This window comes from Lagenorhynchus albirostris, chromosome X, assembly GCF_949774975.1.
Source record: "Lagenorhynchus albirostris chromosome X, mLagAlb1.1, whole genome shotgun sequence".
Classification (NCBI taxonomy): Eukaryota; Metazoa; Chordata; class Mammalia; order Artiodactyla; family Delphinidae; genus Lagenorhynchus; species Lagenorhynchus albirostris.
In genome coordinates, this window is record NC_083116.1 from 89,499,445 (window position 1) to 89,569,277 (window position 69,833).

General features: G+C 49.1%; 3 protein-coding genes and 1 long non-coding RNA gene across 12 annotated transcripts; 1 reads left to right on the forward strand and 3 right to left on the reverse strand.

Moving 5' to 3' along the window:
• Positions 1-450: 450 nt before the first annotated feature.
• Positions 451-19,486, reverse strand: HDAC6 (histone deacetylase 6). 8 transcript variants are annotated; one of them, XM_060137080.1, is made up of 29 exons: positions 19,391-19,486; positions 18,225-18,347; positions 17,994-18,122; positions 17,770-17,858; positions 15,529-15,613; positions 15,400-15,440; positions 14,347-14,443; positions 14,103-14,200; positions 13,008-13,112; positions 12,815-12,883; positions 9,090-9,216; positions 8,928-8,993; positions 8,777-8,836; positions 8,609-8,698; positions 7,989-8,095; positions 7,834-7,901; positions 7,419-7,590; positions 7,197-7,325; positions 6,857-7,025; positions 6,413-6,546; positions 5,812-5,880; positions 5,510-5,702; positions 3,864-4,013; positions 2,361-2,535; positions 1,784-2,250; positions 1,596-1,700; positions 1,316-1,462; positions 1,090-1,218; positions 451-874 (listed from the first exon to the last, which is right to left on the reverse strand). In XM_060137080.1, exons 2-29 carry the CDS (start codon positions 18,315-18,317, stop codon positions 806-808), a joined length of 3,432 nt encoding a protein of 1,143 aa, XP_059993063.1. In that variant the 5' UTR covers positions 18,318-18,347; positions 19,391-19,486; the 3' UTR covers positions 451-805. The 8 variants fall into 8 exon arrangements, 7 of the variants coding, with proteins under 7 accessions (XP_059993063.1, XP_059993061.1, XP_059993060.1 ...); XM_060137078.1 differs by having other exon boundaries at positions 18,207-18,347; XM_060137077.1 differs by having other exon boundaries at positions 18,207-18,371; positions 19,391-19,485.
• Positions 19,487-24,850: 5,364 nt separating this feature from the next.
• LOC132513301 (uncharacterized) lies at positions 24,851-42,411 on the forward strand. 2 transcript variants are annotated; one of them, XR_009538432.1, is made up of 5 exons: positions 24,851-25,321; positions 26,883-27,080; positions 38,184-38,280; positions 40,362-40,463; positions 42,219-42,411. It is a non-coding gene; the product is annotated as an uncharacterized LOC132513301 (long non-coding RNA). The 2 variants fall into 2 exon arrangements; XR_009538431.1 differs by lacking the exon at positions 24,851-25,321 and having other exon boundaries at positions 25,572-27,080.
• On the reverse strand, positions 26,572-29,404 carry GATA1 (GATA binding protein 1). The gene is made up of 5 exons (XM_060137491.1): positions 29,185-29,404; positions 28,301-28,678; positions 28,046-28,191; positions 27,387-27,512; positions 26,572-26,940 (listed from the first exon to the last, which is right to left on the reverse strand). The coding sequence occupies exons 1-5, from the start codon at positions 29,402-29,404 to the stop codon at positions 26,572-26,574; spliced, it is 1,239 nt and encodes a 412-aa protein (XP_059993474.1).
• On the reverse strand, positions 38,927-48,508 carry GLOD5 (glyoxalase domain containing 5). The gene is given in 5 exon segments (XM_060137492.1): positions 38,927-39,120; positions 40,397-40,427; positions 40,429-40,547; positions 43,594-43,731; positions 48,446-48,508. Coding segments are annotated over 5 exon segments (480 nt in total). The 3' UTR covers positions 38,927-38,991.
• Between the last annotated feature and the right edge of the window lie 21,325 nt (positions 48,509-69,833).

Consider the following 69,833-nt stretch of genomic DNA (forward strand, 5'->3'; position numbering starts at 1 on the left):
GGGAGAAATAAAACCCTAAAATTATCCCACAATTCCCCACCCTTGGTCAGTGGTAGACACTCCTTCCCCCAGGAAGCTACCCATGACGACCAAATCCAAGTGTGTTAAACCTGGACCCCCCACCCCCCAATCAAGACAAAGACAGATGAAGACACTGAGGCCTAATGAAGACACTTCATGATAGTTTTCTTGCCTTCCCAGCCCAGGGTGTAGCTGGGACTGGCTGTGAGGCTCCTATTTCTAAGGCAGGAGCTCATTTTCTCACAGATTCCCACCATTTAATCTCTTATGGAGCCAGCCAAGCTGCTTGCTCTATTTCCAGTTAGTTTTTGGATGAGCAGGGGGTTGACCTGATAAAGACCCACACCCTCATTCCTTCATTACTCATCAGCCCTGTTGGCCAGGAGGGTGAGCTTCTTTACCCACTCAAGATTAAAAGCTTTCTCCAAGTTTTGTAATAGCTTGTACTTTATTACATATGCAACCCCGCCATACCTGCCAGTTGATCCCCCTCCCCTCCAAAGTATCATCTTTATATCAGCCCCCTCTTGGGGTCACTGAGCTGCTCCTCTTGCCTTCTGGAGCAGAGTAGATGGAGTCCCTTGAGCAGGCAGTGGGAGATCTATAATTGATCACAGTCCTCTTACAAATATATACACTTAAATCAGCACCCTGGGGGAGTTGTAAAGGGTCTTCAGGATGGGATGGAGCGAGGCTACCCCTCATCAAAGGTATAGCTTGGAATGAACTAAGGCTGGTCTATCTTGGGTCTCAGAAGGTGAAGAAGAGGAGCACACTCTGGGATTTAGTGTGAGTGGAGCATGTTCTCCCCAAACTTGTTCTGGTGGGCGATATTCTTCACAGCTAGGAGAGCCTGAGGAGGAGGCAAGAGAGGGGAGGTAAGAGTGAGCACCCCTCTACCTCAGCCAGGAGGCTACCCCCACTCCAGCCCTCAACCGCCCTGTCTCTTGGCCTATCCCACATGCAGAAGGGTCTCCATTCGCCCCTTATGCAATCACAAAAGGTGTGGGGGGGCAGGGGGGAGTGTGAGTGAGTGTGCACACATTAGAGGGTCTGCCCAGGGCCCACCTTGTGGTGAACGTAGGCCTGACAGTGGTAACACCAGGTAGACAGGTCGGCGTAGCTGAGTACCAGCGGGTGTCCCGAGCCTTCATGGTGTTGGAGCATATGGGCATTGATGTAACGACTGCAGTAGACCTGAGGTTGGGGAGCGAGCATTGGGTGGGGAATCAGCACCCACCTGTGGTTTGCTCCTGGGCCAACCTCCACCCTATCCCTTTCCTCGGCTGCATACCTGGTAGCAAGACAGACACACCCAGTTCTCCTGGAGGGCTCCACAGTCCTGACAAGGTTGGGTCACATCCAGGCCTGCTTCAGGTACAGGGCATACTGCCACCAAATGGGGACACCAGGGCAGTGGTGTTACAGCGTAAAACATGGCCTGGGGGTGGGTGAAACTGAGTAAGGTAGGGACTCCACCTCCCCATTATATGTCCCTATAGCCCATGCTCCTACGTGGAGGCACAAATGGGCATGAGAAGGAAGCCACTGTTCTAGCCTCTCCCAGAGCTCACTTGGTCAGTGTCGGCATGGTCTCCAGTGACATGCATCAGTACTGACTCATTCATGTCCTGACCTCCAGCTGCCTCTCCTAGTAGCTCCTCCTCTTCTGGGGGTTCCTATACACACAGAGATAAGAGATGAATCCGGGAGGCCTGATTCTTGCCCCTTCTTCCCCCTACCTGGGTGTGGTGGGCCTTACCTGTGCCTTGTCTAGTTCCAAGGTCCTGAGATTTCCAGTCAGTTTACTGGGGGATATCTGGGTTGTGGCTCCTTGCATGGGTGACGCTGGAGGAGTCTGATTGTCAGTGCATGAGGCTGGAGGGCTTTGGATCAGCTCAGCTCCCCCCACAGCCTCCTCCGAGGTGGTCTGGTCCAGCGTGGCATCCCCTGTGGCTGCCTCTGAGGTGGCCTGGTTCAGCGCAGCAGCTCCTCCCATGGCTGTCTCTGATGACTGGTCCTGAGTGAACTCCATCACAGCTGTCTCTGACGTAGTCTGGCCTGGAGTGGACTCTTTCACAGATGTTGCTGAGGTGGCCTTCCCTGTGCCTGCCTCCAGAATGTTCCCTTCTGGCATGGTCATCCCCTTGGCTGACAAAGGATTGGCTGCCTGGGGTGCCTTCTTGGTGATCAACTTAGAACTGGAGGGTCCCTCTTTATCTTTGACCTCTGGAACCATGGAAGGGAGATCCTTGAGTGTGGGTGCTATCCCTTCTCCCACCTCTAATCCCTGCCCTCCCCTGAGCCCCCACTGCCCGCAGTTCCCCTCACCCACTCACTTGTGACCCGCAAACTGCACCAGTATCTGCGATGGACTTGGATGGTCTCGGAGATCGAGGCCAGGGCCCCTGACAGTGGGGGCCGCAGCAGGGTCAGCAGGGGTGGCGGGTCCCCAAGGAGGGAGTGGGTGCAGGCGGCCATGGACTCCGAGATGGATGTCAGGTTATAACCACCCTTTGTTAAGGAAAAGAGGAGGGAAAGGTATGATGGGGGGGTCCTCAGGGAATTTGGAAGAGGAGATGTCCTGCCTCTCAGTCTCCCCTTGGGGTCCTGCAAGTCTGGAGGGTAGGTACTGGGGACAAGTAAGTAGAACCCACATCTGTCAGATGGACAGCGCCCACTATGTGAGGTGGTTGTTGAGGGGGACAGAATTGTGACATAAAGTGCAAGATAATAATAACCACAAGAATGACAGTACTGATGGCAACATTAGTAAGCGCTGACGTTCATTAAGTGCTTGCTGTGTGCTAGATCCTATTCTAAGCACTGAATCCTCACAACCGCATGTGCTGAATCCGTGCAGGAACCTGCCTTCACAGTATGGGAACCCCTGGCCCCACCCACAGAAGGCGCTGCCCTGCCCTGCCCTGGTACAGGAACAACTGGTCTTTCTCTCTATGTGAATCTCTATCCTGACCTGGTATGGGAACCCTCTTTTCTCACACTCTACAGGAACCCCAGTCTCTGCTCTTTTTCCAGATAAAGTAACTGCGGCTCACAGTGGTTAGATGACTTGTCTGAGGTCTTAACAGCTGGTAAGAGGCAGCACTGAGGTTGGAACCTGGGCTACCTGAGGAAAGGGTCCACCACCCTGCCCTGCCACAGGCAGGCCTGGGCACACAGTGGGACATCTTACCAGCCAATTAATCTCTCTGTGACTTATTGTCCTCATCTGTGAAGGAGTACAAATGACAGCACAGAAGGTTGCTGAGTGGGTTAAACTAATGTACGAACAACGCATAACCATAAGAAGCCACAGCTCTTGCACAGGGCTTACCATGTGCCAGGCACCCCTCCACGATTGGCCATCCACACCTTACAGACAAGGAAACTGAGGCACAGGGGGTGGGGGCACTGAGTACTTTACAAAAGGTCAGTGAATTTCCTTTGTCTCAGGATTTTGTTGGAGGTAGTTCAAGTAGAGGTAAAAAGTAAAGACTCTGGAGCCAGGCTGCCTGGGTTCAAGGCCTGGCTCCGTCATTATTAAATGTGTGACCTCCAGCTAGTCACCGCAGCTCTCTGTACCTCAGTTTCCCTGATCTTGAGAGAGGAAAATGATGAGGTCAGTAGACCTTACCTCACAAGGCTGCTTTGTTAAGTAAATGCATTAATAATGCACGTAAAGTGCCAAGAAGAGTGTCTTGTACATAGTGAGTGCTCAATTAAAGTTGCTAATGCTGGTGTTATTACTAATGCCCACTGTGTGCCCACAACCCCAGGTGGGGACATCCAAGTCTTCCCGACCACCCTCCCACCGCAGGAAGAGGGACCGAGACAGCTACCTCTAGGATAAGGATAATGCGGCCATTGGCCAGGCCCATCAGCAGGTGGGTGAGGTGGGCATAGCCCTCAGGCGACACCTGGCAGCTGCCCAGTGGGTCCCCCCGGGCAGCATCGAAGCCAGCTGAGACCAGCACCAGTTCTGGGTTAAACTGAGGCAGGGAGAGAAGAGACACATGAGCATGAGGGTGGGGGCGTGGGGAGGCAGCAGTTCAGGCAGACCTAGAGACACAGACAAGGACAAACGAAGACATGGCAATGCAAGTCAGAGAGATGGAGACATGGGACCTGGAGCCCGGGAGACACAAGACCAGAGCCCTGAAAATAGGGAGGGGAGGACATGGAGACACAAGAGAGATTCAGAGACGTGGACACATCAGACACAGATTTAGAGACCCGAGATACAGAGATATGGAGATGTGAGAAACAGACGGACAGGGTCATGAAGCAGAGTTGTGAGATGTGGAGACTCATGTCAAGAGATAGTGACATGAGACAGAGAGATATGTCCTCACATACACACCCAAGGGTGAGACCAAGAGCCACACACTCCCCTCCCTGGGTCAAACATGGGACACATGGGCACAACACAGGGTTTTACACACATGGTACCAAAGAAAGGTGCACACATGTTTCCATCACAGAAGATGACAACACAGGTGCCACACACAGAAGATGGTCACATACAGTCACATACACCCACACACAATCAGACAGTCTCACACAGACCAGACTATACATAGTACTAGTCACACACGCACACACAGTTTCTCAGAGGGAACAGTAATCCACAGCTACCCCTGCACAAACACAATCATACACATGCCACCACCACAGTCACAATAGTCACATGTGCTGTTGCACCCACAGGAGGTGGTCGCTTGCACATGGTCACACACACTATTTCATAGAGTTACACACACACAGAGATAGTCACAGCCAACTGTGCACAGACACACATACACATCTGAACACGCATGTCTGCACAGAGGTCACAGGGATGGCGCTCACGTTCATCCACCCTCAGAGTTAGTCATGTACACATGATTTGCCACACATACACACAAGTTTACACACGGAGGAGGCAGTTACCTACAGCCACTCACACAGAGTCAGGGAAATGTATATAGGCCATAGGAGAGAGAGATGACTGTCACACACAGCCTTCCACATGCAGAAAGTCACACACTGGCTGTCAGAGAGAGCAATGTGCAATGACGTACAATATCACACCCACCACACAGAGCAGCGGTAGTGACAAATAGCTCCCCGTGCAGAGTTTCACACGTGCTCGAACCCCTCTCCACCTGGCACGTGCAGTTCCACAGAGATGGCAGTCACATGGGGCCACCATCACACACAGATAGGCACTAGTGATGGTGTACACACAGGACAGGTACACAGCCAGGCACGCCCCCAGGCAAGACCACCCCCGCACACTCCCAAGTCCTCACAGTTACACACAGAAGGCAGTCACATACAGCCACTGCACAAACATACCCAAAGGCCATCAGAGTCACATCCCCTCCCCCAAAGCCATCACAGCAGCCACCTGCAGGTCCTCTCACAGGATCAGTCACTGAGACATTGGACACAGGCACGCCTGCTGCCACCCACACAGTCTTGTCACGTGCGTCCTAAATCGTACCTCATAGGCAATGGGAAGCACCAGACGATGCCAGGCAACCAGGTAGTCGGCGTCACCCAAGCGGGGCCCATTCCAGGCCACGTTGACGGTGTAGCCCGTGCCTGCAGCCTGACCTATCTGGCTGCTGGCGCCCTCGTCCCCCATAGGAAAGAAGGCGCCATGATCATAGCGGTGCAGAGAAATGTACAGCACGCTGCAGGAACACGGTGGGCAGGAGGGATGTGCCTGGTTAGCGAGGCACCCATGAGGCATGGCCCGCCCACCTCCCTGACCACACCCCACCCCCTGCCGCAGCCCCTCACCTGGGGTCCTCCTCAAATATGTGCTGAGTTCCATTACCATGATGGACGTCCCAGTCCACGATCAGGATCCTGAGGAGGGAGGGGACAGCTTCTCAGTTACCCCAGGACACTTGCCCCCTGGGGGAGGGCAGGGACTAGACCCCTGGAGTCTGTATGCAGGGGCATTTATTGTGGATGGGAGGACCCTGGGTCCCTGGGGAAAGCACTGGGTAGCAGGCTTGTGGGTCCTATCAGAGTCCTAAGGGCTTCACTGTGGGCCCGAGCAAGTGCTCAGGGCCAGATCCCGGGCCTTGTGTGGGTAAGTGCCAGGGGCTAGATTGTGGGTCTTTTGAAGGAAGCACCAGAGGCCGGACCCTGGCTTCTGTTGGGATAGTCATCAGGGCCAGAAATTCTGGGGAAGGGGACCCTAGATGCTGTTTTATAATCACCTGGTTGCCGCAATCTGGGGATCCTATCTGGGTAAGCACTGAAAGGCTAGATCCTTGGTCCTTTTCTGGAAGTGCTGGGCAATTGGACCCTTGGGTGGTTCGGGGTAACTTTGGGGGCTGTACTACAGGGCCTGCTGCGTAAGCACCAGGCGGTGGGGACAGGGAACACTTACCGCAGCGCACGCCCACTGACGGCCTGGGCATGGCGAGCAGCCACAGCCACAGAGTTGAAGAAGCAGAAACCGCAAGCGGCATCCCGCTCTGCATGGTGGCCGGGGGGACGTACCACAGCAATGCCATTCAAAACCTGGGGGAGGGGCAGGGAACAAAGATTAGACCACCCACCCTCCCCGCTTTCCCTTCCCTTTCCTCTCCTCTTCCATCTCTCCTGTCCCTCTACTATTCCTCCAGCTGCTAGGGGCCCCCAAGCCTGTAGCCCCCATCCCACTGGGTGCACTTCCCCAGGAGCCAGGCCTCTGGTGAGCTGGGATCTCCTCCCATTGCATGCCCCCTTTCCTCAGGCCTGGCCCACCTCTCAGAGCCGCCTCTTTCCCCACCCTCCACCCCCAGGACTTCCTCTCCTGGAGCCCAAGGTCCCCTCCCCAAAGTGCAGGCACCTCTCCTGCCAGCACAGCCTCCACCAGGCGGCAGGCGGCGCCAGCAGCCAGCTGCGCACAGGTGAAGGTGCTGGGGCAGATGTAGATGGAGTCATAGCTGGCGCCCTCGCGGTGCAGCTCCCGGGTCTTCATCTTCTCCGTGGCCCGCAGACGATCCACGTGCTCAGCACTGGAGGCACAGAGGGGGCACTCAAGGGAACAGCCAGGTAACTCTGTCCCCTCCACGTCCTCTCCTGTGTCTCGCAGCAGCTCCACGTAATAGAGGCAAGCCCAGGCTCCAGCCCCCAGGGTGGCTTGCGTGCTCTGAGGCCCCACCCCAACCTGGCCACAGGGGTCTGACCTGTGGCAGGTGAGCAGCTCAGCGTCCGTGGCTGGACGTGCGGGCAGGGCGAGACAGCGCCCGGCAAGACCCAACTCCTCCAGGTGGTGCATGATACGCTTGATGCGCTGAGGCGTCTCGGGGTGGTGGCTAGGAGTGGGGGAGTCGGAGGCAGGGCTTAGTGCGCTTGAAGTGGGGGCTCCCTCCCCTCCTCCCACTTAGCCCGGCTCTCTGACTGCATACTTGTCCCACAAGTTGTAGTGATCCATCATCTGTGGGTCATAGACCAGCCCTGTGCGAGCCTGCAGCACCGGCCACGTCAGGATTGGGAGCTCAGGGGGCTGCCATGGTCCCTCCGCCTCCTTCTCCTCCACATCGTCCCCCTCCACAGTGTCCTCCTCCTCCAGGGTCTCAGCTGCATGGGGAGGCCACATTCACCCTACTCCTACTCCCCCACCCTGGATCCCCTTAATACTCTGGAACTCAGTTTACCCAAACCTAAAAAGGGGTGGGAGGCCTGAAACCAGGGCCCAGTGAGAGAGGGCCTGACCCTCCCCGACCAAGGCATCGAGGAAAGTCAGAGTGGGGTCTGGAGGAGTCTCCTCCCACAGCTCCTTCCCTGCCCAACCCCCCACCCAGCGCACTCCCTGACAACTACCTGATCTCACGAAGACCTCCCAGAAGGGCTCAAGGGCTTCCAGAGCACAGGATATAGACGCCTGGGCACTGGAGGGCAAGGGAGAGGAAAATGTGACCAACTGGCCCGAGTGGGTAATGAGGGGCCTACTTCTCCCCTCCTCCACCTGGGCTCACCTCGGGCAAGGGGCGCCAGGGAACTCCAGCACGGGGCAAGGGTCTCCCAGAAGGGTGTGGAGCGAGGCGCTGACGCCCTCAGCCAGGGAGCGGAGGTTGTAGCCACCCTGGGAGAAGGAGTTCACATGAGGGAGGGCAGGAAAGAACCAGATGTTACCAGAGAAGAGTAGGGTGTTGTCAAGCAACAGGGCATTTTTTTTGCTGTACACGGGCCTCTCACTGCTGTGGCCTCTCCCGCCGCGGAGCACAGGCTCCGGACGTGCAGGCCCAGCGGCCATGGCTCACAGGCCCAGCCGCTCCGCGGCATGTGGGATCCTCCCGGACCGGGGCACGAAGCCACGTCTCCTGCACCGGCAGGCGGACTCTCAACCACTGCGCCACCAGGGAAGCCCAAGCAACAGGGCATTTGAAGGCTGACTTCATTTCATGTGCTGGACAGTATTATGGGATGATTACTACTATTCTAATGCCCATTTTACATAAGGAAAGCAGAGGCACAGGGAAGCTGAGTGACTTAGGAGAGGTTGTTCAGCTAGTAAGTGGAATTGCTGGGACAGGACTGAAAGTTGTTCTTATGTCTTCCAGGATCCATGGGCTGAGAGACAAAGTGAGTCACTCACCTCCAGTGAGAGGATCAGCTTGCCTCCTGCCAGACCCATGAGCAGGTGGGTTAGCTGGGCGAACCCTGCCGGAGTGGCGGCCATCTCGCCCTGGAGGGACGAGGAGGGTCAGCCCTGCTCTGTGCGGCCCCCTTCTGCCCTCCTGCCATCCCAGTGCACCTGCCTTACCTTGGGGTCCCCTTGGAGGGCATCAAATCCAGCAGCTACCAGGACCAGCTGGGGCTGGAACTGAGAGGGAAGGAACTACATGAGGCCACCTGCCCTCACGGCCCTTCCCTCAACATCGCCTCTGCCCCAACACACCCCAGACCCCCAGGACCTCAAGGGAAACTGGCAGCAGGACGTGCAGGAAAGCGGCGATGTAGTCGGCATCTCGCATCCCCACCTGCAGACAGGGAGGCATGATGGGGATGTCCTGCCATCTGCCCTGAAGGGCAGGGGTGGGCCTCATTTTGGGGGCAAAGGGTGGGCAGATACTGACCTGGTTCCAAGGCACATTGATGGTGTATCCCTGGCCTTGGCCAAAACCTGTGGTGGACCAGTTGGAGGCTGTAAGGTGGGGCCAGAACCGACCCTGCTCGTAGCGGTGGATGGAGAAATAGAGGACACTAGAGGCAGAGAAAAAAAAGAGGTGGGGGTTGAGGAATCGGTCCCCCCAGAAACCCCCAACCCACAGCTACCATGGTTGACTCAACCATTCATTCATTCTCTCATTAATTTCCCCATGAATTCTTTAATTCATACATTCATTCATTCTTCCATTCAGTTGCCAGCTTATTCATCCTCTCATGCATTAATTCTTCCATTTATTTATCCATTACCTCACTCACTCATTCATTTGCTCTCTTACTGAAATTGCTCCCTCAGCAAACACTGCTGCCCCTCTCAGTGCCCACCCAGTTCTAGCTCTGACACCCTGAGAGCTATCAAGTCTATCCCACCCCCTAGGGCTCCTGACCCTGTGGGGGACTCTAGATCATGCTTGCCCACCCACCAGCAGGACAAACCCTGTGACACTGGAGGCCCACAGAGGCATGAGGCTCTTAGTTGGCGGGAGCCGGCTAAGGCTGAAAAGAACGCCAGGCAAGGCTAGGGAGCTTAGTATTTTCCCTGAAGGAAGTGGGGAGACTCAGGGCCTAGGGGTTAGGAGGGGTGGGACTTGGTTCTGTACATGGAGCTGGAGTGGGGATGCTGGCTGGGGCTCCATGAGGCCAGTGAGGGGGCAATTCCTTGTCTCCAATACCTTACAGGCTACCTCTACTATTTCTTCTATTTTCTAGGTGAGAAACTGAGCACTCAGAGCAGTGAGGGGGGCTGACACAGAACAGATACTGAAAAGACACAATGGTATATGTTCTGATAGTAAGCCAAGTAGAAGGGCTTGATTCTGACTGAGGCGATCAAAATGAGTATCTCTCATCCATCCTTCCATCCATCTGTTCATCCACCCCCTGCCTTGTTCCAGAAAGGACTTAAGGCAGCATTTTTTTCCTTTTTTAGGGAAATGCAAGAAATAGTGGTAAGCAATAAATCTAGACAAACTTAACAGTCACATTTTAATAAATGTTGATAATATAGTTGTGAAATTAAATGCAATTGGTATATAAGGATTTTTGGAATTGGGGGATAAAGACCATGTGAAAGCTCTGGTCTTGAGGAGATGGGAGATGACTGTTTTACTTTTTTTTTTTTTGACTGTTTTACTTTTGACTCTAACAGATAAACATACAGTAGAACATAAATATTATCATCAGGAAAGATAGGAATAAAGAAAAGATTTGAAGAAAGTCCACCCCACAAGAGAGCCACCAAAGCCAACAAACAGAAGCACTAACACCCAAGGAAATTAAGTTTATAAAGCAAATAGAAGGAGATTTTAAAATAAGTTCAACTGACTTCCAGTAAAAGAATGGTGGACTGATAGCACAGGTATACCTCCTCATTATCCTACAATCCTAGTCAAAAGATAGTAAAGGAATTTTAAACAAATATCAACCCAGGAAGACAGAAAGTGGGAGAAAGGATGTCAGACAATTAGAGACTTCAACACATCTCTGGAAAGTAGTCTGAGGCTCCAGGGGCCACAGCAGGCCCTCTCCCATGCTGAACAGGTTGGGAAGTCACCCAAGACAATCTGAGGTTTCCCTTCTGGAGAAGTCAAGCACAGATCCAGGTCAATGCTCACAAAATCAATTCTGAATAGCCAATTCACTGAATAACCAATTCACTAAATTTACTTGTTTCTTTTAACTACTAAGCTTTAGTTTACTAAATGAATTCTTGTTAATTTTCTTAGGCATAATAACAAGAATTCCTTAATATCATTAATCATTCTTTTTCATTTTAAAAGTGCATTGGAGGCAATAGCTGTGTTATTTTGTGGATATATGACTATATGCATAGATATGAAGAATTGTGAATATATTCAATGCATTCTTTATGAATAAGAATGTATAAATGAAAAAAATCTATCCATGACCTTCAATCTCCCAGCTCCCCATCTCTCAATCTCTTAACTCCATCAGGAGGGTCCTGGCTGGAGACAAATTGGATAGCCCTTAAAATACTATTATGAAGACAAGGAAAACAACTAAACTAAAGCTTAGTAGAGCATAAACACAGAGAGGAAGAAAGTGCTCTTGAAGCTTAAAAGAAGGAATGGAAGGTAAAGTTGAGGAAATCTCCCAGGACACTGAGCAAAAGGAAAAAAGAGACAGAAGACATGAGATAAAAAATAAGAGACACAGAGGATCAACCCAGGAAGTCTAACATCTGACTAACAGAGAGACCAGAGAGGACACAGTAGAAGAAATCAACAATCTAATAGAAGAAAACTTCTGAGGATTTAAGAAAGGCATGAGTCTTCAGATGTAAAATATCTACCACTGGTAAGCAGAATGAGGGGCAGGGTGAAAATTCACAACACCAGGGATAATAGAACCTAAAACCTCCCAGAGAGGAAAATATATCGGAAAGGAATGAAAATCAGACTGACATCTAGACATCTGTCAGCAACACTGAATGGTGGAAAATAATAAAGCAATGTCTGGAGAACAACCAACCTAGATTAGATAATGGGCCACAGGAGCTCAGGAACCATGAGAATAAGTGGAATTTACGCAGTCAATTCAATAAAAGGCTGGATAAAACAGCAACTATTTAGTAGTGTCCCCTACTGACAAGGATGGGCTCAATCACTTTCTGCAGGAAGGGTAAGTTGGTTCTCTTTCTGGAGGGAAGTCTGGCACTAGATTCTAGACTTTCAAGCACAGTGACCCTCTGACGAATTGGAAATTCATCCTACAGATATACTCAGAGGAGTATAAAATTATACATTTACCAGACTATTCACTGTAGAATTATCTGTAGAGCAAAGACTAGGAAGACCTATAAACGTTCTGGGGTTAAATGGCCAAAGGTATAGCCATACAATGGAACACTGTACAGCTCTTACAAAGAACGAGATGCTTTTCAGAGGAACTAACATGGAGAGGTGTCCAAACCATGCTGTTAAATGCAAAAAGCAAGTTGTTGAAAAAAATGTAGTGGTAGTATGTTAATAATAATAATGATAATGATGAATATTCGTACATCTACAGGAAAAATTCTGTAACTATCAACAGTTACTTTTGACGTGATAAGAATTACAGGAGACTCACTGCTTTAGACGTTTCGATATTTAATTTTTTTGTTTGATTTATGGCCATGCCATGTGGCTTATAGGATCGCAGTTCCCCGACCAGGGGTTGAACCCCAGCAGAGGCAGTTAAAGCCCGGAATACTAACCACTAGGACACCAGGGAACTAACTCCCTTTAATTTTTTAAAGAAATAAAATTTGCAGTATTGTCATAATCGGAAAACATAAAGTAGTAATTTGAGGTTCACTCCAGCTCCAGGATAAATTGGTGAACGAGATCTCCAAGCATTTGTAGGCTCAAATCTCGTCTCTTCAACTTCTTCTCTCTATGACCTCTTAACCTGTAAGCCTCAGTTCCCTGATCTGTAAAATGGGGAACCCAACAGTCCCTGTCTCAGAGTGAAATTAAGAGACAGCAGACACACAGAGGGCAGTACCAAGCCTGTTGCCAGGGCAGGCCCAACAAATGTGAATGCTTCCCCTTCCCTCCTGGGCCCCTTCTGGCTGCGCCTGTAAAGGTGGCGGGTGGCTGGGAGTCTAGCATCTAGGGTGGTACTCCGGGCATACCTGGGGTCTTGGTCAAAGGTGAACTGTGTTCCTTGACCGTGGTGCACATCCCAATCCACGATAAGGACCCTGTGAGTGAGAGAAAGGGGGGCACTACGTAAGAAGATCAAGGAGCATCTAGGGGAAGTGCCTAGACCAAGATACCCAGCCCTGTGCCACCCTCATTACACCCGCCCTGCTGCTTGCTGCTGACCTCTGAATGTCATGCTTCTGTTGAGCATAGCGGGCAGCCACAGCCACGTGGTTGAACATGCAATACCCGTCCATGAGACTGTGCTGGGCATGGTGTCCAGGAGGCCTGGGAAGGGCAGGGAAGGCCACAGATTGATGGTGGTGAGGGGTCCTCCTCTTCAGAGATGGACTCTTCCCTGCTCTCTAATCCTGGACCACCAACTCCCCCAGTGCCGATGCCTGCACATCTGCCAGGAACTGAGTAATTGGGTCCCTCAGATCCTCACCCCCAGTCTACTCTTCTCTCTCTGAAGGAAATTTGATAATGCTCATTAAAATTATCAATGCATACACCCTCATACCAAGTCCTTCTGCTCCTGGGGACTTAGTCCACAACCTATATAACAAAAAGGGTGAAATAACATGTTTATAAATGGATGATATTTGGTGCAGCATTTTTTGGAAACAGCAAATGATTGGAGAGAACCAAAATGCCCAGTGGTAGCAGGCAGGTTAACTTACTGTGCATTTGTATAATGGCGTTCTACATGGGTCTAGGCTATACACTGTTAAGAGAAAAGCTTTCCAAGATATATAAGTGAAAAACGCATGATACAGGGAGTGTGTCGAGTGCTACCATAATTTGTGGCTAAAAAAGGGGAGGTAGGAGAAAAGCTACGTCTTCTGCATTTCATCACTTCTGAGATGCCAATGATGAGAAGATGTACTGTGATTTTACATGCCAATAACAAAGCAGAAAATGCTGCCAAAGGAATTCTGAGACACCGTTGTTTATAAGATGCATCTGGATTTCAAGATGTTTCAAATATGAAAAAAATATACATCTTAGAATCAACAAAATATGGTATTTATTCCATGAAAGGCACAGAATATTTCTGGGAGGACACAAGAGTCGTTGGTGACAGCGACTGCCTCCAGGAGAGGAAGCAGGTGTCTGGAGACGGGGGTGGGGAGGACTTTTACTTGTACCGGACCCCCAACCTTTTTTAACATTTGATTCTTGAACCATGTGAATATACTTCCCATACCATTACCTTTTACATTTGAGAAAGGAATTTTTTGTAAAGTAAAAAAGCCTTATGCTAGTGGGTCCTACCTGATGATCGCCATGCCATTCCGGATCTCAGCCCTCAGGACTGCATCCACCAGCCTGAGGACGGAGCCTGAGGCCAGGCAGGCGCAGGTGTATGAGTTCTGGAGAGACAGTGGGGAGCCAGAGAGGGAGTGAGGGAGATAGCAGCCCTGTCCACTCAGCTGCCCCGCTCCAAGGTGGGGTGGATGTAGGGATGGGGGACCCCGGGATTGCCACCACCCTCTGCCCTCACAGTTCTCATCCATACCGGATGCAGATAAACTGAGTCATAGGTATCTGCTAGGACACGGAGTTCCCCCTCATTCATGTACTGGGTCGTCTCCATCAGATCAATGTATTCTAGACTGGGTACATAGATGGGGGATGGGATTCAGGGGCCCGCCTCCCTCCCTGGCCCTGAACCAGGGCCCTATCCCCTTCCCAGCTGAGTCCTCCATGCACCAAACCCCTGGACAAGTCAGGCCTCCTCAACTGTCAATCCAGGGAATAGCTGGGATGTAGGATACCTTCCCTGCTTCTTCCCCAGCCTGCCTCATTTCCAGTAACAACCCTTGCCCTCTACTCTGGCCACATCAAATCCTACCTCCAGGTCTTTTTTTTTTTTTTTTTTTGCGGTACGCGGGCCTCTCACTGTTGTGGCCTCTCCCGTTGCGGAGCACAGGCTCCGGACGCGCAGGCTCAGCGGCCATGGCTCACGGGTCCAGCCGCTCCGCGGCATGTGGGGTCTTCCCGGATTGGGGCACGAACCCGTGTCCCCTGCATCGGCAGGCGGACTCTCAACCACTGCGCCACCAGGGAAGCCCAGTACCTCCAGGTCTTTGACCAGACAGTTCCAGCTGTCTGCATCTCCCTTTCCTCAGCCTTCTGTTTCATGGGACTCATTCTTTTTCTCCTCTTAAAGCTCAGCTAAGATACCCCCTCTGCCACACTAACTTTCCTTGAGCCATACCACATCAGGACTCTTACTCTGGGTTCCTTCAGCCCCCTGGGGGAACCCCCTGATCACTCTGTCCACATATCCATCATCTGTTTACACATCAGATTATAATAACAAAAAGAGCTCATCAGGGACTGATGATATGTCAGGCACCATTCTAAGCACCCGACACATATCAAGCCCTCCTGAGGAGCTCATGTTTACTAGCCCCCAAGTTACAGGTGATGACACTGAGATTCAGAAAGGCTCAGTGACTTGCCCAAGACCACAGAGCCCATGACATTCCTTCCCAAAGCATCTGGCCTGCCCTGGTTGGCCCAGGGCAGCCTCCTCCCCATCCCTACACGGCCCCTAAGCCTTCACCTGTGAACCAACATCAGCTCCTCCTTTTCGGCAAATCGGGCCTGGGGAGACATGAGGAATAAAGTGCTAAGGCTCAGGCTGTCCCACCAGCTGCTGCCCTCTGCCCAGGATGTCGGCTGGGGGACTCACCTGAAAGGACACACAGCGATCCAGGAGGCCCTCCTGGATCAGATGCTCCTTGATGGCATGGAGCCGCTCAGGGCCTTCAGGGAAGCTGGGTTGACAGAGATACAAATACAGATATAGATACAGATATATATGACACTGGTGAGCACCACATCTGTTTCTGCACATCTTCCCCATCTGCCCTTCCACAGCTGCTGACGCATGAAACTTTGGAGTCATCCCTGGCGTCTGTTGGTCTCTGTTCTCATGATATATGCAGAGCCTGGCCCTCTCCTATCACCCCCACTGCTGCTACCATAATCTCTCGCCTGGGCTATTGCACTCAGCTGGCCTCCCAGCTTCTGCCCTTGCTCCCCCAACAGTCCTTTCTCTGCACAGCAGCCCAGACACTGGTTAAAACTCAAATCAGGTCACGTCCCTCCTCTACTCAAAAACTTCTCCTGGGGCTTCCCTGCTGGCGCAGTGGTTGAGAGTCTGCCTGCCGATGCAGGGGACAGGGGTTCGTGCCCCAGTCCAGGAAGATCCCACATGCCGCAGAGTGGCTGGGCCCCTGAGCCATGGCCGCTGAGCCTGTGCGTCCGGAGCCTGTGCTCCGCAGTGGGAGAGGCCACAACAGTGAGAGGCCCGCGTATCGCAAAAAAAAAAAAAAAAATTCTCCTGGCTCCCAGCTCACTCAGGGTAAAAGCCAATGTCCTCCCCATGCCCCAGAAGGCCCTTGACGACCTGCCCCATCCCCTCTTTGACCCCTATCTCCTACTGCTCTCTCCATCACTCACTGCTTCTCCTACACTGGGCTCCTCCCTGTTCCTCAGTCAAACCAAGTACGTTTCCACTAGCTCTTCTTCCTGCCCAGGACAATCTTCTCCCAGATGCCTCCATAGCTCACTCCCTCACCTCCTTCAGATCCCTGCTCAGATAGTAAGGCCTTCCTTGATCATCGTATTTAAAACTGAAGAGTCCCCTCCACTGCACTTTCTGCTACTCTCCCTCCCGCTTCAGTGTTTCTCCACAGCACTTCTCTTTCTAACACACTTTATCACTTGCTTTTTCCTTGTTTACTATCTGTCTCCCTCCTCTGAAATGTAATCTCCACAAAGGCAGGAGTTTTGTTTGTTTTGTGTACTGCCTGTCCCTAGCGCCTCAGGAGACGGTAGATATGTATTCAATAATGAAGTCTTTTGCCATCCTGAGTCTTCCACTGGGATAGGGGAGATAGATACTAAACTAGTAAACACATAAGTATAATAATGGACAAACAATGGCATGGGCTAGGAATATCTTGATGCTCAGGTGTGGGGGAAGGGGAGTGGCTAGGCAAAGTCCTCTCGGAGGGTCTCCTTGAGATGTGAATGTTAACTAGGAGACAAGTAGGTGGAAATGAATCTCTGGAAAAGGGATTGGCCAGGGTAAAGGCCTGAGATGAGAGAGTGCCTCGCATGTTGGAAGAACAGCAAGGGGATCAGTGTGTGTGAAGTGAAGCAAAGCGAATGAGGGGGAGGATTGGCTGACGAGGTCACCGTGGTGATATGGAGCCAGATCACATGGAACCTTAGAGGCCAGGATGAAGAATTTGAACTTTACCTTCAGGGTAACACCCTGCCCTTGAAGGACTTTAAGAGAGAGAATATCATCTCGTACATATTTTTTTAGGCTGTTGTGTGAAGAACAGGCAGCAGGGGTGAGGGTGGAAACAGGGAGGCCTCTGCAAGTCTAGGTGAGTGATGATGGTGGTGGCAGTGGAGGTGGTGAGGAAAGGTCAGATACTGAATACATTTCAAACACAGAGCCAAAAGAATTTGCTGATGGATTGTAATGTGTGACTGAATGGGAAGTGTAATTCTTCCATTTCAGCACAAACATCCCTTCTTCAAGGAATCCTTCTGGGAACCCTGGATGCTAGTCTAGGGTCCTCTATTAAACACTCTTGAAAGCTCTGGTCTTAGGTCCTCCTTCATTAAACACCTCACACTGCTGATGGCGGTTTAGTGACCTGCTCTCCTACTCATCTGTCAGCTCCCTGTCGGTCTTGTCTGACACATTTGTATCACCATCTCCGGCACACAGAAGGCACTCAATAAATGTTTGTTGGCTAAATGAAAACAACCCATTCAAGCCTGAGCCCCATCTCCCTAAATCATCTGCTTCCATTCTCTAGGCTAGATTAAGACAGAATTCGTTCTTCTAATGTGCTCTAAGTGTTTGTCTTTGTATGGCTTGGGTATGGCCTGGAGGAGCCAGCCTCACCTGTCATCCCAGAGGCAGTGGAATTCATTTAGCTGCTCATCGAACACCAAGCCAGTGCCAGACAGTGTCCTGGCCTCCCGGTTCAGATCCTGCAAGGAAAAAAAATGGGAGAGACTGATGCACTGAGGGCCTGAGTCAGAGGGAGCATCCCACACTGTCCAGGATGGAGAAGCTCAGGGTTTTGATTGTCACAGGAGGTTAAATTGCGGCCAGGCCCCTCTCACCAGCCCTTGCAGCCCCACGACTAGGTCTTGCTCGGCTGCTTGACTAAGCTTCTTCATTCTGCCTTTCTTCTTTACCTCCGCTAGATTGGGGCTGGAGCGGAGTACGGCACCCTTTTTAACACCTCGCTTCTGCCAAACAGAGAGAAGGGTCAGAGTCCAACGCACGGTCCGCTGCTCCCCCTCCCCCTCATCAGGGCAGGTCTGGGGCCTCACCGAGGTCTGGGGTCTCACCGAGGTGACGCTGGAGTCGTGGGCGGGGGGATGGGGATTGTGCCTACTCCTTCGCTGTCTGGTTGTGGTGGAATCCTGGCCGGTGGAGGTCATGGCTGGGGAGACTTCACCCCTCACGCGTTTCTTGGGGGTGGGGTGGAGGTGACTCTGAAAGGGCCCAACGCCCTGAAAACCCTACATCCCAGCCCTTCCCAGGCCCCGCCCCCTACGCTAGTCTCTATCCCTTTTGCTATCTATTCCACACCACCTTCTAAACTCTGCCTCTGAAGGCTCTCTCCCTCCAGCAGGGCGTCCATTCTACCTGGTCCCGCCCATTCCACTAGGCTCCACCCCTTTAACACTATTCTTTCTCCTTTCAAAGTCTTGCCCTTTCACAGAGCAATTAACCCCCTGGCTCAGTCCGTTCTAGAGCCTTCCCTTTCCAGCTAATCACCGCCCCTTCCGCTCTGTCAAGCCCCATTCCCAGACCCTTTCATTCCTCAAAGCCTCGCCCAGACCCCACCCCTTCTCAAACCTGCCCATTCCAGCCAATCTCCCGGGATAATCACCCACTCTTTCACTCAGCCAGACCCAGCCAGGGCCCCGACTCCACCCTTAACGATCCACTTAACTCCACCCCTTTTCGGTCCGACCGGCACCTTCCACTTGGCTAGATCCCGCCCCTAACGTTTCAACAAGCCCAGCTCCTCAGGGGACTGCCCCTTTCCTTCCACCAGGCCCCACCCCCTACCCAGGCCCAATCCCTAACGCCTCACCAAGCCCCTTCAGCCAGTTCCGAGCCACCTCCCGCTAGCCCCTCCCCCTTCCCGCCCCCGCCGTCGACGCGGGCGCAGCCCCTTTTTCAAACTCCGCCTTTGGCTTACGCCTCAAAATTCCCTGAGCACCCTCTTTTCCGTTGGGCCGGGGCTCTCTACAGCCCGCCCCAATCCCTCCCACACTGAGGGTCTTGCCGCAAGGCCGCGCCCCTCGTGCGGGCCACACCTCCCACGAACTCACAAACTGCGGGTCTGCGCGAGAGCTGGCGTCGCAGGCCGTGCTGCGTCTGTATGAAGCGCGCGCCAGCGGCTGGACGATGCGCTCGGGGTCAACCTCGCCCCTCCCCCAGCCACCGCCGCTGTCGTCCTGGCGGCCATGGCCGCCGTCCCTCCGTCCCTGTCAAGTGTTACCTTAGGAGCCCTCCGGACCGGCGCCAACTGTACCGTGCGATTAACTCGAGTGCAAGCAAGCAAGGCCGTTAGAAAGGGGCGTCTTCTCTCCTCCCAGTGGCTTCCCGCGGGACGCGCCGTGATGACGTAGTGAGGGCGGGCTGGTGGGCCTGGAGCGCGGTGGGAAGTGGACAAGGCTGGTGGCGGCCAAAATGGGAGTGGTGATGTTAATAAATGTGAGGATTTTCTGAGTTCATATTCGCTAAGGTGGTACACAGGAAGCACTCACCAAATGTTAGCTATTAATATTCTGCCGGGAAAATGAATGGTGGAGCGGAAGGAGTCTTAGTAGAGGCAAATAACTGTGATGATAGCAAGTAATATGTGACAGGCATTGTCGCAGGCCACAATTCTATGAGGTAGTTCCTTAAAGCTGTTTTGAAGATAAGGAAACTGAGGTTATGCGACTTAGCCATGTGACCTTGAGCAAGTTACTGAGCATCTCTAGGCTGCAGTTTCCTCATCTGGAAAATTGTGGTAATTATAGTGCCGGAGCCAGAATGGACCTCAGGAGGGGAGTTTTTCTTTGGGCGGCGGCTCTCCCTGTCGGCTCCCTCCACTGGGTCACCTCTGCCCCCAAGCTGTAATAGAAAGTGTGTGCCTAGAGGGTAGGGGGAGTTGCCACTGTGCACCACCCCCGAACTCCCCCCCACACTGTGTCTAAATGCCTAAATGTCAGACCCGTAGGAGGCCGGTTTGTCCTCCTAATCTCCCTCTCTCATTCTTCACCATTTCCTACCGGGCTGTAGGCTGGGGCGGGAGAGATAAGCGGTCTGGGGTTCAGCATCGCTGACTAACTAACAGATTGACAGCCCCGCCGCCCAGTAGCCGGGCCCTCTTACCCTCTTGCAAACCCCAGTTCCAGCCTTCTCTTCCCTTCCACTCTTTTTCTACCTGAACGTGTCTTTTTGTCCCAGTGGAAGAGGGTCACAGCCCTAAGACTTTTAAACCTCCAGATACACCAAAGAAAACATATATACAATGATACACACTGAGGAACATTCTGAGGTTGTGATGCCTGCAAAGTAAAAGAGTAGGAAGTCTTGTAAAGGCCAAGGCCTATTTTTTCTGTATAGTCAGAAGAGAGGTTCCTGTAGAGCCGAGGTTGGCAAACTTTTTCTATAAAGGGCCAGATAGTAAATATTTTCGGCTTTGCAAGCCACGTACTGCTACTGTGACATTTTCTTTCTTCCTCCCCTCCCCTCCTCCCTCCCTTTCTTTCTTTGCTTTCCTTTCTTTCTTTTCCTTCTTCTCTCCCTCCCCTTCCCTCCCCTCCCTTTCCTTCCCCTTTGTCTCCTTTATTTTCTTTCTTTCCCTTAAAAAATGTAAAAACAGGCTGTAGTCTAGCTTTGGCCTGAAGGCCATAGTTTGATGATCCCTGCTGTAGGGTGTCAGTCTTTGGTTTCCTTTTTCTGGCTGGGATTCTTTTACAGGTTGAGTGCAGAGGTTACATGTTTCCTGAGGAGAGGTATTCCTTTTGTGTGAGGTGTGAGGACAGGGGTTCATGGACAGGATCAGGTCATTTCTGGTGTTCTTGTACTGGGTCAAGCAAATGTTCCTGGACAGAGTGAGGATAGGGATTCCTATAGTTTCTATAGTGTTGTTCCTCTACTGAACTAAGCAGGGGTTTCTATACAGGGCAGACCAGTTGTTTCTAGGGAGCTCCAGACTAGGGGTTCCCATACAAATTCAGGATGGGGCTCCTTAGACTGCATCATGACAGATTCCTATGAAGAATTAGGCAGCCCAATTCAGGGTCAGCACAGGTGTTTCTGTACAGGTTCAGATCTGTGTTCATATAGATATTAGGATTAGGTGTTCATGTCCAGTTCAGTCAAGAGGTTGTTATTAATTGGGCTAAATTATGTTAGCTGCTGTAAAACCCAGAATCTCGGGCTTCACAAATACATGTCTTTTTTTTTTATAAATTTATTTATTTTATTTTTGGCTGCATTGGGTTTTCATTGCTGTGCACAGGCTTTCTCTAGTTGTGTCGAGTGGGGGCTACTCTTCATTGTGGTGCATGGGCTTCTCATTGCAGTGGTTTCTCTTGTTGTGGAGCACGGGCTCTAGGCGCGCGGGCTTCAGTAGTTGTGACACTCAGGCTCAGTAGTTGTGGCTCACAGGCTCTAGAGCGCAGGCTCAGTAGTTGTGGCACATGGGCTTAGTTGCTCCGCGGCATGTGGGATCTTCCCGGACCCGGGCTGGAACCCATGTCCCCTGCATTGGCAGGCGGATTCTTAACCACTGCGCCACCAGGGAAGCCCCAATACATGTTTCTTACTCATACAGAATCCACTGTGAATATTTATTACTGGTCATTCATGGACCCAGGCAACTTCCATTTTGCAGTTCTGCTCTCCTCTGAGCCCTTGGAGTTCTCACTATTCAGCAGGTAGATGGGGAAAGAGAAAGTGGGGGACTGTGTGAGAGACTTCTAGGGGCCAGGCCTGGAAGTGTGATATGTCACTCCCACACTCCATGGGTCAGAGCTCTGTCACATGTCCACATCTAACTGTAAGGGAAGTTGGAAAAGTGTGTGAGCTTAGGAAGAAAAGGGACAGGTTTGAAGAGCCTATAGCAGTGCCTGCTACAGGATTCTATAGACTTCACAGAGCTATGCTGTCCTGTGTGGTAGCCACTAGCCACATGGGGCTGCTGAGCTCTTGAAATGTGACTAGTCCAACTTGAGGTGTGCTGTAAGTATAGAATACACACTGGATTTCCAAAAAAATTAGTATAAAAATTAAATATGTCAATAACTTTTATATTGATTGCATATTGAAATGAAATACCATTGATCCTTGAACAACATGGGTTTGAACTGAGTGGGTCACTTATATGCAGCTTTTTTTCAATAAATACTACAGTACTACATGACCTGAGGTTGGTTGAATCCACAGATGTGAAACTGCAGATATGGAGGAACCGAGGATATGGAGGGATGACTATAAAGTTATACACGGATTTTTCTACTGCCTAGGGGTGTCAGCACCCCTAACCACCCTCTCATTGTTAAAGGGTCAACTGTATTTAACTATAGTGGGTAAAGTAAAATATATCATTAAAATTAACTTCACCTGTTTTATTTTTTGCTTTTAATGCAGCTACATGAAAATTTTAAATTACACATGTGACTCATTGTATTTCTTTAGGACAGCGCTGCTATAGAGAATTCTCTTTAAAGTATCAGCACAGGGGTTCTTGTGTAGGTGTAGGGGTTTCTCTATAGGGTCAAGTTAGTGTCTCTTGTCTGGGGTCAGGAGAATGATTCTATTATCTGGTAAGGCAGGTTTGTAGAAAAATATGAAGGTTGGAGGCATTGTATAGAGTGAGAGGGAAGAATGTGAATGCATTTTTTTCTCGTGCAGATTAAGATTAGCTGTTCCTTTAGAGGCCAGAAGGGTGGTTTTCTGTAGAGGGTCAGGCCAGAGGATCACAACATACTCAGGCCAGGTATTTCTGCATGGGATCAGAGCTAGGTTCCCAGAGACTCAGATCAGGTGATCCTATTAGGGGTTAGGCCTGGGGTTCTTGTACAGGCTCCGGACAGGTGATCATTGTGATTCAGATTCTGGATTGTTTAACAAGGTCCGAGCAGAGGTTTCTATGCAGTACAGGTGTTTTTAATTTTTTTTTTGAGGTATGCGGACCTCTCACTGTTGTGGCCTCTCCGGTTGTGGAGCACAGGCTCCGGACGCGCAGGCTCAGCGGCCATGGCTCACGGGCCTAGCCGCTCCGCGGCATGTGGGATCTTCCTGGACCGGGGCACGACCCTATGTCCCCTGTATTGGCAGGTGGACTCTCAACCACTGCGCCACCAGAGAAGCTCCAGGTGTTTTTATACTGGTTCATTTCTTGGATGTCTCTCAAGTCAGAGGTTCCTGTGGAGGGTGAAAGTGGGGTTTTCTGTACCAGCTCAGGACACAAGTTCCTGCTGGGACTCCGAGGGCGGTCCCACGCAGGGTCAGGACAGAGATCCTGTGCAGAGGTAGGACACTGTCACCTTCAGAGATTCAGGTTAGTGTTTCTACTGTTGGCTCAGGACAGTAGCTCCTATGCAAGGCGAGTGTGGGGCTTCTGGGACAAGCCCAGGGCAGGGGCTGTCATAGAGAGTCACAGGGCTTCCTGTGCAGGGTCAGGAGAGTATTTCCAGAGGGGAAGGTTAGGAGTTCCTGTAAAGGATCAGGTAAGAGTTTCCTATAAATGAGTCAAGTTAAGGATTTCTGTTGAGAGTCAGGAAGAGGTTTTCTGCAGAGAGTCTGGTCAGAAGTTCCAGTACAGTTGTATTCAAGGCTTCTTGTAGAGGGTCAGGGCCATGGAGCTAACACAGGATGAGGATGAGAAGCCCTGTACAGTGTCTGGGAAGGAAGTCCTGTGCCAGGTCAGGCCATAGGTGCCTGTATCGGATGAGATATGGGCTTAAAGTAGAGGGTCAGGACCGGCGTCCCTGACACAGGGTCAGGAAAGGGTTTTCTGTGTAAGTTCAAGACTGAGGTTCATGTTGAGAGTTAGTCCATGGGTTCCTTCGTACTCTACGGGGTAGGTCACGAGATCAGGATTGTTGTGCAGAGTGACATCGTCAGGAGTCGTCAACCGTGGAGGCAAGGGCTTCTACACTCAGTCTAGATTTTCTACACTCACTAGATTTTCTTGTGAGCAAAGTATTTTAAAAATGCTACCTGGAGGGCACGGCTCCAGTACAGTGTGAGGACGAGGTATCCTGTCCAAGGTCAAGACAGGATTCCTATAAAGAGATTGAGGCTTGGGGAAAGGGTCAAGACAGGCATTTCTGTTAGGGGTGGTACAGGGACTTCCTTACAGTGTGAGCTCAGAGATTCCTAACCAGAGTAAGGCAGAGGTTCCTGTGCCATATGGGAGGACTGGGGTTACTCCTGTGCAAAGTGAGGGCTGGTGTTCCTGTCCGGACTCAGGATGGGTTTCCTGTTGATAATTAGAGAAAGGTTTCCCTTAGAGTTCCAGAACCAGATTCCTGTACCAGGCTAGGGCACCCGTTCTTATAGGGAGTGAGGACTGGGGTTCCTGAACAAGGCGGGGCCAGGCACATTTCCACACAGGTTCTGAGAGGGGTTTCTTTTTTAAAAATATGTATTTATTATATTTGGTTGCACCAGGTCTTAGTTGCGGCAGGTGGGCTCCTTAGTTGCGGCATGCAGGCTCTTTAGTTGTGGCATGCGAACTCTTAGTTGCAGCATGCATGTGGGATCTAGTTCCCTGACCAGGGATCGAACCCGGGCCCCCTGCATTGATAGCGTGAAGTCTTAGCCACTGGACCACCAGGGAAGTGCCCTGAGAGGGGTTTCTGTTCAAGACGAAGACAGGGGCTCCTCCAGGGTAAGAGGGCTGGGATTCCATGGGGCAGCCAGGCAGGAGGCTTTTACAGGGCCAGCGCGCGCTCCTGTAAGGAGTGTGGACTACTGTGATTCTCGAGTGGGCTAGTGTGGTGACTTGCTGAAGGGGTGCTGTTCTGTTGAGGACAGCTGCTCACGCATACTGTGTTCAGGATGTGCGGGCCCACAGTCCCCACCTCTGGGGCTTCGGGGGGGAGAAGCTGTAAAGAGAAGCAGCCCAGTTAAGTGTGAGCAAGGCTCACTTTGGTAGGGGAGGGTCGCCCATCTAAAATCCACTTCTTAAACTCAGTGTGGTCAGGGCAAGTTCTGAGCCTCAGTTTTTCATTAGTAAAAGGAGCATGAGTGTACTTTCCTTAGTCTTTTTTTTTCACGTATTCATGAACTAAAGCAACTGAAGCCTCTCAGCATTGCCGACCCACAGTGAGCACTCAGTCAAAGGCGCTGCTTGCTGTTAGGAGCCGTTGGGAAGCCTGAGCCATGGAGCCTGGCTAACCCTGTGCCATCAGCTGTGTGGCCTCGGGTGAGCCACTTAACCTGTCTGGCTTAGGATGTCACCTGACTGGGTGACTGTTTCTGTGGAAGCGTTTGTTAAATGGAAGTACAGATGCCACTCTGGGGGGAGCAGTTTACCCAGGTGTGTAGGTGCGTTGGGGAGGGAGATGGTACTGTGGGGAGCTCCCCGACCTCCAGGGTCTAAATATCACCCCCAGAGGCTATTTTGTCCTCCTAATCTACCCCTCTCGTTCTCTACCATTTCCCACAGGGCTGCAGGCTGAGCTGGGCTGAAAGAGATAAGAGATGAGTGACAGGAAGGCCCATGGACAACCTCATGGTCCCATACTGGCCTTCTGACCTTCTTGACAGCTACCATTCCTGCCCCACCCCTTCCTCCCTTTCCTGTCCTCAGCATGTCTAATGTCCCTTGGAAGAAGGTCCCTAGCTTACACCGACTGAAACTATACATGTTAACACTTCCATAAATATGTGTACACAGGGCTGCTCCCATTGTCAGCCACTTAGAGACACTGACATGGCCCACGCCACACAATACGCTCACACACACACACAGACTTGCACAGAAATACTGTCATCACCAGACCCACAGAGACATCCTGACACGCAGACCCTCACAGTCACACTGTTATGCCTCACACACTGTCACACAGTAGTTCTTGTTCAGCTTTCCAAAATGTGTATGGATCTACTTCTGTGCCCAGTGCATATGCTGTCGTGCTGTCTCAAAGGTCACCCGAGTGCTGCACAACCCCATGTGTTTCCTCAGCACACGCTGTCACGGGCACACCTCCACGTCTGCTCACACAGTCACCCGTGCCTGGCCTCTTGCAGGCATCTGGAGTCACGCACATCGTCTCATACAGCCTCATCCCTACTGCCCGCTGCACACCAGCTCTCACCACGACGTGTGGCTGCATGTGCTGTCTCATACAACCTGGACGCCGTCACACGCGGTGTCACATATTCTGTCACAATCGTGAAGCGTTGCGTGCCATCTCACATGGTCATACACGGCAGCCACACACTGTCATCAAAGAATCACGGACACTGATACACAACCCCCCACCACTGTCCTTTATTTAGTCCCACACAGACTCACACATTCAGTTTCAGGACTCTGGTGGTTTTATTTTACAAAAGCTTTGAATGTCCATGCCAAGGCTTGTCTGGGGCCCAGAGGGTTGGGTTGGACAGACATCTGGCTACAAGAGGGGAGGGACACCAACCCCTGCCCTGAGGCCATGGTCTGTGCCCTCATGAGCTGAGTGGGGCCACCACAGTGGTGGTGGTGGGAGGCATGGGGCCTGTGGGGAAGGAGCCTGTGGGTGAGCCCAACAGGGGCCCTGGGAAAGGCATGAGGTGGCTAACAGGCCCTGACAGCACCACGGGGCCCAGGCCTTGGTAGAGGTGGGCAGTGCCAGGTGGGCCCAATGTCAAGCCTGAGGCCACCTCCCCACAATTCCCACTACTGCTGCCCCCAGCCACCACCATGAAGCTGCCAGCTGGCCCTTCAGCTGCTCCTGTACCTCCTAGACTCGATCCCCGTTTCTTTTTTCCTTTTCCAGATGCCTTGCGGTTTCGAGTCTGGATACCATCCTTCCGCATGGTCAGTGGTCGGTTCACCTGCCAAGAGGGAGGCCATGGGTGTTTCCCAACTCCACATCTTGCCTCTGTGTCTCCTCCAGGGATGCTCTCTCCACCCCACTTCTTAAGAATAGGGAATTGGTTCAAGGACTAGGGAGTGCGCCCCTGGTGTGGCACAGGTATCGTCCTCAAGAATCCCGAGGTTGTGAGGCCCTGAGCTTGGCAAAGCCTTTCAGGCTAATGGGAGCTGCCCCTGGTCTAGGACGGGGGAGTGGAAGTTAGCTGATGGTCAAGGGAGGAGGAGGGAGGAGGGAGCAGGAGGAAGAAAGGAGATGAAGGAGTGGAGGAGAGAGGGGTGGGGAAGGTGGAGGGGGCATGGAGGAAGAGGGAGGAGAATAACAAATGGAGAAGGGAAGGGAGAAGGGAGGAGCAGAAGGAAGGGAAGCGGGAGGAGAGGAGGGAGGCTCCGAGGGGCCCCGGGGCACCTGGTGTAGCTTGTAGTAGAGGCCGCAGGCATTGCACACAGGGTCGCCACTGGCGTTTCTCCGCCACAGTGTGGTGGTGGTTGTCTGGCAGTTGGTGCACTGGGTACCTGCCCGTTTGCTGACAATCTGGGGGAGAGAGAATGTGAGGATGAGCACACTGGTGGGTGGAGGACTAAAAGAGGTGAGGGTCAGGTTAAGGCAGGGTTTCTGACAGGGCGAGGGCTGGGGGTTCTGTGTGGGTGAGGACAGGACTTCCTGGCCGGGATAGGGGTTTTGGGTATTATATGGGGGAATACACCAGTAGTACCCAACTTTGGCCATCCACTGGAATCACTTGGGGAGTTAGAAACAGTCCTGATGCCCAGATGGCATCCCAGACCAATTAAACCAATACATGTGGGGAGGGCCCCAGGCCCTAGTGGTTTCGAAGTGCCCCAAGGTGATCCCAGTGTGAAGCTGAGGATGAAAACTGCAGTGCAGGGAGAGGATGGGGTTCCTGCTTGCAGACTGTGAAGATAGGTTGAGGATAGGCGGTCCCATACAAAGCTGGCTTCCTTTGTGGATGGGGAGGGGGTGGGGGATGTGGGTTCTTGTAGAGCGTGAGGACTGGAATCCCTGCACAGGGTGAGCACAGCGGTGGAGGCAGGCCTGGGTCTTACCAGGCGCTTCTTGGGCCGGATGAGGGGCCTGTTCTGCCCGTTCATCTTGTGATAGAGGCCACAGGCATTGCACAGGTAATGGCCTGTCCTGTCCCGCCGCCACAGTGGGGTGGCCGTTGCTCCGCAGTTCACACACTCTCTGGCCTCTGGTGGGGTGGACAGAGGGGAAGAGGGAGCCAGGCTCAGTCCAGCTTCGCCCTAGACCACCACCCCCCCACCAACCTCCACCTCCCAGTCCCTTTTAGAGAACCTCACCACAGGGGGTTAGGGGCAGAGTTCCACGAAGCTTGGGGGAGGAATAGGCTGCTGGATTGAGGGGGCTCCCAGTGGGAGAAAAGAAGGTACTGGAAAAGTCAGGGCCCCCATAGGCACTGCTGGGGACCGGAATTGATGAAGGCAGTGCAGGCCCCAGTGTCAAGAGGTCTGGACTCAGCCGCTCTGTCTTTAAGGTCTCCAGGAAACTGCCGCCGCCTTTCCCATCCAGATCTTCTGGGGCCTGGGGAGGGGAGTCCTCGCGGGTGGGGCATGCAGTCGAGGCAGGGTAGAGCCCGGTCTTGCCATAGGCCCAGCCAGCATATGGTGAGCTCCCTGGGATGCCTTCCATACAGTTGAGCAGTGGGTACACCTGAAAGACTATTGGGGGGTATGGAAAAGGAGGAGGAAAGAAGACGAGCAATCAGTCTAAAGTCATCTTGCTTTCAGGGTCTAATGATGCCCAAGAGCCCCAACATGGTGGCCAAGTTTCCAACCTTTCTGCAGGTGACCAGAATAGCTACTGGCCATTGGGTGACTCCTGGGTCCTGAGCCCCACTGGTCACTCTGGCAACTGAAATAACCTCTAGCCATTTCCAAGTGGGCTTTGAGGATGACTTGTTGGGATTTGGAGCCCATAGATCAGTTGGCAACTCGGGCCACCACCTACTTCCAACATTGCTTCCCAGTATGGCTATCCCAAGATGGCAGGCTGGGGAGCATTGGCATTCCCAGGTCTGGACTTAACTAGGGGTCAGCACAGCCACGTGAAGGCTTCCGGCCATTTTCAGGATGACTTCTTAGTAGGATTCTGCCTTAGCTAAGGGTCTCCATGGCAACCCCAATAACACAGAGCCAGTGCCAAGACAGCTACCCAAAGAAGTTACCTGGGGAGTGTCTGTAGGCCTCAGCATCCCTGTAGTAGGCCAGTGCAGCAGCTGCAGCTGTGGCGGTGCTGGGGGCGGTGGAGGAGGCTGCTGTATCCAAGCCCTCAGGCCCAGAGGGGAAGAAGACTCCCGATTCTGGTGGTGAGGACACCAAGGCAGGGTCCATAAACTGGGGCAGGGGCTCGGAGGTCCCCAGGGCCCCGAGGCCAGAGAACTCCATGGGGCCTCTGGGGTTTGACCTGTGAGAACAGGAGGGGTCCTCAGACACAGAAGCCCTCCTCTCCCCTCTCCACCCTTTCTTCCTTCCTTTCTCCCTCTTCCCACTCCATCCCCTCAATCCTCTTATCCCCCCTTTCCATCTCCCTAGTACCCTCCTCTTGCCTCCTCTCCCCCTCCTCTTCCTCTCTCCCCTCCCTCATCTCTCCCTTATCTTCCACTCCATCCTCTCACTCCCATCCTGCTCCTTTCCCCTTCTTCCTCATTTATCTTTCCTCTCCTCCTCTCCCTCTTCTGTACCCTCCTCTTCCTCCTCTTCCCTTTCTTCTCCTCGCCCTCCTCCCTCCCCCGTCTCTCCCTCCTCCCTCCTCTCAGCTGCCCTTCTTTCTCCTCCTCTTCCCCTTCTTCCTTCTCTTTCTACTCCTGCCTCCCTCCCTCTTCTCTCTTCTTCCCCTCTTCCTCTCGCCCTCCTCCTCTTCTCCCTGGTCCCCCTTCTCTCCCTCCATCTCTTCCTCCTCCACCTCCCCTTTGCTCAGCCACCTCCCCCCTTCCCCTTTCTATATCTGCTCCACTCCTCTCTCCTTCTCCTCCCTTTCCCTCCCCTCCCATCTTTTGTCTTCATCCTTCTCCTCTCCCTCCCCTTCTGCTCATCTCTTTCTCCCTCTCCTCATTTTCTCCTCTCCTCCTCCTCCTCCTCCTCCTCCTCCTCCTCCTCCTCCTCCTCCGCTTCCTCTTCTCCCTCTGCCCCCACACTTTCTCCCCTCCGCCTCTAAAAGAATCGAGGTGGGGTAGGCTGGGGTGTGGAGCCAGAGTCCCTTGAACTCCTTGGTCACCCCCCTGGACCTTGGGGTTCACCCTCCTGTGCTCCCCAACTTCATCCCTATCTGTTGCATCTTGCCTTCTGACTTTCTCAGAAACCCCATGGTTTCCGGCTTGACTCTCCCCTCCCCCACCTCCGTTGGGTCTGCAGACGGAGGGCCCCTCAGTTCCTCCCTGCTCCATGGGGGGGTCAGTACCCCCACTGCTTATCTCTGCCATCCCCGCCCAACTTTTGAAATCACCCCAAGGCCACTGGCTTCCTCTGAGGAGGGGGACAGGTGGGAGGTGTTCCCTCTACCCATACCGTGTCCCCTGGGGAGGTCTGCCATAGTTCTGCTTTCAAGTTCCTTCAGTCCCCACCATCCTCAGGCCTCAGTTTCCCTATCTGCCGGATAGGAGGTGGTGACAGGGCTCGAGCTAAGACTTAGGAGAAGGCAGCTTGGTCTCTCTGCCCGTTTGCCTCTGTCCTTCCCTGTGTGTATCTCTGTCTCCCTGTGTCTCTTTTTTCCTGACCCTGTTTCTTCTCAAGTCTGGCTCTCTGTATTTGCCTCCCATTTTTCTATGCTACCATGATACATCTTGCTCTCTCTTTCTGTGCTTTTATAAATGTTTAATGTTTTTCCTCCTCCCTTTCTCTGTCCTCCCATGTCTCTGTCTGATTGTCTCTCTCCTTCTTTATCTCTCTTTTTATCTCTTTGTTTCTCTATCTCTTTCTTTGCTCTCTGTATCTTTTTCTGTTTCTCTTTTTCCCTCTCCATTCATCTCTCTGAGTGTCTGTACATCTCTCCCACTCTGTTTCTTTCTGCTTGTTTGTCTCTTCCTTAGTCTCTCTCTCTGGGTCCTCTGGCCTTATTTCCATGTCTGTCTGACTACTCACGTACCCATGAACACATCCTCCTGCACACAGCCCCATATGAAGAGGCAAGAAACCTACCCCTGCTCCTGACTTGCCCAATGAATCTGAAGGCCTTGGTCTCCCTGTCTGTAGGGTGGAGTGACAAATACAGAGAAGACCATCTTCCTCCGCTTATGTGACCCATTGTATAGACAGGCTAAGAGTTGGGCCCGGGGTTAGGGGTTGTGCTGGGCTAGAGATGGATCTGTCAGTGTGCCCACCACCAACCTCCTCTAGGGTCCAGGGCACCTGCTGTCTCTCCCTAGGGAGAGTGTCTTGCCTCCTCATCTCCTCATCCATCTCTTTCCTCTCTGTCTCGCCATGATTCTATCTGTATCTCTCTCTGAGTTCCTGTCTTGCTCTCCTTTTCTGTTCCTGGGTCTCCCCCTCTTTCTTGTCTCTCTGTCTCTCTTACTCTTTCTTTGAGTCTCTGTTTTTCTTCTTTCTCTTCATGTCTCTGTCTTTTGCTTCTTTTCTCTCTCTCCATCTCTCTTTGTTCTTTCCTCCCTTCTCTCTGTCTCTGTTTGTCTCTTACTCTTTTTGTCTCTATCACCACTCTTCCTTTATACCCTCATTCTCACCTCACCACCACCCCCAATCTCCCTCCAGCCCCACTGCCCCCCGTCCCTGCACCTTGTACCTTGGTGGGTCCAGGACTGCCCACCCCTCCCATGGCAGGGGCCCAGCCCCGCCACCCCCAGTTATCACTCTCCAGACAGAGATAAAGTTTATCTCGAGGCTGGGGGATATGAAAGCTCCTTATCAGCTGCCCCACTAGAGTAAGTGCTGCCCCAACGGGCAGCAGGCAGCAGGCCGGCACCCTCAACTCTCCTTCCGCCCAGCCCCTCACCCCAGGTAACGTCCCTATCCCAACCCTCAAGGGAGGGTCCCTCGGGACTGAAGGGAGCAGAGCTGGGATATGGGGGCAGATAACTCTTGGGAGAGTTTGAGGTGGAGTTTGAGGATTAGGTATGGGGATGAGGAGTCAGAGGTTTGGAGAACAGCTGTGGAGTTTGGGGTAAGCAGATATGGGTTTGAGGAGCAGAGAAGGATCTGCTTGAAAGGTCCCATTTGGGGATCAGAAATAAGTTGGGAAAGCAGAGGCAGGGTTGGGGATCAGAGCCAAAGTTTGAGAGAAAGTTGAGAAGCTGGAGATGTAGTTTAGGGGTCGGGGTGGATTCCAAGAGTCATGGAAAAGTCTGAGGGTCCAAGTCTGAGGGGAGCGGAGGTGGAATTTGGACAGGCAGGCAGAAATGTGTCTGATGATTAGAGATGGCTTATGGGAGCACAGGAGGAGTTTGAGAACAGAGATAAAATTGGAGTACAGAAAGAGTTGGGGCCAGAGAGGACACCTGGGGGGGACACAAAAATATTTGGGGGCTAAGATGGGGTTTAGGGAAGGCAGACATGAGGATTCATGTGACAGAACAGATTTTGGGGGGGTAGACTTGGTGTTTGGAGTGACAAAGGGTTGGGGCAGAGATGGTTTTAGGGGATCAGAGAGAAGTCACAGGGAACAAATATGGGGTTTGAGAGGTGGAGATGGGGGTAAGAGCGTGGAGCTAGGGTTTGGCAGGCCAGAGACAGGTTTGGGGCGTCAGAGAGAGGATTGGGGGCAGAGACAAGGATGTTGTGGAGTAGACAAGGGCTTGGGGAGCAGAAATAGGTATGGGGGGACAAGAGTGAGCCTTTGTGGAGAATTCAGAGACAGAGACAAGTTTGGGCGAGTGAAAGTCAGATTTGGGGCAGAGGTAGGATTTGGCAGGATGAAAGCATGTTTCAGGGGTCAGAGGTGGGATATGGTGGGCAGAGTTAAGGGATCGGGGGAGCATAGATACCTTGGAAGGAGTGGATGGGAGGCAGGGCAGAGAGAGGTGGGGTTTGGGGAGTAGATTTGGGGTAGAGATGGGGATTGGAAAGACAGAGGTGGTCTGGAGGAGCTGTCAGGGGATTCAGGGGTGGTAGACACTTTGGGGACCAGTGGTGGGTTGGGGAGCCTAGAGCAAGCTGGGGGAATAGCCTTGAAGTAAGGGGCAGCAGGCCCAGGCTTTGCCTTGCTGGGGGCTCTTGAAGGGCTGAGACTGACCTGGGCTGGTTGGTGCAGAGGGTTCAGCTGCTTTGGGGATGTGGCGAGCTCAGTGTGATCCCAGGGGGTGTCCTGGCTGGCCTTGGCCTTTGAGGCTCCCTTCCTCCTTCCCTCCCTCCCTCCCCTCTCCCTCCTCCCTCCTCCCCAGGGAGTGGCTGGTGCCCCAGTGGGTGGGGCGGGCCAGGGGAGGGGGCGGGCCTCCCTCCTGGTGGGGCACCTCTTGGGCAGTGGGGGCCTTCCTCCACCCCACCTGCCCACCTCATGGTTTCTTGGACCCTGTTTGACTTGGGCTTCTGTGGATTTCAGTGTCCAGCCAAACAAAATGGGCTGAAGCCAAGATAAAATGAAAATAGCAGATGTGGTTTCATGACCTCTCTGGGCTTTTCAGTGAGTGTTTGTAAAGCCCCTACTGTGTGCTTAGCCAAGTGTGGGCTGGGCCCTTATGTATGTGTCTTCCTGGCCAAAGGGAGAGGAGGTATGTGACTGTACCCATTTTGCAGGTGACAAGAATGAGGCTCAAAGAGGTTTGGTGGGAATTTGAATCAAGATGTCCGTGGGACATCTTCAGGACCCAGGCCCACCCTGGGGACCAGGCCAGGACTGGCGGGAGGCAGAGGCACATTCACTCAGCGCCCCACTTGGGGCTTACGCCAGCTCCGGCCTGCCCTGGGGCAGCAGATAAGTCTTATCAGATGGAGGCCAGTGTGGCTGTTGGCTCCGCGGTGGTAACAGGCTGTCTTGGGATGGGGGGCGGGGCTCGGTGGGGGACACCCAGGGACAGCGGCCTCAACTTCTCGCCCGCCATGTGGCGTTGGAGGCGGGAAACAGGTGGGACTTGGGGCTGGTTCCTCTGTGGACCCTTGAGTAGGATAGGGTGGGGGAAGGGAAGGAGGATTGAAGGGATAGAGAAGGGAGAGAGGCAGAGAGACAGAGAGATGGGAATGGGGAGATGCAGATAAACAGAGAGAAAGAGACCTAGAGCTGGGAGGAGACAGAGGGCACAGAAAGGAATGAGAGACAGAAGGGTGAGAGATGCACAGAGAGAGTCGGAGACAGTTACGGACAGATAGAAAGGGGGCAAAGAGAGCGGGAGGCAGGTAGAGATGGACAGAAGGGGAAAGATAAAGCCTGAAAGTGACAGAGGCCAAGGATACAGGTGGAGAAACTGAGAAGGGAGAAAAAGATGATGTAGAGAGGGGGACAGAGACAGAGATTCAGAAACAGAGAGTCTGAGAGGAAGTCCATGAGACCCCAGGTAGCAGCCTGGGGTATGCCCTGGGCAGATGGTGCCAGGGTGGGGTGGGAGGGGGTGTGGATTGATGTGGACCCATGTGGCCTGTGGCTCTGCCCTCAACTTGCTGAGAGGGACCTCCAGTCACTGGACCCCTGCGCCTCAGTCCCCACCTTGTTGCCCTGTCCTGCCTCCCCCAAATAGTAACAACGGTGACAAGGACCAGTGTCTCATTGCTGACACAGACCTGTGCCTGGCCTGTTCTGGGCACTTTCCCCATGTAAAATCATTGCACACACATGTATGCAGTAGGTGTCCAACTTGGGTCCCTGTAGTGGGTAAGACTAACCAGTCAATGGCCCTGGGACTCCATGGGACAGGGAGCTCCCCTGACCACCCATTCTGTAGATGAGGAGACTGAGACCCACCAAGGGCAGAGGGCAAGGATGGAGCCCTGGGTCAGTAGGGTCTGCTCAGTCACTGGCCCACCCCAGAGGGGGTTTACCATCCTCATCTTACCTCTCTGGGCCTCAGTGTCCTCATATGCAAAATGGGAGATTTGAGGAGGAAAGAGAGCAAGGCCATTTATTGAGCTCCTGCTCTGTGCCCCACTCTGTGCCAAGCCCTTGTCAGTAAGAACAAGGACAAAGACTCCTCTGACTCAAGTGGCGATGGTTTCAGGACATCCACTCTGGAGCCAGTCCACCCTCATTTATAGGCTGCCCTTATCACCAACTGGCGTGTGGCCTTGGGTGAGTTACTGTCCCCTCTGGACCTCAGTTCCTCATCTGAAGAGATGGGGTAATAATAGCGGCTACTCCATAGGGTGATTAGGGTGACTAAATGAGATTTAATCCATTAAGTGATTTTAACTCATTTGATTCTGAAATCTCAATAAATATTAAGTATTCTTATTTATTCATTGAGTACCTGCTGTATACGAAGGATAGTATTTGGCCCTTTTTTATCAGCACTACTACTAATTCTAGTACTAATGCTAATAATATGCTGACACCAATACCAGTACTAATTCTAATTACTACTATTCTAATATTGATATGAGCACTAATGCTAGTTTTCATAGTGACAATAATAATAATACTAACTGTAATCTAACACGAGTACTTTATGAATATTAATACTAATTCTAGAACTAATATTCATTTTAATTCTATCAACAACGCTAATGGTAATAATAATAATAATTCTGATACTAATACTTTTCCTAGCATTAATATAATAACAACAGCAGCATTATTTTGCCCTGCCACCCTAGGCACTGTGCTAAATGTTCTTCATGCATAATTTTATCCTATTCTCACCAGGTCCTTGTGGTATAAGTGCATATAATTGCCCCCATCTAGACTGGGAGTAGGTGCAGAGAAATGATGTTCGTCTAAGGCCCTGGGTTCTTGTCTCAGCTCTGACTGATTTGTTGCATGATTCCTGGGGAGGCCACCCTCTGAGCCTTAGTTTCTTTGCCTGGAAAATGGGTATAATCATAGAATCCACCTCAAATGTTGTTGAAAGGCCACTCAACACAGGGCCTGCCTGCATGCCATAAATGGTGAGCTCTGTAGTGGTAACTCTCCTCATTGTTACTATTACTAGAAATAGCGGTTGCAATGTTGGGATGAGGTAGGGAAAGCTGCCCCCCCTTGGGAAGGGCAGGCTGGAGGCATGTCTCAGACAAGGGTTTGGCTGCTGGACCTACAGTCCATTTCTTCATAACTGGAGCAGAGAAAGGGCTCAGGAAGGGAAGTAAAGGGTGGGGAGTGGGGGCCTCAGGGCTCTGCCTCCATCAAGGGCCAAAACCCTGTGGCTCTGAGGCCAGGCCTCACCCCATTCCCTCCCCCATCCCTGTGGAGGGGGCATAGGCCCAGAAGCCTGTGGCGGCAGTTCAGCCAGCAGGGAGGCAGCTGGGAGTGGGCAGATAAGGGAATCGGCAGGGCCAGGCCAGGCTTTGGGGGAGACCGACGAGGGTGGGGGCAGGGGTGGGGGTGGGTGTTTGGGCCAAGCATCCTTTCCATCAGGCCTCCATTTGAGACTCAGCCCCAACGGCCTTTCTTCCCCTCTCTTCCCGGAAGCCTTCCCTGACTTGTTCCCTCCCTCCTGGCATCTTCTGGGGCTCCAGAGCTTGGTCCAAGCCCATGGCATTTGGATTATTCTTGTCTAAATCCTACTTGGTCATGGTGTATAATCCTTTTATATGTTACTGAATTCTATTTACTAGTATTTTGTTGAAGATTTTTGTATCTATATTCAAAAGAGATACTGGTCTATAGTTGTCTTTTCTAATTATGTCTTTGGTTTTGGTATGAAGTAATGATGGCCTCATAAGTTCATTCCCTTTTATTGCCAAGTGATAGTCCATGGAATCGATATACTATAGTCTGGTTAACCATTCATCTGCTGATGGACATCTGGGTTGTTTTCAGTCTTTTTCTTATTACAGCAAACCTGTAACTTACAAACTCGTATGTCTTTCTCTGTGCACACACACGTGGAAGAGTTTTTTCCTGGGGCAGGGGATACCAGTCTATCCATCCATCCACCTACCCAACCATCTATCCATCCACCCATCCGCCTACCCATTCATTTATCCACCCATTTGCTGCCCTTCCTTCCTTCTTTCCTCCCTTCCATTCTTTCCTTCCTTCCTTCCATAAATCATCTATCTCTAGGCATATAACATCTGGGTCCAAGACAAGCTGTTTTGTAAAAATAGGCAGGAAACCTGCTACAGCCTTTGGCAAAGCCTTTCGTGTGCTGAAACTCACATCCTTAACCATCCTCTATTCCCAACATTTTGGGGACTCCCTGGGGGGAGTTTACTCAGAGGGCGTGGCTGAACTACCACCTGGAGACTGTTCAGAGACCAGAGTCCACAGGACTAGGGGCTCCCTCACCTCCAGGAGATCCTCATATGTACTCCTTCATCCATCTCTTATTTGCTCAGGGACCGTACTCTCCCCTTTCCTCTTTTCCGGCCTCATTTGCTGTTTCCTCCTCTTGTTCCAGAACTCTAAATGTCCCTGGGCCTCTTCTCTAGTTGACATTTTCTCTCTTGGTGAACTCATCCAGTCTCCGTCTTCAGAGTATCTCCAGAATCTAACCATTTTTTTTATCACCTCCCCTGCGAGCACCAGGATCGCTCACCTGGACCACTGCAGTGGCCTCCTCCTCAGGGTCCCCCAGCTTCCACCCTCAACCCTGCAGTCCATTTTCCTCACAGCAGCCAGAGGAAGCCTGTTAAATCCTAAGTCAGATCATGGACCTCCTCTGCTCAAGACCCTCCTGCGGCTCCCCTGTCATTCAGAGTAAAAGCCAGAGTCCTCTCCATGGCCCGTGAGGCCCCACGTGATCTGTGCCTCCACTTCTCCCACCTCACCTCCTGCCGCTCCCCCTCACTCACTCTGCTCCACTGCACGGCCTCCTCCTCACTGTTCCTCACACATATTAGCCACGGCGCCTTCATGCCTCAGGGCCTTTGTACTGGCTGTACTCTCTGCCTGGTATGCTCTTCCTCCAGCTATTGGCTCGGCTCCCTCCCTCATCTCTTCAGGTCTGTGCTCAAATGTCTCCTTAGTGAGGTTTCCCCTGACCATCCCATTACACATTGGAAACTGCCCCAGTGATTTTTATCTGTGTCACCACTTTTCCATATTTTCTTTTTCTCCAAAGCACTTATCCTCTAACACCCTTGATATTTTCCTTACTTAATATTATTTCTTTTCTGTCTCTCCCACTAGAATGGCAGCTCCACAAACATAGATGTGCTTATCTCTTCTGTTCAACACTGTGTCTCCAATGCCTGGAACAGGGCCAAGCACGCAGTAGGTGCTCAATGTATGTTTATTGGTTGGTTGACTGAGTAAATGGTGGGGGAAGGGAACAGAAACAGAGGAAATTTGTTCTTGTCCCATCTGTCTACTCTGTCAGGAGCTGAGCCTCAGTTGAGATGAGTCTGAATGTACCAGATCCAAAGGTAGAAAGTGCCACATTCCCCGGGGATGAGACCAGCTAAGGCGCTCCAGGACGAGGTAGTATCATCTGGGCTGTGAAGGCCCCATGGGAATCACAGAGATCTTGGGGTTCAGTCAAGCCAATGTGGTGGAGGAAACAGCAGGCAGCACTTGGAAGGAGTGAGATGAATCAAAAAGGGTGAAAAAGGATGGGCTCACTGACAAGGAGAAATCTGTCAGGGGCCTTGAATCCGAAGGCGATGACCCTAAATTTGGTCCTCAACGATGTCATACCCTGGTCACTGACCCCCAAACAGCTCAGAGACCTCACGTCCTAGACAAACACCCATACATAAAGCTGAAACAGTAATTAATGAAGAGCTCATATTAATTGAAAGTTATTAATTTATTGGGGCAGCTTGGATGGAGGACACTCAGACATGTTGGTCCCAAACCTGCCTCAGATCTTCCAGCAGGATGTGTGAAGTGCCTAAGTCCTCAGTTCTTAGAGGTTTCTGGGCCTGGGCAAGGGTTTGCAGGAAGGAAGGGAAAGGGCGACATAGCAGGGGACAAGATGGCAGAGAGCTAGCCTCCATCACAAGGAGATGTAGTTGGACACCTCAGTGAGGTTTCTGTCAGGGTCTTGGAAGTAGATGGACATACTTTTGCCCCCTTTTTCCCCCATGCTGGGGACTGGACCCTCCTCAATGGGGACATCACAAGCCTGAAATGGGAGGAGAGAACAAAAGTCATTCATCACAGTCCATGTGTGGGACCAAAATTTCATTCTTTACAGTGGCCTAGAAGACCCCTGTATCTTTCTCACTTCATCTCCTACCATTCTCCCCTCCCTCACCCTGCTCCAGCTACTTACTAGCTTTATGACCTCAAGAAGAGTACCTAACTGCTCTGTACCTCAGTTTCCTCATCTGTCAAATGGGGATGATAATGTACCTAGTGTTATCTAGTAAGTGGCAGAGTCAGAATTCAAACCCAGGCAAGTCTGGGCCAAAGTCCATACCCTTAATCCCGATGCTTTACCCACTTTCCTTCCAAACCAGACTTTTTCACTGATATTTTCCAAAGCAGTCCAGGTCAATTTGCATGAAGTGTATTTAATACCTCAATCTGTGTTCCCCAAAAGGAGAACAAATGACCCCTTCAAATGAAATCATTTTAAGTATTACAAGGACACTAAATTAAATAACAGTGAGTCAGAAATTATTCCCTCTTCAATCCTCTTTCAGTCCTCTGATTATACAAAGAAGAAAGCCTCTGGTGGATGCGAAGTCCTTAACCACTTGCCAAATCTAAATTTGTCAGGCCCAGAGAGTGGGGCAATGGAAGTGGCTATAATCTAATGGCATTGTGATGCTTTTATAGCTGTTTGTTTTTACAGTTACCTCCCCTTTATGCCAAGATATAATGGGTTTTCATTTACTTGAACATTTTCTTTTTACATAAATGTATTTATATAAATAGAGTTTAGGTATAATTTTTTTCACAAGGGTGATGTAAAGTTTTCTTTTAAAATACATTTGTGGGCTTCCCTGGTGTCGCAGTGGTTGAGAATCCGCCTGCCAATGCAGGGGACATGGGTTCGATCTCTGGTCTGGGAAGATCCTCCTAAGCCTGTGCTCCACAACTACTGAGGCTGTGCTCTAGAGTCCGCGAGCCACAACGACTGAGCCCGCGTGCTGCAACTACTGAAGCCTGCATGCCTAGAGCCCGTGCTCCGCAACAAGAGAAGCCACCACAATGAGAAGCCCGCACGCTGCAACGAAGACCCAACACAGCCAAAAATAAATCAAATAAGTTTATTTAAAAAAAATACATTTGCTTACAGGGAAAAATGATGTCAATAAAAATAGTGAATAAACAATTGTGCATAGATCTTATCTGGATGTGATGAAACCTGTTATGTCTGAAGTTTGAGTCATGCTTCTGTTTTCACTGCATCTGCAGCAGCTTTCTCAAAAGAGGATGGAAGTCTGACTCACCGCGAGGTGCTGGACCATTTCCTTCAAAGGCTGTGATCAAGCATATATCCAGGGAGCCAGGGACTGGGTGAGCGGCTTTGGGTTCAAATTCCTTTCCTGCCTCATGGAGGTTAAATTTCTGGTCTCCAAAACACAATGCTTTCCGGTCTCCCTATTTGGGGAGAGAAAACAACCTGGAACTAAACCTCCAAGATGAGTGTGAGGCAAAGCCCCCTACCTACCCCAACAAGGTTAAAAAATAAAAAGTAGAACAAGGTTTTTGATGAAAAACAGCAGCCCGTTGTCCCACACTTGTCTCATTCCCTAGAGGCAAACTGCTTTCAACGTGTGTATATGTTTCTTCTGGAAATTATTTCCATACCTCCAAATGATATGTTTATACTACCCATGGCAGAGACTGCAATCTGTCTACTTAATATACATTTCTCCCCTTTTCTTTTAAACACAACCCAAGTTTCAGTGGGGTTTATTGTACACCCAGCTTTAAAAACCTGCATTTCCCAGCATTCCTTGCTGGGTGACCATGTAAGACGAGGCGATGAGATGTCCGCAGAGGCTGTGAGCAGTGCATCTGGGAACCTCCCCACCCCACTAAGCTGATGCTTTTTGCCCACTCACTTCCTCCTTCCAGCCACTGCCCGAGCCCTTCCTGCCTACCTCTGGACTGATTGTTGAATGAGAGAAAAAGAAAACTCTATTTTATTTAACCCGCTGGTAGTTAAATTTTCTCCCACATGCCTCCAAACAATCCCTAACTGATGTGCCACTATGTCTTGATTTAGCAACTTCAGACATTTTCTATCCTTTCCCTGTTAAGATAAATGAGAATTTAGCTCATCCACATTACTACCCCTCCCAACGAAATTCTGTCATCGGTTTTAGCTCATCTTTTGGTTCCTTTACAATTTTAAAATAACCCACTTTCGTCTTTATGTTTTGATGGACGAACATAGTATCTCATTGGCCCGACTATCCTCTTCATCCTGCCTCCCTCTCCTGTGCCTCTCAACTTCTGCCATTTTTTAAAAAATCATTTTATGTCCCTTTCATCTCACCATGATGGATACTACATCCATTCTATCAGAAAATGACTTTATTTCACTTGAATGATAGTTCGGCTGAGTATAGAATTTGAGGTTGTAGGTTATTTTCCTGCAGCCTTTTATTTTTTATTTAAAAATTTTAATATTTTACTTTTTAAAATAAATGTATTTTATTTATTTATTTTGGGTCTTCATTGCTGTGTTGGGGCTTTCTCTAGTTGTGGTGAGTGGGGTCTACTCTTCTATGCAGTGCGCAGGCTCTAGGCATGCGCAGTAGTTGCAGCACGCAGGCTTCAGTAGTTGCAGCACTCGGGCTCAGTAGTTGTGGCTCACGGGCTCTAGAGCGCAAGCTCAGTAGTTGTGGTGCACGGGCTTAGTTGCTCCGCGGCACGTGGGATCTTCCTGGACCAGGGATCGAACCCATGTTGCCTTCATTGGCAGATGGATTCTTAACCACTGCGCCACCAGGGAAGTCCCTATTTTTTTATTTTTTTAAAAAATATTTATTTATTTGGCTGTGCCAGGTCTTAGCTGCAGCGTGCAGGATCTTTTTTTTCAGTTGTGGCATACAGGCTCTTAGTTGAGGCATGCATGTGAGATCTAGTTCCCTGACCAGGGATCAAACCCGGGCCCTCTGCATTGGGAGTGCAGAGTCTTAACTGCTGGACCACCAGGGAAGTCCCCTCACAGCCTTTTAAATATGTGGCTTTGTTGTCTTCCTGAATCTGGTATTGCTGATAAGAAGTCTGATGTTAATCTGTTTTTCATTCTTTTTATAGATGATGCACCCACCCTCCACTACTGCAGCTCTTAGGACTTTTCTTGATCCTAGATATACTGAAATTTCACTCAAGTGTGTCCAAATAACGGGGGTTGAGGCTTCATATGCCTCACTATCATTGTTGGGCCACGCAAGACCCTTCTCTAGTTTTATTTGTATGTTTAATCTTTTTATCTCCATTCTTCATTCCTGTCCCCACCCTGGGCAATGATTTTAATGTGTTTGATGTTCATCCTTTGGTTTTTCATAAGTTATTGTAAAAAGTGTATTTTTTTATGTGTGTATGTTATAAATGGTACCATGCTATAGACCTGATTTGGCTTCTTCATTTTTCATTCAGCATGATCTTTTAAGAGCTGTCTGTCTTGCTATGTATATATCCAGTCTGATATTGCATAATTCTATTTTTATGCATAGCATTCTGTGTTAGTTTTACATTTTTTACCCTGTTTGCCATTCCATGGGCCCCTTCAGTTTAAGACACATTCAGTGTCTGTGCATCTCCCACTTTTGAAGTTCCAAATTCTCAAGGATTGTAGTCAATCTCTGGAAACCTCCTTTTTACCTTGAAGCTCTTTTTCTTGAGACCTTTCCTTCTGATCCAAACTGGACTGATTGTTTTCTAGGTATCTTTCTGGATCTTCCTCTTGGGATCCACGGTGTCCTGACTTTTATGTCTTTCTTTTTCCTGGATTAAGCACTCATTTTGATATAGCATATTCTCAAGTAATTTTCAAAGCAAGTAGACAAAGTTTCTGCATCTTTTTATGTCTAAGAATGTTTCATTCTGTACTCACCTTGATTAATAGCTTGGTCACAGAATTCTAGGTTGAAATGTTTTCCCTCAGAATCTTGAAGTTGTTCTTCAATTGTCTTCTGGTCTCTGACTCTTGGGAAATCTGAAATCTGCATATTTCCTTTTCCTTTGTAGTTGAACTACTTTTCTTTTTAACCTCTCTGAAAGCTTCTAGGAGATTTGTTTTTATTTTGATGTTCTGTAATTTCATAGGAACATATCTAGGTGTCAGTGTGCCAGATACTCAGTTAACCCTTTCCATATAAAGACTGGAAAGTTCTCTTGCATTATTCTATGGTAATTTCTTCCCTTCCTTTTTTCTCCATTCTCTCTCTGGAAGTCCTACTATTCAGAGTTTGGAATCTCCTCCATTGATCCTTTAAATTTTTCTCACAGATTCTTGTGTGTGTGTGTGTGTGTGTGTGTGTGTGCGCGCGCATGTGTGTGTGTGTGCACACGCGTGTGTGTGTGCGCACGCGTGTGTGTGTGTGTGCGCTTTGGAGTTTTAAGTTACTTTTTAAAATAGTATAATCAAGTTTTACCCCACCTGCAATTTGGCATTTGGGGAAGTGATTACCTTGAAAGTCATGACCTCCATGCCCAGGATCTTAGAATAAAACATAGAGGTGTCTTTGATGCTCTTTACTGTCATCACAATGTGGTCAAGTTTATGGATAAGACACAGGGAAGGGGTCTGACTGTTGTCCCTCCATGACTAAAAAAAGAGAAAAAAGAGAAGAGACCACACTGCCACTAGTCACACCCATGTTTCCTGTGTTTCCTTCTCCCCACCTCCTCTCACCTCCTCGGTGACTATACTTCCTTCTACCCCCATTTCAAGGGGAAAGTCCTGGGAGGAATCTTCAGTACTTATTGCTCATGTGTAGATTCATAAGAGTCCATGTGTCTGCCATGACCACTCTCCACTGTTTTCTTGTTCTTTTCCTCCTTCCAGAGGGATAGAGGTGAAGATAGGGGAGTGGAGACCGAAACCAAACTCTCCCTTGTTTTCCCTGAGCTGGAATTGATCTCTTTTGAAAGAAATGATAAGACACAGAGGAGGCCCAACCCCATGAGTACAAGCCCTTTATTGGCCAATTTAACCCAGTCCCCTCCTTTCTCACTCTACAGTTACGATAACAGAGGACAGGACAAGAAGGGAGCATCTCAGATGCAATAAATGTTTCTGGGCATGTGTGCCTACAGATCAACCTTGACACCCAGTGGGAGGGCACACCGCCCCACCCCTCACTTCCTGCCTTCAGCACACCTCCCACCAGATCTTTCTCTTGATTCGCATTCTTTAGTAATTTGTATATTTACATTTCATCTGCTACAGGATTATAAGATGCCTGTGCACTATAAGTTGCAGAGTATAGTGGTTAAAATAACAGATTCTGGAGCCAGACTGACATTTTACTCTCTGTGCCTTGGTTTCCCCTTCTGGAAAGTGGGCATGATTTTATATGTGTTTTATAGGACTGCTGTGAACAATTTTAAAAAAACGAGTTGGGGGGAATTCCCTGGTGGTCCAGTGGTTAGGATTCAGCTCTCACTGCCAGGGACCCAGGTTCGATCCCTGGTCGGGGAACTAAGATCCCACAGGCTGGTGTGTGTGTGTGTGTGTGTGAGGGGGGTGACCAAAAAAAAGGGGGGGGGCTTAGGACAATGCCTGACATAGCAAGTGCTGTAAGAGTTAACAATGACGATGATGATGTCATGGTCATCTTGTTAAATTTCCAGACTCTCTACCATGACCCCCAATCTCTACGGCCTCATCCATTGCTCTTGAACTCCAAGCCACATTGTTCTTTTGCCTGTTCCTCATAAAGGCCATCCTTGTACCTTTAGCCCTCAGGCCCTTATTTTTTATTTATTTTATTTATTTTTGGCTGCGTTGGGTCTTCGTTGCTGTGCGCGGGCTTTCTCTAGTTGCGGTGAGCGGGGGCTACTCTTCGTTGCGGTGCGCAGCCTTCTCATTGTGGTGGCTTCTCTTGTTGCAGAGCACAGGCTCTAGGCACGCGGGCTTCAGTAGTTGTGGCACGCGGGCTCTAGAGCGCAGGCTCAGTAGTTGTGGTGCATGGGCTTAGTTGCTCCGCGGCATGTGGGATCTTCCCGGACCAGGCCTCGAACCCATGTCCCCTGCATTGGCAAGCGGATTCTTAACCACTGCGCCACCAGGGAAGTCCCAGGCCCTTATTTTATTTTTATTTTTTTGCGGTACGTGGGCCTCTCACTGTTGTGGCCTCTCCTGTTGTGGAGCACAGGCTCTGGACGCGCAGGCTCAGCGGCCATGGCTCATGGGCCCAGACGCTCCGCGGCATGTGGGATCTTCCCGGACCGGGACACGAACCCATGTCCCCTGCATCGGTAGGCAGACTCTCAACCACTGCGCCACGAGGGAAGCCCCCAGGCCCTTATTTTTAAATTAATTTTTATTGGAGTATAGTTGCTTTACAATGTTGTGTTAGTTTCTGCTGTACAGCAAAGTTAATCAGCTATATGTACACATATATCCCTTCTTTTTTGGATTTCCTTCCCATTTAGGTCACCACAGAACACTGAATAGAGTTCCCTGTGCTATACAGTAGGTTCCCATTAGTTATCTATTTTATACATAGTAGTGTATATATGTCAATCCCAATCTCCCAGTTCATTCCACCCTCCCTTTCCCCCTTGGTATCCATACGTTTGTTCTCTACATCTGTGTCTCTATTTCTGCTTTGCAAGTAAGTTCATCTGTACCATTTTCCTAGACCCCACATATAAACAATATTATATGATATTTGTTTTTCTCTTTGTGACTTACTTCACTCTGTATAACAGTCTCTAGGTCCATCCATGTCTCTGCAAATGGCACAATTTCGTTCCATTTTATGGCTGAGTAATATTCCATTGTATACCTGTACCACACTTCTTTATCCATTCATCTGTTGATGGACATTTAGGTTGCTTCCGTGTCCTGGCTGTTGTAAATAGTGCTGCAATGAACATTGGGGTGCATGTATCTTTTTGAATTATGGTTTTCTCCAGGAATATGTCCAAGAGTGGGATTGCTAGGTCATATGGTAGCTCTATTTTTAGTTTTTTAAGGAACCTTCATACTGTTCTCCATAGTAGCTGTACCAATTTACATTCCCACCAACAGTGTAGGAGGGTTCCCTTTTCTCCACATCCTCTCCGTCATTTATTGTTTGTGGATTTTTTGATGATGGCCATTCTGACCAGTGTGGGCCTCAAAGCCTTTTGCGCATGCTAATATCTGTCTCCCTGATTAGAATATCAGCTTCGTAAGAGCAGAGATTTCTGTTTTGTTCCCCACTGAATCCCAGACAACTAGCAGATGTTCAATAATATTTGTTCAGTTAATGAATATCTACTACAATAATTAGGCCCCGTGCCTGGCACAAATCTGACTTCTATTCTATTCTATTCCATTCCACCATGCTATACCATTCCACCCTATGCTATTTTATCCTGTTCTATTCTACTGTGTTCAATTCCATTTCAAACCATTACATTTTAAACAGTTGATTTCACTTGAGCCCCAGCTTTAAAAAAGTACTATGCTTTTCTATTTTCATGAGTGAAGGAGGCATTAGCAAAATTCCTGAGTTCTGCTGTCCTCATGGATATAGAGGATACATATGAACACAGAAGCAGTAGAATGAGAAAATGACTGATGTTTGGGCTTCATTGAAAATAAAGTCATATGTTTAAAAAAGTCTTATTAACCTTTTAATGTCTGTAGGATTCGTAATAGCACTCCCTTTTCAGTCCTGATATTGGTATTCTATACTTTTTCTCTTAATTTATTAAGAGGAAAAAACAGAAATTACTAATAGGTTATTAATCTGTTCAAGGAACCAATTTTTGACTTTATTGATTTTCTCTGTTGTATGTTTGTTTTCCAATTTACCAGTTTCTGCTCTTATCTTTATAATTTCCTTCCTTCCACTTTCTCAGGTTCAATTTGCTGTTATTTTCCAGACTCTGATATGAAATCTTAGGTACTTGATTTTCAACTTTTCTGATCTATAGGCATTTAGAGCTACAGATTTCCCCTAAGCACTGCTTTAGCCACATCCCCCAACTTTGATCAATTTTTGGAAATCAGCTCAACCTACTCCTCCCATTATTCAATGCCCTGCTAGCTCATTCACTCCCCGGATTCTGGTTTGCAGATGCAGAGCTCCATCCTTGCAAGTTCAAGGGTAAGCAAAGCTGGCTCTCTTAAGGAACTGGAAGAAGGCCCATGTGGCTTAGAATCCAAGAGTGAGACAGGAGGAGAAGGGGAAGACAGGGCCAGATCATGCAAGGTTTTCAAGGCGAGGTTAGGGAGGCTGGTTTTGAAAAAGATGACTGAAGAAAAATGCACAGCCTAAAAGTTGCGGGTTATGCTTTATCTCAGGACCTTACTGAGGACTGAGGACTGTAGCCCAGGAGACAGCCTCGCAGATAGCTCTCAGGAACTGCCCCAAAGAGGTAAGGGAGGAGCCTGGATATATAAGAATTTTTGCTGAAAAAAAACCCCAAAACAACCATGTAGTCAAACATCAAAAGATTGCTGCTAATCACAAAAAGCAGACATTCCAAGTTAATGATTTTAGTGCTTTATGTATGAGAAGATGCAAGAGTCTGGGCTCATTGAAATCATTTCTCAGATATGCATGTTAACTATCTAGGGCCAGTATCCTGTTTTTCTCTGTCCTAAATTCCTCCAGGGCGCACTGCTGCGGGTACAGTGGCTGATGGCTTGAGGGCAGGCAACATTCATTGTTTACTGGAATGGCAGGCAGCTTCCCTTTCCACAGCAAGACATAGTAATCACTTAAGCTTACAGTGTGCCAAACCTTGTTCTAAGCACTACACAAAATATAATCCACTTTATTCGTCACAACAACCGTATGTGTATATACGTATATTATATATGTAAATATATATAAACTAGAGTATCCAAAATATGATTCTCTCCCTCCTGCCTCCTCCACAGGGAAGGCTTCTATCTTTCAACAAAGTCCTCTTCAAAGTCTCCTTCAGGGTGCCAGGGACCCCTGGAATTCTTCTAGCAAACCTCAAGGTCAGCGCTGTTTCCTGGCCCCTCCCCGCCTCACCCCACCCCATCCAGATGGCCCTGGCTGAACTGGCTCCCCGGAACCGCCCCGAGGGAGCCGGGAGCCGAGTGAAGCAGCAGCCCACTCCTGGCAGACGTGCTGATGGCAGACTGTGTGTTAGAACAGGGACTTTCCGTGTCCCTCTGCTGCCCTCTGCTTGTCTTAGAAAGAGGAGGGAAGAGAGGACGGGAAAATGGATGAAAGCACACCGGGATAGCCCGCATGAAAGGGAAGCAGGTTACCAGGCCCGGCTGGGAACGCCCAGCCTTGGTGCCAATACCAGTGCCCCAGACCCCCATGGGCCACGCTGTTCACCTGCTTCTCCGAAATCCTGCTCCACATCCTGGCTGGCAGCCTGGAGGGCAGATGGCGCAGCATGGTAGGCTTCCTTGCCCCCGGCCTCTGGACAACCCTCTGGCTCAGTGCCTGGAGATCAAGGGGCAGGAATGGGAGGGCCACGGACCGGGGACTGCTGGTGTTGACCGAGGTAGATGGGGCAAGTATAAGGACTCTGACATAAAACTCAGCGCCTCGAAAGTAAAAGCTTAAGGTGTGTTTTAGCCAGCTCAGGCCACCATAATGTAGCACTATAGACAGGGTGGCCAAAACAACAGAAATTTATTTTCTTACCATTCTGGAGGCCAGAAGTCCAAGATCAGAGTGCCAGCATGGTTGGGTTCTGGTGACATCTCTCTTCCTGGCTTGCAGATGGCCACCTTCTTGCCATGTCCTCACATGGCAGAGAAAAAGAAGAAACTTTCTGGTGTCTTCTTATAAGAGCACTAATGCCATCACCAGGACTTCACCCTAATGACCTCATCTAACCCTAATTACCTCCCAAAGGCCCCTAGTATCGTCACATTGGGGGTTAGGTCTTCAAGGCATGGATTTGGGGGGCAGGGCGCAAACATTCAATCCATAATAAGGGATTACTTTGTAATAACATAGAAAACCCACCCATCCCAAAGTTTTGTGGGGGACCTTTATTCTAGGGTGTGAGGCCTCTGATCTATTTAGATTGTGTCTGCAGAATGTGAGATCTTTGATCTGTTTGGGAGTCTGTGTCCAGGGTATGAAGTTAGGAACAGTCCAAGTTAGAGTATAACCACTCTAACTTATAATGGGTCTGTTTCCAAGCCAAGATTGCGAAGCTATTAAGTGTTCTCTGTCCCAGGGTGCAGTGTTTCTGAATCCTTTTGGGGTGTGAGCCCTGGAGTCCTCCCCGTCCCCACCCCTCTCTCAACCCCACCCTCAGCCTTCACTGCTAAGAGGGAACATTCATCAGCCCCATTGCTGTTCGCCTTACCTTGAGCTGAGCGCCCTCTCTTTTGAGGATGACCTGTCCAGCCCCTGGGGCATGTGAGTTTCAGATTCTTGTACCTAGACACACCCCAGATACTCACTCAGACAGACACACAAATGCTCTGTGCTATGCATATTGTTTTTTGCATAAGATTTTCCTTTATGAAGAGTTACACAAATAATATGTGAATAGAGGTTTGTATAAAAGGTTCCAACAACACATCAAGTATATGGACTACACAGGTGATCCCCACTCCACTCTCCAAAAATGACCACTGCTGTCAGTTTCTGGTGTTTCCTTTCCAAACACAGGCCCGCACACATGCACACACACACAGACACACACGCGCATGCAGTGTCACCATAACCATCTCCCACCCACTACTTTTCCTTGTCAACAGCATGTCCTGTGGAAGGCACCCCCACCCCAGAGGCACACACAGGGTGAGAGAATGCCCACTCATTCTGCGGCACATCGGGCGGGGCTCTGTGGTACATCGTAAACCCCCACCATTCATTTCACTCTGCAACAGTCATTGGCTAGAAATGGACATTTACAAGGTTCTCCCAGTTGTTTGCTCCTACCAGCCTTGCCCACACAGTTCTGTGCATGTGTGTACATTTTCAAGTTAGAAGTGGGGTTGCTGGGTCAAAGGGTTCATTCGTTCAACAGACACCTAGTGAGCGAGGTCTGTGTACCAAGCACTGTTCTAGGTGCTGGGGAGACATCAGAGAACAAGAAAGACAAATGTCCCTGCCCACGTGGAGCTGACATTCTAGTTGCAGAGGAGGGTGTCCAATTTTAGATGTTTCACAAGGTCCTGGAAGGTTTCGCTCTCATCAGTGGTGCCTTTACTGGCTTCTTCTCCACTGCTTTCTGTGGGGCAGGGTCTGCAGCAGGAGGCTGGCTGCTTTGGCCTTTGCTCTCTACAAGACCTGCAGGGGCTGAGGCTGGGACTCTCTATTTGGGGATGTGGGTGTGCACGTGTGCGTGTGGCTGGGGAGGGGGATATGGAAACCGAATGGTCCCCTGGAGAGCGTGAGGGGAAATAGGGATAGAAGAGACCACTTTATGGTGTTGGAGGGAGCTAGGGACAGAGCGATCCCCTGAATCAGGCCTGAGCAGCAACCCCCCAGGTCACACCCACAGGGTGTGCAGGAATGGCAGCGCTGAGGAATCTAGTACCGTCTCAGAACATACCATTGGGTGGTTGCTGTGTGGACAATCCTAGGGCCACACAGACTGGTTTGTGGACACCCTTGGGGTCACAGAGACAGGGGTGTGGATAATCCTGGAGTCACAGAGGGTGGGGTGTGAACACTCCTGGGGCCACATAGACAGGAGTGTGACGTCCACATGAGGCAGAATACACAGTGGACAATGGGGGTCGGGCTTTCCAGAAGTCACACACATTGGGGCGTGGACACTCCTGGAGTCACACACACTGGACACGGCACACTCTTGGGATCACACAGAGTGGAGTGTAGATGCTTCCGGGGTCAGATTGGTTAGTGTTGTCAACACTGTTACAATCAAACAAACTAGGGTGTGGATGGTCCTGGGGTCAAACAGATCTGTATGTGGACACTTCTGGGCTCACACACACTAGGGGGTGGATACTCCTGAGTCACCCAGAGTGGTTAGTGGATATTCGTAGGGTCACACATACTGGGGTGTGGACACCCCAGGGCTCAGTTAGCCTGGGGCATGGACACAGATTGTAGAATAGAACCTCTTGGGTCACTCAGACTGGGATGTGTGCTTCTGGGGTCAGACAGCCTGAGGTGTGGGCAGCAGTGAGGTCACATAGAGTGGGTGTGGACAGATGTGGGGCTACAAAGATGGGGGTTTGGACACTCCTGGAGTCACTCAGGTTGGAGTGTAGACAGATGTGAGGTCACTCAGAGGCGTGAACACTCCAAGGGTCACACGTGCTGGAGAGTAAACATTCCCAGGGTCACACAGAGGGAGTTTGGGACACTCTGGAAGTTAAACACACTGGGAAGTGGACACTCCTGAAATCACACATGTTGTGGACTGGACACTCCTTGTGTTGCACAGACTGGGGTATGAATATCCATGGTGTTCCACAGAGGACGGGACACTCCTGGGGTCATAGTGACTGACGCGGGGACAGTCCTACAGTCACATAGGCTGTGTTGTAGACACCACTACAATCTCAGTGAAAGGGATGTGGACATTCTTGTGGTCAAAGAAATGATGAGTCGGCACCCCTGGGGCTAGAGACTGAGGTGTGGACACTCCTGCGGTCACACAGAGTAGTTGATGGACACTCTTCGGTATAGACTGGGGAGCAGACACTGCTGAGGTGACAGGCTGTGGTGTGGGTGGCTCTGGGGTCACACACATGGGTATTTGGACTCTCATGGGGGTCACACATATTGGAGAATGGACATTCGTGGAGTTACACACATTGGGGAGTCAACACTCCCGGGGTCACTCATAAGGGGGTTTGAACACTCATGATCACTGGGACTGGGGTGTGGATACTGCTAGTGTGACACAGCTTGGGGGGTGGGCACTCCTGGGGTCACACATAATGATATTTGGACACAACTGTGGTCACACAGATTGGCATTTGGATAACCCTGGGGTCACACACTGGGGTGGGGACACCTCTGGCCTCACACACAGTAGTGTGCACACTCATGGTGTCACAGAATAGGGAGAGGACTCTCCTGGGGTCCAGGCTGGGGAGAGAATGATGCTGAAGGTGTGCATTCGGGGACCACTGATGAAGAAGGGAAAGTTCAAATACCACCTGCTCAAGTAGTTAAACAAGGAGCCCGTTAGATTGAGGCGGCTCTGATGCCTTGCAGCCAACATGAGCCAGAGTCAATGCACTTGTATCCGAGAAATCGAAATTTAAGAAAAACCAATCACAAACAGCCAACTGGGTTTTCCCAAATAAACACCCTCTTCAGCTCTAGCCAATCGAATAATCTCACTTTGCTTCTACATCTGCCCCATAAAAGCCTTGCCTGGGGCTTCCCTGGTGGCGCAGTGGTTGAGAGTCCGCCTGCCAATGCAGGGGACACGGGTTCGTGCCCCGGTCCGGGAAGATCCCACATGTGGCGGAGCGGCTGGGCCCGTGAGCCATGGCCGCTGAGCCTGCGCGTCCGGAGCCTGTGCTCCGCAACGGGAGAGGCCACAACAGTGAGAGGCCCGTGTACCAAAAAAAAAAAAAAAAAAAAAGCCTTGCCTGGAGCTCCTGTCGTGGAGCACTCCTAACCACTTCCAAGCACTGCCCAGTTCCAATGTTTGCTCAAATAAACTCCTGAAAATTTAAATGTGCCTCAGTTTATCTTTTAACACACACATGACAGGCTCTAGAATGTGTGCTTCACTTTTAATCACCACGTAAGACCCACAGACTGCCTCTTTTGGTCCATATTGGTGATGCCTGAGGAAGGGAAACATCTATAATCTATGGCTTGGAAGGTCTGTAGTGCCTGTGACCTGGGGCTTCTCACTTATCTTCAGAGTTTATCTTACTGTTTCTTTTTTTGTATGTTTTTATTTCATTGTACAGTCTTACACCACCACTGAGATTAGGAGAGCAAGGACACTGAAATCTACTGTATTTAAGACTTTTGAATGTAACATATACTTTTTTTGCGGGGGGGGTGCTGTGTTGGGTCTTCGTTGCTGCGCGCGGGCTTTCTCTAGTTGCAGCGAGCTGGGACTACTCTTCGTTGTGGTGCGTGGGCTTCTCATTGCGGTGGCTTCTCTCATTGCGGAGCACGGGCTATAGAGCACGTGGGCTTCAGTAGTTGTGGCACATGGGCTTCAGTAGTTGTGGCTCACGGGCTATAGAGCGCAGGCTCAGTAGTTGTGGCGCATGGGCTTAGTTGCTCTGCAGCATGTGAGATCTTCCCGGACCAGGGCTCGAACCCATGTCCCCTGCATTAGCAGGCAGATTCTTAACCACTGTGCCACTAGGGAAGTCCCCTATCTTACTGTTTCTTTATCTGTGAAATGGGGATCACTTATTTCCCACCTCCTTTGCCAAGACATTTTGAGGGTGAAGTGAAGTTCTCAAGTTAAAACTGCTTTGTAAAATAAAGCACCAGACCTAAGACTTTTCCTAAAATTCAAAGCAGTGAACTGGCTGGTCCAGTGGCATGGGGCAAGGAGCTGGGAGAGTGGACACCAAGTTTGTAATCACAGATCTAACTGTGTGACCTTGAACAAGTCACTTGCTTGCACCAGCCTGAGATTCCTGGGGATAATACCCATCTGACAGGGTATCACAGTGACAGTTGGCTGTCCCCAAAAGTCATACTTCATCTTCCCTAATGTTGAGCTGTTGCAAAGCAGCTGCCCAGCCAGAAATTACATTTCCCACCCCCACTTGCACCTGGTCATATGACCAGTCCTGCTGAATGGAACTTGAGCTAAAATGACATGTGTCCTTAACAAACAGTGGTGTTTTCTCCATTTGCATTTGTCCATCTTTTGGAGGTCTAGAGCCCCAGCAGAGAGTGAAGCCACAGTGTACAAGAAACCCCGGGGTTCTCAGCCACCACATGGAAGTCCACCTATCAACCAGGAACACTCACAGTAGTCTGTGATGTTTATTATTGTGTGAAACCATTGACATTGTGATGTTGGTTTGTTACTGCAAGAGAATTAATTCCTGAACACATACACAGTGTTGTGTGGATCGAATCCTCTGTGGATATGGGCTCTGCAAGCTGAGGAGCCCATGGACAGGAGAGACTTCTTCTGGGAGGTCCTACTGGCTTCTAGGAGCTGCTTGTCCTTCCTTTACAGCAGGCAGAACTCTGGCCAGGGTGAGGGGCTGGGAGGGCATTTGAACCTCCAAGCTGGACACTGGCTCCCCTGCCGGGGTTGGGGGGACCCTGGACATGGGACCCTGTTCTTCAGAGGCCCAGAGGTGAATGAAGTGCTGGTGCTCCGAAGCTTGGTTTGGCTTTAATAATGGGCTTCGGGGTACATCTAGAGTTGGTAGAATTCAGCCACAACCTTCTATAGATGGATTAAAGACAGCTTTGATTTCACTAAATGTCTCCAACAGTGGATTTCTTCTTCTCCTTAGAATGAAGGCACTTTCTGCTGTTGTAACCGAGACCTACCATGCTCTTCCCCCACCAGTGCTGGCCCCAGTGCTTCTTCTTGGACAAAGCCCCCGGGGCTACTGGGGCAGCAGCCAGGGTTTCCCAAACCATGCAACCTTCAGGGCCATTTGATGTTCCTATGACACAGGCCCACACAGTGGGCTGGGACAGTGCTTGTTTAAGGAATGTTATTTCTACCCCAAAGAAAATGCCTGCCTGAATTCCCCAGCTGTCCAGTGGTTAGGGCTCTGCGCTTTCACTGCCAAGGGCACGGGTTCAGTCCCTGGTTGGGGAAATAAGACCCTGCAAGCAGTGTGGCACGGACAAAAAAAAAGAAAGAAAATGCTTGCCTTTCCACCAGATCCAGACATTTAAACCACATACGCTCTGTAGCTCAGTCTCCTTGTCCATAAAAAGGACATGCTAGAACCTAGCCTGGCCATCTCAAAGGGTAGTTAAGAGATTATGTGATTTGGATTCCTTTTATTTCTTTTTCCTCTGACTGCTATGGCTAGAACTTCCAAAACTATGTTGAATAAGAGTGGTGAGAGTGGGCAACCTTGTCTTGTTCCTGATCTTAGTGGAAATGGTTTCAGTTTTTCACCATTGAGGACGATGTTGGCTGTGGGTTTGTCATATATGGCCTTTATTATGTTGAGGAAAGTTCCCTCTATGCCTACTTTCTGCAGGGTTTTTATCATAAATGGGTGTTGAATTTTGTCGAAAGCTTTCTCTGCATCTATTGAGATGATCATATGGTTTTTCTCCTTCAATTTGTTGATATGGTGTATCACGTTGATAGATTTGCGTATATTGAAGGATCCTTGCATTCCTGGGATAAACCGCACTTGATCATGGTGTATGATCCTTTTAATGTGCTGTTGGATTCTGTTTCCTAGTATTTTGTTGAGGATTTTTGCATCTATGTTCATCAGTGATCTTGGCCTCTGGTTTTCTTTCTTTGTGACAGCTTTGTCTGGTTTTGGTATCAGCGTGATGGTGGCTTCGTAGAATGAGTTTGGGAGTGTTCCTCCCTCTGCTATATTTTGGAAGAGTTTGAGAAGGATAGGTATTAGCTCTTCTCTAAATGTTTGATAGAATTCGCCTGTGAAGCCATCTGGTCCTGGGCTTTTGTTTGTTGGAAGATTTTTAATCACAGTTTCAATTTCAGTGCTTGTGATTGGTCTGTTCATATTTTCTATTTCTTCCTGGTTCAGTCTCGGCAGGTTGTGCGTTTCTAAGAATTCGTCCATTTCTTCCAGGTTGTCCATTTTATTGGCATAGAGTTGCTTGTAGTAATCTCTCATGATCTTTTTTATTTCTGCAGTGTCAGTTGTTACTTCTCCTTTTTCATTTCTAATGCTATTGATTTGAGTCTTCTCCCTTTTTTTCTTGATGAGTCCGGCTAATGGTTTATCAATTTTGTTTATCTTCTCAAAGAACCAGCTTTTAGTTTTATTGATCTTTGCTATCGTTTCCTTCATTTCTTTTTCATTTATTTCTGATCTGATCTTTATGATTTCTTTCCTTCTGCTAAATTTGGGTTTTTTTGTTCTTCTTTCTCTAATTGCTTTAGGTGCAAGGTTAAGTTGTTTATTTGAGATATTTCCTGTTTCTTAAGGTAGGATTGTATTGCTATAAACTTCCCTCTTAGAACTGCTTTTTAGAACCCAAAATAGGTTTTGGGTCATCGTGTCTCCATTGTCATTTGTTTATAGGTATTTTTTATTTCCTCTTTGATTTCTTCAGTGATCACTTCGTTATTAAGTAGTGTATTGTTTAGCCTCCATGTGTTTGTATTTTTTACAGATCTTTTCCTGTAATTGATATCTAGTCTCATAGCGTTGTGGTCGGAAAAGATACTTGATACGATTTCAATTTTTTTAAATTTACCAAGACTAGATTTGTGACCCAAGATATGATTTATCCTGGAGAATGTTCCATGAGCACTTGAGAAAAATATGTATTCTGTTGTTTTTGGATGGAATGTCCTGTAAATATCAATTAGGTCCATCTTGTTTAATGTATTATTTAAAGCTTGTGTTTCCTTATTTATTTTTTTTTGGATGATCTGTCCATTGGTGAAAGTGGGGTGTTTGCAGATGACATGATACTATACATAGAGAATCCTAAAGATGCTACCAGAAAACTACTAGAGCTAATCAATTAATTTGGTAAAGTAGCAGGATACAAAATTAATGCACAGAAATCCCTGGCATTCTTATACACTAATGATGAAAAATCTGAAAGTGAAATTAAGAAAACACTCCCATTTACCATTGCAACAAAAAGAATAAAATATCTAGGAATAAACCTACCTAAGGAGACAAAAGACCTGTATGCAGAAAATTATAAGACACTGATGAAAGAAATTAAAGATGATACAAATAGATGGAGAGATATACCATGTTCTTGGATTGGAAGAATCGACATTGAGAAAATGACTCTACTACCCAAAGCAATCTACAGATTCAATGCAATCACTGTCAAACTACCACTGGCATTTTTCACAGAACTAGAACAAAAAATTTCACAATTTGCATGGAAACACAAAAGACCCCGAAGAGCCAAAGCAATCTTTTTTCTTTAATTTTTTTAAAATTTTTTTTGCGGTACGTGGGCCTCTCACTGTTGTGGCCTCTCCCTTTGCGGAGCACAGGCTCCGGACATGCAGGCTCAGCGGCCATGGCTCACGGGCCCAGCTGCTCTGCACCATGTGGGATCTTCCTGGACCGGGGCACGAACCCGTGTCCCCTGCATTGGCAGGCGGACTCTCAACCACTGCACCACCAGGGAAGCCCCAAAGCAATCTTGAGAACGAAAAATGGAGCTGGAGGAAGCAGGCTCCCTGACTTCAGACTATACTACAAAGCTACAGTAATCAAGACAGTATGGTCCTGGCACAGAAACAGAAATATAGATCAATGGAACAGGATAGGAAGACCAGAGATAAACCCATGCACATATGGTCACCTTATCTTTGATAAAGGAGGCAAGAATACACAATGGAGAAAAGACAGCCTCTTCAATAAGTGGTGCTGGGAAAACTGGACAGGTATGTGTAACAGTATGAAATTAGAACACTTCCTAGCACCATACACAAAAATAAACTCAAAATGGATTAAAGACCTAAATGTAAGGCCAGACACTATCAAACTCTTAGAGGAAAACATAGGCAGAACGCTCTATGACATAAATCACAGCAAGATCCTCTTTGACCCACCTCCTAGAGAAATGGAAATAAAAACAAAAATAAACAAATGGGACCTAATTAAACTTATAAGCTTTTGCACAGCATAGGAAACCATAATCAAGACCAAAAAACGACCCTCAGAATGGGAGAAAATATTTTCAAATGAAGCAACTGACAAAGGATTAGTCTCCAAAATTTACAAGCAGCTCATGCAGCTCACTAACAAAAAAACAAACAACCCAATCCAAAAATGGGCAGAAGACGTAAATAGACATTTCTCCAAAGAAGATATACAGATTGCCAACAAACACATGAAAGAATGCTCAACATCATTAATCATTAGAGAAATGCAAATCAAAACTACAATGAGATATCATCTCACACCAGTCAGAATGGCCATCATCAAAAAATCTAGAAACAATAAATGCTGGAGAGGGTGTGGAGAAAAGGGAACACTCTTGCACTGCTTGTGGGAATGTGAACTGATACAGCCACTATGGAGAACAGTATGGAGGTTCCTTAAAAAACTACAAATAGAACTACCATATGACCCAGCAATCCCACTACTGGGCATATACCCTGAGAAAACCATAATTCAGAAGGAGTCATGTACCAAAATGTTCATTGCAGCTCTATTTACAATAGCCAGGACATGGAAGCAGCCTAAGTGTCCATCAACAGAAGAATGGATAAAGAAGATGTGGCACATATATACAATGGAATATTACTCAGCCATAAAAAAACGAAATTGAGTTATTTGTAGTGAGGTGGATGGACCTAGAGTCTGTCATACAGAGTGAAGTAAGTCAGGAGAAAAACAAATACTGTATGCTAATACATATATATGGAATCTAAGAAAAAAGTCATGAAGAACCTAGGGGTAAGACGGGAATGAAGACACAGACCTACTAGGGAATGGACTTGAGGATATGGGGAGGGGGAAGGGTAAGCTGTGACAAGGTGAGAGTAGCATGGACATATATACACTACCAAACGTAAAATAGCTAGCTAGTGGGAAGCAGCCGCAGAGCACAGGGAGATCAGCTCGGTGCTTTGTGACCACCTAGAGGGGTGGGATAGGGAGGGTGGGAGGGAGGGAGACGCAAGAGGGAAGAGATATGGGAACATATGTATATGTATAACTGATTCACTTTGTTATAAAGCAGAAACTAACACACCATTGTAAAGCAATTATACTCCAATAAAGATGTTAAAAAAAAGAGATTATGTGAAAAGTGTCTTTCTCAGTAAAGCATTATTCTCCCTGCAAGTAACAGAAAGCCCTATTAGATTGCCTTCAAGTGAGAGGGGTTTATGTCCTCCCATTACCAGAAAATTTGAGGTGGGCAGTCCCAGGCTCAATGATATTGTAAGCAGCGTCAAATTTTTCCTTCCCTCTTTCATCTTGACCGTCTTTAAGCATGCTGACTTTTGTCTTCATGCTTATTGCCTTGTGGTCACAAGATGGCCGCTGCACTTCCAGCCCTGACATCTGTATCCAATGCAGGAAAAAGGGATCTGGACAAAGGCTTTCTCTTAATGACGCATTGTCTTTTTATTTGAGATGGACAACCCTCCCTATAGATTATCCTTCATATCTCATTGGCCAAAGCAGCATCATATGTCCCCCTCCCCCAATTTATAACTCTCCAAAGGAGGCAAAATAACTATGACTGATTTAGATTAATCATAATCTATTCACTTGGTCTGGGGGAGGAACTTATCCTCTTTAAGGACTGGGGATCTCCATCTACCATCTGAAAAGAGTGGGAACGAGGTAGTAGAGAGGGAGGGAATGGGGTAAGGACAGTAGGGGAGGCGGTGGGAAGCATCTACCATAGAACCACAGAGTGGGAGGCAAGGTGAGTCGAGTTCTAGCCCTAGTTCTGCATTGGAGTTGCTGTGTGGCTTGTTTTGTCCCTTGCAATCTCTGGGCCTTGGTTTCTCTTCTGTACCAGAGGGAGTTGAGGTCAAAGGTTTCAAAGGGCACACCATGGGTTGATCGCCCTGTAGACTTGACCTGGACATGGGGGCTGGGCTCTGGAATTCACTACATGACAGCGAAGGTCCACTGACTCCTTCATTGGGGAAGGTCCAGAAGCTACTTGGCTCTTGTCTCCTTCCACCTGGCAGGGGCAAGGATCTCTCATCCTTCTGGGATCAAGGTCATTTTGGTTGTCCTTGAAGAGGTCATTCTGAGTGTGTACAAGGGACTCCTGGGCAGAGCAGGGGCTCACATCTGGGTCCAGTTTTCAGCTTCCAGCTTCAGTTCTGTTACTGATGTCATACTAGGTGACCTTGAAAGGTCCCTGGCCCTCTCTGTCCCTCATTTTCCCCAGTTGTTCAGTGAGGAGTTTAGATAGGATGGCCTCTGCTGGACTTTACAGCCCTAAACTGCTGAGGCTAAGTGGGCTCAAGAAAGACAGAAGAGAAAGATGAGGTCTGCATTCCTGGGACCTTGGGAGGCCCTTGGAGGCAGGGATGGGGGAGTTAGGAACCTCCAGTGATTGCAGCTGAAGCTTTGAAGCTGATGCCCACTCAGTGTCCCTACTCATGCCTCAGAGTCCTTGCGGGAAGGGCAGATTCTCTGGTGCCCCTTCCAGCCTCCCTCTGTCCACTGTTTCACTGCCACCTGAAAGCAGGGCTCAGTCAAAGCTGTTCTTCTCGTCTTGAGGTTTTGTCCCCACAGCTTCCCTCTCAGTAAAACCAGAACTTTTGTGGATGGCCTGCCCCCCTTCCTTCCTTTCTTCCCTTTTTTATTATTTATTGGGTGCACTGGTGCTGGGTGCTGGGGATACAACAGGGAACTTGGCAGACCCGCTTCTGTTCTCCTGGAGCTCAGAATCTGCTGGATGAGTCTGCAGCTAAGCATTAATATTCCTCATCAGGAATGTTCTAAAGGGGGGCAACCAACAGAGCCAAAGAGGGTATACTGGTGTCCAAGGGATGTTGTAACAAGGTACCACAAACATGGTGGCTTAAACATAAAAATTTATTCACTCATAGCTCTGGAGGCCAGAAGTCCTAAGTCAAGGTATGGGCAGGGCTGCACTCCCTCCAGAGGCTCTAGGGGAGAATCTATTTGTTGCCTCTTTTAGCTTTCGGTGGCTGCTGGCATTCCTTGGCTTGTGGCCCCATCACGCCAATCTCTACCTCCATGGTCACACTGCCGCCTCCTCTGTGTGTGCATCTTCTCCTCTTCTGTCTATGTCAAATCTCCCTCAGCCTCCCTCTTATAAGGACACTTGTGGTTACATTTAGAGCCCACCAGATAATCAAGATAATCTCCCTGTGTCCAGATCCCTCACATAATCACATCTGCAAAGTCTTTTTTTTTTTTTTTGCCGTATAAGTGAACATTCACAGGTTCCAGGGATTAAGAGGTGGATAACTTTGTAGGGCTATTAGTTAACCTCCTACAGTTGGGGACGCCAGGAAGGAGTCCTTGGGTAGGTGACATCTCAGTCGAAATCTGAAGGATAAGGAGTTAACCGAACAGAAGACCGGGAGACAGAATGTGCCGGTGGCACGTGTAAAGCTCTTGGAGATGAGAATGAAAAATTTTAACGTGGGAAAACCAAGGAGTTGAGGGTAGCAGACTGGACCGTAGAGCAATAGGCGGGTTGCAGAGGCTCAGATTAGCCCAGCCAGGCAGAGGCAAGATAAGGAAATGGGCAGCCTGACAATATCCCAGTGCAGCTCCAAAGTCGTGTGTGATGGACAGGCTGAGGGCTGGCTTGTGCCTGAGAGACGCAGCCCCTCACCAGACCGGGAAACTTGGTCCGCCAGCCCCCACTCACTCACTCAGGAAGGCAGGTCTCTGGACCGGGGTGCCCCCACCAGCACAGGTCAGTATGGACTGACAGTGGTTAAGAGCCTGGCTTCTAACGTTGGATGGCCTGGGCTGGGATCGCAGCTCTGCCACACCCTGGCAGGATGACCTCGGGCAATTTGCTTAGCCACTCTGGAGTCCCCTCCTCCCTTTCCTGCACTCAAGGTAGTAGGTACTTTGCAAATGTTAGTAATTATGGACGCCAAGAAGTCTTGTTAGCCTCGGGATATTTCAGGGGAGAGAGGTAAGAGGAATCTGGGGCCTCTAGGTCAGCATTAAGTGAGCCCAAAGCCCACTTGCTCTTTTGTGAGCTGATCTTATTGACTCTTATTGGTCAAGCTGGTTCAAGTTGGTTTCTGTTACTTGCAGATAAAAACATCTTATCTGATAAAGGTTATTCAAAAATTTAATTATTTTATTATTATTATTATTTTATTATTTATTTTTGCCTGCACTGGGTCTTTGTTGCTGTGCGTGGGATTTCTCTAGTTGCGGCGAGTGGGGGCTACTATTCTATCTTCTCATTGCGGTGGCTTCTCTTGTTGTGGAGCACGGGCTCTAGGTGCGCGGACTCAGTAGTTGTGGCTCGCGGGCTCTAGAGTGCAGGCTCAGTAGTTGTGGTGCACGGGCTTAGTTGCTCCGTGGCATCTTCCCAGACCAGGGATCAAACCCATGACCCCTACCTTGGCAGGCGGATTCTTAACCACTGTGCCACCAGGGAAGTCACTTTTAAACAAAAATTTTTTATTTATTTGGCTGCATTGGGTCTTAGTCGTGGCGCGCTGTCTTAGTAGTGGCGGCGCGTGGGCTTAGTTGCCCTGCTGCATGTGGGATCTTAGTTCCCAGACCAGGGATCGAACCCGTGTCCCCTGCATTGGAAGGTGGATTCTTAACCACTGGACCATGAGGGTAGTCCCTAGGTCTTCTTAAGTTCCTTAAAGTAATGATTTATTTCTTTTACCAGACAATCCCCTTGTTTGGGTTCAAACCACAAGTTTTGTCTCGCCTTTTGTGGACAGTAGTTCTGATGTCAGTTCCATTTTCAAAGCTTTGCTATCCTGTTTGGGTCTGCTCATGCATGTACAGCTCAGGAGCAAGCTGGAGACTTGTGTAAGTTTATGCACAGAATTAGGGGATTCCTTTCTCCAGCTCTCTCTTCTATGGCATTGCCCTCCACATTCTCCAGCTTTCAGGGGCCTGTTTTCCTGGTCCTCTGGCCAGAATGATGTCATTTCTCTTGGAGATTTAGCTGCCTACACTACTGCCATATGGTTCTGGACTGGGGCCACCACTGGGGGAAAGCCAGGAGAGAAAAAAGAAAAACAAGTCCCCAGAGATTCCCACCCCAACTCCTCCCCACACTCTTCAGATTACAGTTGGGTATTGTGGTTCTGGGTATCATGGTTCTAGGTGGAAGATCCTTATACTGTTTGAAGATCATTTTCCAGAATATGTGATCTCTCAACTCTTTTGGGGTTTCTATCTGAATTAGGATTTATTTCAACTATTTGGGCACCTGTGGCAAAGAATTTGAGAACTCTGAACTATGTGTGTGTGTCTGTCCAGTGGGTGAGGTCTCTGAGAACCTTTGGTTTCTGTGTCCCATGACGTGAGTTCCCTAAGTTGTTTGGGGTATATTTCCAGGTGTCAAGTTTCTTTTCCATTTCGGGGTATCAGTCCCAGGGTGTGATGTTACTAAAGTACTGTTTCTAGTGACTGAAGTCTCTAAGCCATTTATGAGCCAGAATCCCAAGGAATGACAGCTCTAAGGTGTTTGTAATTTGTATACTTGGGTGTGAGGTCTTTGAGCTATTTTGGTGTCCAGATCTTAGAATGTAAATTCTCAGAACTCCTTTGGCATCTGTCTTGCATAGTGTGCGTTTCCTGAACCATTTGGGATATGCTTTTAGGCATGATATTTCTGTTCCTTTTGGAAAATCTTAATTCCAAGGCTGATGCTCTGTGCCTTATGGTATGTTGTATCTGAACTCTTTTGGAATGTGTGTCCAGAGTATGAGATATCTGAAATTTTATGCATTTTTTCTTAAGAGTTTGAGGTCTCTGAACTATAGCATGTGTAGGATTTTGTCCAATAGCATGAGGCCACTGAGTCGTTGGGGTGGGGGACTCTGTCCCAAGATATGAGCTCTCTGAGCTGTTTGAATTACTGCGTCCCTGGGTGTGTTCCACAGTGTGCTGTCTTGGAAGTGGTTCCATATCTGTGTCCCAACACATGAGGTCTCTGAATTTCTCTGGGTTGTTTGTTAATGTTATGATGATTATGAATTATTTTTTAGTCAGGGTCCAAGAAATGAGGTCTTTTAGCTGTTTGGGGATCTGAACTGTCTGAAGGGTATGAGGTGTCTGAGTTCCTTTGGGTCTGTGTACCATGCCATGAAATCCCTGTGTCACTTGGGGTATGTTCCAAAGTGTGAGGTCTCTCACATTTTTGGTGGTTTCTGTGTAAGGGTGTGATGCCTCTGACTACTAAGTGGTCTGTTAGAATTTGATCAGGTTTATGTCTCAAGTTGGAGATTTCTTTGCCAATTGGTTTCCATGAAGTTTGTGAGCTATTTAGGAGCCTGTTTGAAATCTGTTACAAAGGTAGGAGGTTTCTGAATAGGTTTGTTTGTTGTGGGTTTTTTTGTGGTCTGTGTCCAAGGTGTGAGATGTCTGAACACTTTGGGTGACTGGTGACTATGTCTAGGCTGCAAAGACTCTCTAGGGGGCATGTACCCCATAGTGTGAAATCTCTGGGAAATTTTGGATCCTGGTCCCAACACATGAGGTCTGTGAACTCATGGGCATCTGTGTTCATGGCCTGAGGTCTCTGAATTGTTTTGTGGCCTGTGTCCAAGGGTGTGAGTTCTCTGAGCTGTTTGGGGTCTGGGTCCCAGGATGTGAACTTTCTAATATTTGGGGATCTGAGTTCAGGCTATGAAGTCTCTGTGTTCTTTGGGGTTCTGTGTCACATGATGGGAATTCTGAGCCATTTGGGATGTTTCCAGGTGTGAAGAGTCTGTTCGTATTGACAGTCACTGTCAAGGGTGTGATGTCTCTGACCTCTATTCTGTTTCCAAGGGATGGGGTCTGTTTAGCCATCTGTGTGACTGTGTGGGATCACTGTCTGTTCATGGATTGGGGTTCCAGAGCATGAGATCTCTGAGCTGTTTGGGGTTTTGTGTCATGTCCTCTGAGCTGTTTGGGTTAGCTGAATCTCAAGGAGATGAGATCACTGAGGTACTTTCCATCTATGCCCCAGAGTGAATTGTTTGAGCCCTTGGGGGGTTGTGTATCCTAGGGTAAGAGTTGGCAAACCTTTTTGGGGTATGTGTTCAGGTCTGAAGGTCTCTGAGGTATTAGTATTCTGTGTGACAAGATGTGAGATCTCTGTTCTGGATTTTCTGTGAACTCGCGAGGTCTGTGAGGTTGGGTGGGAGTAGGGGGTGGAGAGAGTTCAGGTCCAAAGCTTAAGGCCTCAGAAATGTTTTCTGCTATGCCCAGAGTGTGAGATCTCTGCGCTCTTTGGGATGCTGTGTCTCAGGGTGTGAGTTCCCTGCAGTGTTTCTGAGTCATTGTCCCAGCCTATGAAATCTCTGAGCTTCTTGGGAATCAGTGTACAAGGACTTGGAATTGTTTTATGTTCTGTGTCCAAGTGTGTGAGTTCTTTGTGGTCTGGGAGCCTAGTACCACAGAATGAGATTGCTGAGGTGTTTGTATTTCTTTTTGTCTCAGTGTAAGTTTTATGAGCTGTTGGGATGTATTTTTCCCCATGCATGTGAGGATTTGGGTTTTGGGGGGATGTGGGTTCAGAGTTTAAGGTTTCTGAACTTTGTGGAAGTCTCTGTCAAGGATATGAGACCTCATAACTCTTATGGATCTAAATCCCATCATGTGAAATCTTTGAGCCTTTTGGCAGATGTTTCCACGTGTGAGGTCTTTGATGTTTGTGTGGGTCTCAATTACAAGAATGAGGTCTTGTATTTATTTCTGGTATATTTCCAGAGCCTGGGGTTTCTGAGGTATTTTTGTTGAGTGTGTCATGCCATGGTGTGATGCCTTTAAGGTGTTTCAGGGTCTGTGTCCTGACGTGTGAGGTCTCTGAGCTGTTTGGGGTCTGTGTTCAAGGTGTGAGTCCCCAGAGCTGTTTCAGCCTTTGTGTTCCAGGGTGTGAGGTGTCCAAGGTCATTGGATTCTGAGCTCGTTTGGGATGTGAAATTTCTTTTCCTTTCAGAGATGTCAGTCTCAAGGCGTGGTTTCTCTGTCCTATTAGGGATTACTTCCTTTTTTAAAAAAATAATTTATTTTATTAAAGTATAGTTTATTCTCAGTGTTAATTTCTGCTTCACAGCAAAATGATTCAGTTTCAGTTTTATATATATATATATATATTCTTTTTCATATTCTTTTCCATTATGGTTTATTAAGGATATTGAATATATTTCTCTGTGCTATACAGTAGGACCTTGTTTATCCATTCTCTATATAATAGTTTGCATCTGCTAATCCCAAACTCCCAATCCACCCCTCCCCCACCCCCACATTGGCAACCACAAATCTCTTCTCTGTGTCTGTGAGTCTGTTTCTGTTTCGTAGATAAGTTTTAGATTCCACATATAAGTGATATCATATGGTATTTGTCTTTCTCTTTCTGACTTACTTCACTAAGTATGATAATCTCTAGGTCCATCTATGTTGCTGCAAATGGCATTATTTCATTCTTTTTTATGGCTGAGTAATATTCCATTGTATATATATACCACATCCTTTTTTTAACATCTTTATTGGAGTATAATTGCTTTACAATGGTGTGTTAGTTTCTGCTTTATAACAAAGTGAATCAGCTATACATATACATATATCCTCATATCTCCTCCCTCTTGCGTCTCCCTCCACATCTTCTTTATCCATTCACGTGTCAGTGGACATTTAGGTTGTTTCTATGTCTTGGCTATTGTAAATAGTGCTGCTATGAACATAGGGTGTATGTATCTTTTCGAATTAGAGTTTTCTCCAGATATATGCCCAGGAATGGGATTGCTGGATCATATGGCAACTCTACTTTTAGTTTTTGGAGGAACCTCCATACTGTTTTCCATGGTGGCTGCACCAATTTGCATTCCCACCAACAGTGTAGGAGGGTAGGGATTACTTTCTTGATTGTGATATCCCTGCCCTATTTGGGGTTAGTTTCCAAAATTATTTATGGGGATGTGTCATGCTAGGTAGGGCATCTCTATTCTCTCAGCAGGTCTTTTTCCCAGAATGTGTGATCTGGGAAATGTTTTAGAGGCCTGTGTCTAGTGTATAAAGTCTATCAGGTTCTGGGCACCTGTGTCTGGAGATCTGTGAGTGGTTTGGGATTCTTGGTCTTCGTGTGCAAGTTTTCCAAGCTCATGTGCATCCTGAGTTCCATGATGTAGCGTTTTTGAGTAATTTGGGTGTTGTTTCCAGGCATGAGGTTTCTGAACTTTTTGGTGGTCTCGGTTGCAGAGAGTGATATGTCTGATCTATTAGGGTCTGTGTCCAGGCAGTGAGGTCACTGAGTTGTATCAGTGTCCCTTTTCCCAGGTGTGAGGTGTCTGTGTTTTTTGAGTGTCTGAGTGCTTAAGTGTAAAGTCTCATAGGCTATTTGGGGTTTGTTTCTAGGGTCTGAAATCTTTGATCTATTTATTTATCTAACTTGTGTGCCAAGTTGTAAGGTCTCTGAAATGTTTCCAGGTCTGCGTCCAAGGTATGAGGTCTTTACATTGTTGTAAACTTTGTGTCTCAGGGTTTTGGGGTATCTGAGATGTTTAGGGGCCTTTGTTAGAGGGTATTAAGTCTCTGCACTGTTTTGGAAACTTTCTTCCAGGGTGTGGGGTCTCTGAGTGTTTGGATGTCTGTGTTTCTGAGTATAAAGTCTCATTAGCTGTTCAGAGCTCTGTTTCCAGAGTCTCAGGTCGCTGTACTATTTTTGGTTCTGTGTCTTGTCCTAGGGTGTGAGGCTCCTGAGTTGCTTAGGAACTTATGTGCAGGATGTCACCTTTCTGAGATGTTTGGGGTCAATATCACAGCAAGTGGGATCACTGAAGTGATTATGATTTGGGGCACAAAGTTTGTGTCACGGCTCTCTGAGCTGTTTGGGTGTGAGGTCTCAGAGCACTTTGCAGGGCCGTGCTCATCTTAATCTTTGAGCGTTTTTTTCCCACTTGCTCGCCCATTAACATTATGTCCTTTAGACAGTCCTTCCTGCAGGTACATGTGTGGCACCCTCATTCTGTTTGTGTCCAGGCCTCTGCATTGTTTTGTGGTGTATGTCAAGAGCGTGAGGTCTTTGTCCAGATTCTTAAAAAAAAATTATTTATTTATTATTTATTTATTTTTGGCTGTGTTGGGTCTTTACTGCTGCACGTGGGCTTTCTCTAGTTGCAGCGAGTGGGGCTACTCTTCGTTGCAGTGCACAGGCTTCTTACTGCAGTGGCTTCTATTGTTGTGGAGCACGGGCTCAGGCACGCGGGCTTCAGTAGTTGTGGCACGCAGGCTCAGTAGTTGTGGCTTGTGGGCTTAGTTGCTCCGCAGCACGTGGGATCTTCGCAGACCAGGGATCGAACCCGTGTCCCCTGCATTGGCAGACGGATTCTTAAACCACTGCGCCACCAGGGAAGTCCTGTCCAGATTTTTAATGTAAATCTCAGGTGGCAAGGTGTCTGAGCTGTTTTGGGGCCTGTGTCCGTGGTATGAGGTATGTGAACTATTTGGGGTTCACGTCCCGGTGTGGAGGGTCCCTGAGGTGTTTTGGTGTCCCAGGGAGTGAAGTCTCTGAGATGTTTGTAGGAGTCTGTGACTGGAGGATAAGATCTATGAACTAACTGGTTATCTATGCCTCATCGTGTGAGTTCTCCAAGCTCTTCTGTGCTCTGTGTTCAAAGATGTGACAACCCTGAGCGATTTGGGGTATGTTTCCAGTGTTGGGGTCTTATTCTGTCTCACAGCCAGCCCGTACTCCATGGCATAAGATGAATCACCCTTCCCCGCCAGTTGTGTGCTCCTCCCATTCTTGTGCACACAGACCTGTGCATGTGTATTTCCTTAGAACACATATTTAGAAGTGGAACTGCTGGGTCAAAGGAGTCACTTATTCAACAACCCCCCCCTTTGAGCAACTACTGTGTACAGGGCACAGTTTTAGGTGCTGCGGAGACACAGGGGAACTAGAAATCCATATACACCCTGCTGGTACTGTCATTCTAGTGGGAAGGGGGTGTCATTTTTTTATTTTGATAGATACTGGCACACAAATTCACACTTCCATCAGGGGCATCAGGGGAACGAATGCCTTCTTACAGGCCACTGCTCTGCAGCAAGGGGTCGGATCCCTTGGCATGGCTCTCAACAAGATCATCAGATTATGGGGCTGGAACAGTCTATCGAGGGATGTGTAAGAGGGAGACGGGGATGGAACATGGGCCGGGGGAGGAAGATATGAAAAAGAGAGAGAGTCTAGTTGTTTTGGCATGAACCGAAGTTTGAATGACCCTCAGGACATTGACATGAAACAGCCCTTCTTAGATCGCATACACGAAGGGCATGAGGGTTGGGAATGAAGAGTTAAGGATGAGACTTTGCAGCTCCGGGACACACTATTGCGTGATGCGAAGATGGAACAGTCTGCTCTGGGAGGTACCACGGGGGTGAGGGGTCGTGTATTTTGGAAGAAACCACTGTATGTTTGGGGACACGAAAGATCCCACGCGTGGATCGGCCCCTACCTCAGACGGAGAGAATGGCGATGCCCTGACTGGCCTTGGCCCCGGGGGCCAGGGTGGGGATAACCCCACCCTCAGCATAGAGCCCCCACCTATCTGGAAGCCGCCGTCTGGTCCCGCCTGCGTTGGCTCTACCGATTCTAATCAACAGCGGGGGTGTGGAGTGGGTGGAAGGGTGCGGAGCGGTGATTGGCTCCTGAATGAGTAGGGCGGGATCAAGTCCTGCTCTGAGGCTCTGACTGGCCGCCGCTAGATTGTTTACCCAAGCTCTTCCAGGGTACCGAGGTTTTCCGGAATCACGTATAGGCTGCGAGCTGGGTCCTCCGGCTCCGGGCTGCCATTGGCTGCTGGTTCGGCGCAGGCGCTATGGTTCCCGGGTTGGAGTTCGGGGTTGCTGAGGCAGGGCTTTGGCTACTGGAGACTATAGGTTCGAATCCTATCTAGGAACTTCAGTTTGCGCACCTGTAAAAGAAGCTGGCATTATTGGCTGGCACAGAATGTGTCGGGTAATCTTTTCTATTCTCT

Coding starts and splice junctions, on each gene's coding strand:
- HDAC6 (XM_060137078.1), bottom strand. CDS start 18,317: ATGACCTCCACCGGCCAGGATTCCACCACAACCAGACAGCGAAGGAGT. Junction 13,113..14,102: donor AATGGCATGGCGATCATCAG/GTAGGACCCACT, acceptor TGCCCTTCCCAG/GCCTCCTGGACACCATGCCC. Junction 7,591..7,833: donor GGAGGTCTTCGTGAGATCAG/GTAGTTGTCAGG, acceptor CTCCCCATGCAG/CTGAGACCCTGGAGGAGGAG.
- GATA1 (XM_060137491.1), bottom strand. CDS start 29,404: ATGGAGTTCTCTGGCCTCGGGGCCCTGGGGACCTCCGAGCCCCTGCCC. Junction 28,192..28,300: donor TCTGCCCCTAACCCCCTGTG/GTGAGGTTCTCT, acceptor CCACCCCACCAG/AGGCCAGAGAGTGTGTGAAC. Junction 27,513..28,045: donor TCCGGCCCAAGAAGCGCCTG/GTAAGACCCAGG, acceptor TCTCTCCCCCAG/ATTGTCAGCAAACGGGCAGG.